Genomic DNA, 72089 nt, shown 5'->3' on the forward strand with positions numbered 1-72089 from the left:
TCCTAAGTCGTATCTTTTGATTAACTTCAAGTTGAAATTTGTTCAACTAAACTTTGATTTTGTTAATGAACCTAATGACATGGAGACATTTGCAAATGACAATAAGCATCTTTCTAGATGTTGATGAAGCCACATTTCACCTTAAGTAAACATGGTTTTTCAGAGCCCTCCATCAGCGCATTTATAGAAATATACCACAATATCAAATGGAGGAAATTCTAAAAGGTTCAGGATTTCATTCCGATAGTCTTTCCCTTACCCTGGTTTTTAAGAGCAACAATCACTTTGAGAAACAGATGAAAGCTATGAATTCCTCACCTCACCCATGAAAAATTCTTATAAATAAAAATTTCTAAATACAAATTACAATGGTTTCACTAAGGTGTCATGACTTCCAAGAATTCTTGTGTCAAAGCAGTAGCAAGCCATTTAGACACAGTCCATTTTCCCACTTAACTGCTGCTATAATCAAGTAAGCATTTACATTATGCCACTGGATTGCTACCTTAGGACGAATTTACTCTTAGTTTTAGCATCAACATACTTTTAAAACTCATTCAGTGCATATTTTTATAGTTCTAATCCAGGCACCCTCTAATCTCAAATGGCATAGGTCCCTAAAAGTCTAAATGGCAGAGAACTGTTTTCCTTTGATATACACTACTCTCCAGTGTCAGACACTAAAAAATGAGTAACTAAACATTCCTGTGAACATGTTCCTATGTATTGAGCAGACTGTCTTTATAAAATGTATTTCCAGCTATAGTTCCAAATTTGAAAACAAACATGTGTGCTTAGTACCAGAGAATATAACACACAATCCCAGAGCATACCTTTTCCTTTTACTTACTTGAAATCAGTACAGTGGAGGCCTCCTATTGTGGTAATGAAATGTACTGAAACTCTTAACCAAATTAATAATTTTAAAAGGATCTAAAGAACTCCTCAGTTACCAAACAGGTGGAAGATAGCTACCTTTGAGGATTCCGATACTGACTCACTGGTCATTGTCTGAAGACTATATTAGATAGACCCTTAAATTAAAAGAAATGATTGTATTACTCCATTACTTTAAAGAATCCGTTTATATCAAAAGGTCAATTAAATCAAACACAGATGTATGGGGAATTCTTGAGAAACCCTGAAGGCTGACTTAGAAGCAGGAATTGTAAAATGCACAATCATTAAGTGTATAAAATGTAATCAAATTTTGTACTAAAGAAGGCTTCAAAGTCTGAAGTCCTATGACTTTTTTTTTTACTTTTGGTCAGAGATTTTGTAGAATGCCAAAAAGTAGGTCAATAAAGAAAAGAGTAAGCTCTACTTTATCTTAAATAGAAAGTTACAACTTGTTCATGATATTTTGTTTTCCGCTATGTTAAAAAGTGAGTTGTGAAATGATCATTTTTCCTTGCTCTTCTTTTCTTCTAAGTAGTTTTTAATGTTTTTCTTTGTACAAGCTAAACACTGGAATTGGCATTTCAGAGACCTAGTAGTCTGGGAGTAAGAGTAGGAGAGGAAGAATGTGGTTCTCTGACAACTACAGTTCAACAATGAACTCAGCGGCATTTCTTCACTAGTTACATGTCTTCTAAGTTCTGTATTGTACACAGATATCTCTCCACACTATTCAATATACCTTTTGGTTTTTTCCTAATAGACCAACTGAATGCTGAGTGAAAGCTGCAGAAAGAGGTAATGTAAATTGATGTTCCTGGTGCAATTTATACATTTTCATTTTAAATATAATAATTCAACCATATTCCATACTTAAATAATTAGACTAAAGAGAGACAATAAAGGTTTTAAAGGTTTCTCTTTGAAAAGATGGTATCTTACAGTACATACAAAAATACTCTGAAAATACATACGACTTCATTTACAAAACACTGAATCAACATATTACAAGAGTTACATGGTTATGGGTTTTCATAAACTGAGCATGCATTCATGAAACTTAAAAAATATTAAGAAATGCATTGAAAAAAGCAGTGTAAAAAAAGATAACTCATATAATCAAATAAAATTTACAAAGGTCCTGAGCCAATTAATGGTTGGTAACAATGTCACTCAAAAATGCCTTTAGGTTTCAATAAAAACCGCTGCTTATTCTGCATGCCTAGTCTGTGAAGAAACTGTTTGAAGTTGGAGGGTAAATTATGGTCTGGAATTATCATGCCAAGTTAATGTTACACCTCAAAATACAAGTTTGCCATACTTGAAAGTATCTCATTGTTGATGCTGGGAATCACTCTCCTCAGAAAAAGTACCAATCAACTAACTAGAATGGCATGAGCCAGGATCTGTGACAATTTCACCATTCATATACTGACTTTCAGTAGCCTGGTTATATGTTGATTTTTAATAAAGATGCATTTCAAAGGCCTCCATGGGAGGCAAAACAGAATTTATGGTGCCCAACTCTTACTTAATCACTGGATTTTCTCCTTGGTAACTATGCAACATTTGGACAGAAAGGCATAAAAAAATAATAAAAGTTTAAATATTCTATGTGTCAATCTGGAAAAAAATAATTTAAATCAACAGAACAGACATGTACATTTACAAAACCATGGAAAGCAGAAAAGATATCTCACATTCATTCATCTTGGGTTTCACAAAGTGGCTTCAATGCAAAAGTAAATTTGTTAACATTTGGAAAATTACAATTTTTTTGTTCATTTTCAATTTTTTAAAGCTCTATACAATGATTACAAACATAAGACTGAAAAAAAAAAAAGGGAATTCGGGATTTTTTTTTTTAAACAGTATCTATCCATGTGACCAAGAACTGGTTCCCAAAACAGAGAAACAAGCATTGAAAATTAAGGCAGTAAAACCTCCAAATGCAAAGCCATAATACTGTAGATGACAATTTGATAGCAGGTGATCCTCAGAAGTGTATGTAGCAATCTGAGAATGCTACAGCATCTGCAGGTGAAAGTGTGAGAGTTCAAAAACCACTTCAAGGTTGACTGGCTGATGACTGCAACTTTCACCTTATTTAATGTATGACAGCCACCTCTATTCTGAAAAGAATGGCTGTCTATACCACTAAATGATTGCAGGTTCCTTTAAGTGAGGAGGCACTGCTTTTACCGATTAAGGGTCAGTCGAATGGAATTTTTGATGACACGGATATTATTTGCTGGAACTGGTGAGGATGAATCTGGTAGTTCTTTGCTAGGTAGTCTCTGTTAGAAAGAAACAAACAAAAAAGGAAAAACATATCAATATTATAAATGTCCAACTAGTAAATCAGTAACAAATTCTACAAGTCCCTGAAGCTCTCAACATTGAAGGGTGGGCTCAATATTTCCTTCTGGTGTTTATAGGCATTTCTTGCTTTTTGAACTTTTTTTAAAAGTCTAAGGTGTAAAGAATACAGAAATGGAAAAAGTTACAAAAGCATTTATGAGAAGGGCAGAAAGTGTGCAGTTCAGGAAAGAGGACTACTCAGTGGCAACTGCTGACTTGAGCAATGTGAAGTCAGGCATGAGAATCAGAACATGCCTAAGGGCACTAAGGAGAAAATTGCTGGGATGAGAGGTAAAAATCAGTGTTTTTTAAAGAAAATTTGATTTCCAAGGAGCACTATTTCTTAATTAATTTCTGTATTAGATTCGTGGAGCTGAATAATGTGACCTGTGATTTACTTAGGTTCTCAGAAAAACTATACTTTGTAATCAGGTAGGCCACTCTGATGTCAATGAAATTGAGAGACATCTGTGTGAAGGATTCTGAGGATACTAAGGACCATTATTTAAAGAAGGTTAAGATCTAAGAAACTGAGAAACAAAGACTTTTTATGATGCAAACAGTAATTTTTGGTCAATAGAGGATGAGCAAGAGTCTATTTTCTTGTGTACTTGGCTAAACAACTATATCAGTCACATCCATTCACGAAATTAAGGAAAAAAAATTATGAAGGATTTCAGATATATAGAAAATAGAGACTAGGCAATGAATACTAAATGATATAATTAAGCCTCAGTCACTTAAAATACTGTCATACATCTGGTTTATCTACGTATCTTTCATATTTTGATATATTTTAAAATTAAAACATGTTTATTTCACTCATATACTTCAACATCATCTTAATACTTTTTTCTATTGCCAAATATAATTATACACCCATACTATTTATAGCATGGTCTTCTAATGTTAAAAAACTATAAATTCATAGTTACTAATAGCCTTTGTGGCTGGTGTTGTGGTGGTACAAGTTGAGCTGCTGCCTGCAAGGCCGGCATCCCATATGGGCCCACGTTTGAGTTCCAGCTGTTCCTCTTGGATCTAGCTTCTTGGTCATCTACCTGAGGAAGCAGTGGAAGATGGTCCAGATGCTTGGGCCCCTGCACCCATAAGAAACTCCTGGCTTTTGGCTTTGGCCTGTTCCAGCTCCAAAAGCCACAGCTATTTGGGAAGAGAAACAGCAGATGGAAGATCTCTATTTCTCCCTAATTAAGTAAATCTTAAATGAATAACAGCCTTTAAAGGTAACCATTTTGCTTCCAGGTGGCTAAAACATCCTGCAGAAGTTCTGATGTGCATTATAAACCCTGAAAATAGTTTTCTTATTTAGATATGGTTGATTTTTTTAAGAGCACGTGACAAGCTTACTATGTTTAATACTTATTGCTTAATAATAATCCTGCTTAATATGCCTGATAATATTACCAGTATAACTAGCAATCCCTCAAATAGCTCAGGTTTTAAAGGTACTGACATCATACAAAATATTAAGACATACATTTCCTATTTAGTGAACCTAAATTTGTCAGTGAATAGTGTACAATAAAAGCTATACTATCAGTTATTGAGAAGCAAACTGGTTTGAAAACAAGTAAGGCAAAAGTGGATATATTCTAAATAAACCAAGAAGTCTTAAAGAATGGCTTCTCTTCCTTTTTTAAAAAAATATATATTTGGGGTCAATGCAATGGCTCAACTGGCTAATCGTATCCTGGATGCTTCCCTTCCCTTCCAGATCCCTGCTTGTGGCCTGGAAAAGCAGTTGAGGATGGTGCAAAACCTTGGGACCCTGCACACCCATGAAAGACCCAAAAGAGGCCACTAGCTCCTGATTTTGGAATGGCTCAGCTCTGGCCATTGTGGCCATTTAGGGAATGAGCCAGCTGATCTTCCTCTCTCCTTCTTTCCAATAAATAAATTGAAAAATATCATATTTAAGACTTTCCTGTTTGTTTGCTATTTCCACTCCCAATCCTAACAGTATTGCTGGTCCTTGAGAAAAGGGAAAAATTTATGTTTTCCCAAAAGTACAATATTAAGTTTTTTACTGTAGGTCACCTGAATTCTACCAATGTGCTTCATTAGGAATAAGACTATTACCTTTTTGCGTGATGTATCAATAGTTGGGATAGGCATAGATTCTCCTCCATTAGCATCCTAAAAACAGAATTATATAAAAGTGAAAAATTTCTTTCCTATATGCAAACACTTATTCCTACTCAGAATAAAACAGAACTATAAACTGACAGTGGATCTAATCTGGCTCAGTTTCTATCGTATTTTTCATATACGTGGCTATTTAATAGTAAATATGCTCAAGTACATTAATAGTTACCAGTGATTTTCTTTTTCTCTCTTCAGCAGCATGAGAATCCTTAAAGGCTGATTCAAGTCGAATAAACTAAAATATAAACATTAAAATGCAATGTTACTACGTACCTGCAAAAACAGATATCTCTATAAACTAGGAGACTAGTTTATTAGTAAAACTTACACAACATCAAAATCTTACACAAATATAGGTCGATGAGGGAACAGAAAAATTGGACTGAATTTGAATGCTGCCTTTAATTTCAGTTTGAGTGATCTTTTGGTTAAATCAATTTAGCTTCTAACAACTAAAATACTTTTACCACCACCTACTGGAAGCAAAAGAGATCAACATACCACACAGAAAATATAATTTAGTTACTAATTTAGAGGGACTTTTACAAAGTTAAGGAAAAACTCAGACCAATTATTCAAATTTCCAGTAATCTGAAATTAGAATGAACAATTACTATATTATTTTAGGGTCTAAAATAGTCAACTCCTGGCAGAATACTAACACAGAATACTAACACAGCAAAGGAGAACTGAGTGTCCTCAGTATTATTTTAATTTAAAAAGAACAATCAAATACTGAATTATCACCAGAGTTGTAGCTTTACCTTTTCTATGTCTTTCAACCTCTTGGAAGTCCCATCTACGGACGGTGAATGAGATCTTTTGGGTGTAACATTTTTAGTTATATTTGATATTCCATTGAGGTGTGGCTGTCCCTGGGCAGGATTGTGGGGTATTGTAATTCGAGGAATGACATTTCGCCCAACAACAGTCGGAATGGTACATACAGCTGGGGGTGATGCTGCTTTTACTGTAGAGTCAACTTCTGGAAAGGACAAAACAGTTTTAATAAATAAATACTTACACGGTGGAATCATTAGTAATAAAAGTTTAGATACCTACTTGCACCGATGACTGGAATAGATAGTCCTTGAGCTGGTGGGACACTCAGTGGTTTCTCCACAATTATAGCAGCAGGTTCAGTATTATTCCTTTGAAAATTAAGTTGCTATCATTAATTGATTTAAATATGACTTGCTTAAACATTTTTTTAAATGTACTTATTAGTAACTGGCAGAATAAAATCTTAACAATTGAAGGATAAATCTGAAATACAGACCTTTCTGTTTCCCCTGCAGGAGGACCCTGAGGTTTGGAAGGTTTGTTTGTAGACACTGGGGAATTAAAAGGTGTCCCATTATCAGTGTCTCTGGAGCTATCCAGACAGTTGCCATCCAGGGATGATCTTTTGGATTGAAGTCCACTTCTACTGACATCAGAGAGACTTTGCTGAAAAAGGAGAAAGTTTTTGGGATTTCAAAAAGCAAATGAGAATACAAAGAATAGTTTTAATCCTGAACAGAATATAAACAACCTATCTTATGATTAGTCAAGGTAATTCTAGAGTGAATTATTTTTCAATAAGGTTTGAGATGCAAAAAATGCACATTTAGGTCCAGGAATGAGTAAGTATATTGTAAAGATTATATGCTTGAAGGGCCAGCATTGTGGTGTAGTGACTTAGGCTGCCACCTGCAACACTAGCATTTCATGTGGTATTTCAACTGGCATTTCATATCTCAGCAGAGAGCTGCTTTACTTCTGATCCAGCTCTCTGTTAATGTGCTTGGGATTGCAGAAGACAGCCCAAGTGCTTGCATCCCCCACTTAAGGAGATTCAGATTAGTCCCCTGGCTTCTGGCTTAAGTTTATCCAATACTGGTCATTGCAGTGAAACAGCAAATTGAACATCTCTCTATCAAGAACTCTGCAACTATCTCCCAAATAAGTAGAAAATATTTTAAAAATTATAAGCTCACTTTTTTCTTCTTTTGAAGAATCTCTGCTGGAAGGTAGTGATGAAGTTGTTTTTTCTTTACATGAGTAGCTTCAATTTTCATTCCCTCCTTCAGCATGTTAATGTTGTTTGCCTGTCTGTATACTGCAACAACATTAATAAGTTAATGGAGAAACTTCTGAAAAGCATATACCTTTACTATCTCTACAACACACACAAACACCTCTTACAGAACAAACATTTCATTTCTACTACATCACAATCCTATTTGAAAACAACAACAACACAGCAACAAGAATGACTAATTTTTCCATGTTTATCTTTTCAGATTTTCTTATTAAGCCTTGTTAGCAGAATAAATTCATGGGAAAAAGGTTTCATCCAAATGTCATTCTGTTAGTTTTCTAGAAGGTAATCTGTCATCATCATTTGCACAAATTTAAGCCAATTCTTATATCAAATATCTAAGATGCAGTTCAAGAGATCCCTCTACTTTGAGGCTTATTTTACTGTTGAGGCTCACATCACTCACAGAATGGCAAACTTCAGAAAACGTCTTTAAGTACATCTTTGTTGTACAGGTAGGAAATGACAACAGGGAATACCCTGCTGGGATCAGAGTACAATCAGCCTAAGCTCCCATTCTAACACTCTTTCACATCTTATTAAAAAATAAAACAAGCCCAGTTTTCTTAATTACCACAGGAATTACATAATATATCTTGTTTTGAATATCCAATAAACTTACTCAAGACAGGGATAGATTTATTTTGCATAGCAACTACTATGAAATGTGGTAAATTATTTAATTTCCTGAAACCCTAGCTTTTCTTTGGAAAATAACACTTTATATATAAATCTATAATAAACAGAATATACCAAGTCCTCCTTTTAAAAATTCTGCATGTTTTTAGTTCACAATGTTCATAACGTAATTACACCAGGAGTGCTTGCTCATGCAATATTCTCTGGCTTCATCCCTAGATTTAGTGGTTCTAAGATAAAGCATAGGAACCTATGTTTTCATAATGAATGTGTTCATTTACTTCAAAATAATTCAGAAAAATCAGAATTGTTAAACCAAGAGTTGTAACAGTACAAATATACAATATTTTAGATTATTAAGGCAGTCTAACATTTATACAAGACATATTAAGATACTCCAGAGATTAGGAGTTAGATGTGTTAGGTTGTTAAGATGTGAAAGCCACTGTTGTTTTCACTTGATCCTGAAAACATATTCAGCAGGTCTGTACCTACTGAAACATCACATAAGCAGCCAGCACAATGGCTCAATTGTCTAATCCTGTCTGAAGGTGCCAGTATCCCCTAAGGGCACTGGTTCAGGACCTGGCTGTTCCACTTCCCATCCAACTCACTGCATAACCTAGGAAAGCAGTAGAGGATGGCCCAAAGCCTTGTGACGCTGCACCCACAAAAGATACCCAGAGAGGCTCCTGGCTTTGGACTGGCTCAGCTCTGGCTGCTGTGGCCATTTGGGAAGTAAACCAGCGGATGGAAGATCTGTCTCTCCTTCACTCTATAAATCTACCTTTCCAATAAAAATACAAGTAAATCTTAAAAAAAAAATCAAATAAAAAACATAAAGATCAAGTTAATTTGTGACTGATGATAAACCTTGTCTGTACATAAAGAATCACCTATAGAATTTTAGAGGCTTTTTTTTGGTTTGTTTTAAAATAGAATACATCCACATGGAACAAAATCCAAGGGGTTGAAGTGTTTTCAGGAAGTCTCCTTACACCGGATTCTAAACACACTGATTATTCTATAACCTAGAAGCTACCAAGTTTTTAAATTTAAAAAAAAAATTTTAAATCCTTCTCGAGATGTTCAATTTATTTGTCAGCAAACTTGTCTATTTTTTTTTGTTTGTTTGTTTAAATAAATGGTACCATTCTATACACATCGTTCTGCAATTTCTCTCCACTGCCTCCACTTAAAAGGACTTGGGAACTGCTGTAGCTTATTTCCTTATTTTCATAATACGTATATACCATATTCATTTAATCAACAACAGAACTTAAAGTCTTACCTGTATCAGTAAATGACTGTATATCATATGTCAAGTCTATGTTAACACTTTCTGCATTTTCTACTCTCCGAAAAATTATTCCAAGGAACCACATTGATACGTAGTTGTTGCTATAAAGTAAAATGCAATAATTTTCACTCATTTTTTGCCTACAGTTTTACAGATGCTATTTCATAGCTAAAACTTAGTCTCTATGCCTCTATCTCAAAGACACAGATTTCAGTATTTTGGCAAAATTCCTAAAATTGACATCTAGACAGACAACTTATTCTATGTTGTTTTATAGAGAATCAGGTGGCTTTGAAAATGATTGTTAATACACACTTAAAGACACTTCAGATATTTTGGAAATTTTGCTGTGGTCTGTGAGCTACGTAGTAGCATGTACAGGAGCTAGCACTGTCACAAGTGGGACAAGCAACCACCTGTGACTGTGGCATCCCACGAGTGTTGATTCAAGTCTCAGCTGTTCAACTTCCCAGCCAATTCCTAACTGATGCTCCTGGGAAAGCAGCAGAAGATGGCTCAAGGGCTTGTGTCCCTACCACTCATGCAGGAGACCTAGATGGAGTTCTAGGATTCTGGCTTCAGGATGGTCTAGCTCCAGCCATTGTGGCCATTTAGGAAGTGAATCAGCAGATGAAATTTTCTTTCTGTCTCTCTTTCTAACTCACCTTTCAAATAAATACATCTTTAAAATAAAATAGTGTGTACTTTCAAAGTATAGGCATTCAAAGCTAAAATATAACATTACCCTCCCATCAGTGACTATTAGACAACTTCATAACTGATATGAACAATATGCCAAATCATATAATTTAGGAAGTAAAATTCTAAAAACCAAACTGACTTACTCTTTATGATGCTCCTTATTTCCTGGGAATGACTGGGGATTTACATGGGCGAGAGTAATAAACTCATTACGTTCCAAGTTTCCAACTAGTACACGAATCTTTGATTCGACTAATCCAACCCTGAAGCAACAGATAAGATTTTTGTTACAACATATTAAATTTGGAAACGATATTCAATAAAACCAAAGAGCTCATTGGTTATGAAGCTTAAATGTCACTTAAAAAACATAGTTAAAAATGGTAAGAACTTTAAAAAATACTATAAGGTAAATGACAAATTCAGTGAGTTGTGTGCATTTTTTTAAAGAACTGGTCTGTTTAATACTTACTGTATTAATGTAGTTAAAATAGCCACAACTAGAGCATGAACAAAAATGAATGGGTAATCTGGTCCTAAATCTCCTCTTTTTGAATCTTATATCTAAGTAGAAACAGAAGTAGGGCTGGGCTGAGTTCAGCCAGTGACCACTGACAATGGGACAGTGCTGAGGCTGACAGCAGGGAGGTCCGACCAGGCTGGAGCTCCTGCCCAGAAGCTGCACCCGGAGGTGAGATGCACAAGGTCGTGCTCTCCTCCATGGCGCATTTCTCCTCTGCCTGGCCCTCTCTGACTTACTCCTCTTATCTTACAGAAACGGGACTGTGCACAAAGACTGAGTATCACACTTGGATGAGATGAACTTGGTTACAGTTTCTACTCTGCGCAGTCAATGAATGGGCCCAGAGAAGTAGGAGATTCTGATTGAAGAGATTTAAGAATTACTTGTTAAGAACAAGTTAGGCTCTGGTAACTAACCTTTATGAAGCAAATATAAAACCTATTTAGGAAAATAGGAAGAGACTTGTGGTCATACTATGCCCTGCTGCTGATAGCCTTTATAAATGTTTTAAATGTAAATATCCAATTCTATTTTCCAGCAAATATTAACAAATATGTAATATTCCCTTATGGGAATAGTTTATGAAAAGACCACATCTGTCAATCATTTCTGTTTACCCTTTTATCTGTCAAGTAAAAAGCCTCTTACAATTAGCCATAGAGTCAGAACATGGTTACAGTGATATTTAAGCATAGAATCATTAGTCTATATTCTTAATAAATGTACCAGTGTAACAAATTGTTACACCCATGAGGGAGACCTAGAAACTCCTGACTCCCAGCTTTGGACCAGCTCAGCCTTGAATATTGCAGCTTGGGGAAGTGAATCAATAGATGGACCTGTTTCTGCTCACCTCCTCCCAACTCTTTTAATAAAAAATTACATTTACACTGTAAAACTAAGATATATTTAAATAATGTGAAAAACACACTAACCGTGATACATAATTTTTGAAACAAACATGTTTTGACTTTCACAAAATGTTAGCCTTTACATATAAAAAAGAATTCACACCTCAGTGTTGTGGAATAGTGGGTAAGGCTGCTGTCTGTCATGCTGGAATCCCTTACAGGTGCTGGTTTGTGTCCTAGCTGCTCCACTTCTAATCCAGCTCCCTGCTGATGGCCTAGAATGACAATGGGGCAGCTTGGGCTGCTGCCATCCATGAGGGAGACCTAAAGAAGCTCCTGGCTCCTAGCTTCAGCCTGGCTTAGTCCTGGCTGTTGCAGTCATTTAGAGTAAACCAGCAAACGGAAGACCTTTTCCCAAATCTTTCAAACAACGTTTTCCAAAAACTCACTATATTGGAATCAGATACTAATAAAATAAACAAAGCTTTATTATATCTCTGCAGTTTGATGTCTATTTCATTTAAGAAATGTGACTAATTTTGGTTCTATGACCTTACTGGTGATTTTTGTGAGTTAGAAATAACTAAGACTTTTTTTCAAATGACTATAAAAGTTTACACAAAATAACTACAACAGTAGATTTACAAAACCTGAGTTATTCCATTGTTATGTAAAACTTTTTTTTGACGAGTTCAGGAAATACTTTAGGCCTCTGAACTATGCAGTCTCTGCAGCAACCATTCACTTGGCTGTGAAGCATGGAAGCAGCCATAGTAACATGTAAATGAGCAAGCAAGGCTAATTTCTTAACAAACCGTTATAAAAAGTAGTGGCAGACCGAATTTGGCAGACGATAGCTCCCTGACCCAGGATGTAGGCAAATTAGACAGTTTCAGTGACAGTGAAAGAATTATTTTTAAGGTTTCTTCCAGTACCAACCAAATGAGCATCAACACCTTGAAGCAACAGTAAGACAGTGCTGCTCCCACCTAACGGATCTGAATGTGGATGTGTGAATCTAATGGAGACAGGCGGAAACTACGGTCTGACCCACCTTCCTGTAGTCCTTGACCCTCTGTGCCCTAATCAACTATGTTAAGATGATCCAAATAAAATAATAATTAAAAATATAGAGTGGAGACAGAGGAGAGGAATTTAGACGGACTAGAAAGGTTACACTGCTCCTTGACCAAAAATAGCTCCTATCTATTTACAGGAAAAATGGTAAAGTATTCAATCACCATCGTCTAAATTAGAGGATACATAAAATGTCTTTTCTTTCAAGTTTTGATAATGGAGCAAAATATGAGAGTAAGGAGAATAAACTCAGGAGTACACGTATCAAAATCATCTAGAGTATGACAAAATTTTTGCTACATTTAACTCTGAAAGACAACAAAAAGCAAAAATTGTACACAATCTTTTATCACTCCTGATTCTGAAATGCTAATTTGATGATACCCCTCAAACAAGTATCAGCTGTTAATATCAAGTAGTTATTCTATAATTGCATAGCACCATATCACTACACAGTAGATGAAGAACTTGAAATCTAAGTCTTACCATTCTAGATGGTTTTCTTCTGTTGATGCACTGGCAGTCAACACTATGTAATGTCTATGAAGAATTTGCAGTAACAATCAGAAAAAGGAAGAAAACAAGGAGACATTGTGAGGGTCTGCTTTTCCATCATTACTTTTTCACTCTCATTTCCAATGAACAAAATAGCTAAAAAAAGGATGCAATCTATAAAAATTAAAACAACCTCTCACTTTGACAAAATCAATTCCAGATCTTGCAATCTGAAAAGAATTCACTTGGAAGGCACTTGGTTTATACGTCAAGATGCTGGTTAAGACTCCTATATCCCAAACTGAAGTGAATGGTTGGATGACTGGCTCTGGCTTTTGACTCCAGTCTCAGGAAAATGTGGATCACAGGAAAGGCTTAGTCCTTCCTATCCATCATGGACATAGAGTGACAGACATCCTGGCTCCTGGATCTGGTCTACTCCAGTGGTACCATTGTGCTTTATGGGAAGCAAAACAATCTAATGGTGCTTACTCTACCTGATTCTTTCTATCTCTGTGGTAAGACCAAAACAACCCACTTAAAAATTCACTTAAAATATCACTACTCCATTAGTTAGTATTAGAATAAAGAAACTTTGTCACTTAGATTTGTAATAACCTATTCTCGTCCCTACTTAATATAAAGGTAAGCTGCCACATATATTAATTCAGCCATTCTTTAAGAATGTTACACACTCACTTAACATATATACAAAATGTAAAATTTCAAATACCTATATTTTTGAAAGAAATTCGGTGGTTCAAGTAGTTTGGACCAATCTGATTTCCCCTGAAGAATTTCATCTGTGACTGCGAGACCTACCAAAAAAAACCGTAGCAATTCTGAAAACTGACCAGCTTTTAGATTTCATGTGACCCCCAAATATTTAACCCAACCAAAACTCTTCAGTAATAAAATGTAAATAAATTACACTACTTCTCAGACAACAAAAAACAAGTTCAGTTAGACTGGGTCGACTTAATTTTTGGCCTTATTATTATTATATACCTTGGAAACTACTTAAAAATCATACATATATGAAAGAATCTTTAGAAAGAACAGGCACTATGTAACTAACTGCAAGAATAAAATTTTCAACCAAAACCTTGTGGAAATATTAAATATTAAAAGGGCAATACAGCCTATATGTTTACCTTGTTTAAATTCTTCTACCATTACTGTTCGAGTTGATGTGGACACATTATACGTAGAATTCTGTTGTGGATAGGCAGGGGTGATTATGGGCATGAGATGATACCTATCTGATGGATTTACCTGTGAAATTAGAAGTAGAATAATTGATCTATTCTCCTATTTCAGTTGTCCTCACTTCATTTCCCCAAAAGTCTGAAGAATATGAAATATAAATTTAATACTACATTTCCTCAGTTCTAAATAGAACATTTTCCCTCCCCATCTATATATCTGAATTCAGATATGTGTCTGATAGTCAACTGAAGGCACATCTAATAAACAATGGTCTTTTTGAATCATAGAAGCAAAGTATTATAACTGCAAAAAGCATTATCTGATCCAATGGTTCTCAATCATTTTTCTGTATCAACTCAACAAATGACTTTCTCTGGGAAAGTGCCCAGAGGAAATGAGCACTCCACTGTACAAGCAAATTAAAATGCAAAAAATATGAAAATTATGCAGTCTTGGAATTATGAATCTGTTTTAAACTTTATGTGAAGTAAATCTTCTATATACTTTAATGCTCCATTATTAGTTACTAATCCAGTTTTGCACACTGGATTATGACACTGGCTGATACACCCACTCATTCAGTTCTATATGTGTGATTTTTCATGACACAGCATTTGGATTAGCATTAAAGATTTAAATTATCTGCACAAAGACCACAGCAGAGAGAACAAAGATCATAGGGAAGGAAGAGAAACTGAAGTGAGAGAGATTATCTGTAACTAGACTGTAAAACAAAGAAATATCTTTTCCTAAAAAGATTTAATGAAGTTACATTGTAAATCACATACCCGGGGATCCCAGACAGGCAAATTCAAGTTGCTTTCTTCTGGTTGCTTCAACAGTACAGGATTTGGCCATTCCCTAATGTGAAAAATGCAAATTAACTCATCTAAGATCTTGTTTCAGGTATCATAAGAAATATAAAAATCAATAGACTGCTTTAATCTTCATACAGCAGATGTTCTAGGTATTTGGTATTAAAAAAAGAAATGCATGTAAAGGAAAACTCTGCTTAAAGTAGAGTTCTTTGAAAGAACATATATTGTCCTTTAGCAATTAAAAATTTGTTTTATTCTTATTTTATGATATAGTTCCGTAGGCTCTGGGATTTCCCGTCCCCATCCTTAAGTCTCTTCCTCCCTCCTGCTATTGATTTCCCCTCTAGTATCACAATGGGAAGCCCTTCAAGAATAGTCATAAACCCATCATTCCGCTACTGAAGTGTTTGCTGACACTGTAGGCATGGACGATGTCAGAGTCCAGTTTCCTACTGTCAGGCTACATTCAATAGCTTCACTGGGAGTCCAGCTTTGGTCTAAATGCAAAGATGCATATTGCACTATGTCTTCAAATCTGGATGTGTCAGTCCCCACTATACTTCTATTATAAATTCTCTAAATACAGATTAACAATTAATTTATAACTGAATTTTTCCCTTCTTTCTCATTTATTTTTGTGGAGTTAATTCTGATCTTTTAAAAATTATTTATTATCTAAAAAATTAATATTTTCTTTATTGCTTACATAACTGAGAGGAATGCATGCCCATCTGGGCCTCTGATTAGGGTGGGGAGCATCAGGTATGGAGGAAGGTGGTGGGACCAATGTTTCAATTATATTTTTCCTTCTATGTCCACAGTGGAGGATTTGGGGGGCAGGCTGCTCCTTGATGCAACATCAGCTAATATTTACTTAAAATACTAACAAATGCAGTAGCTATCATTATAATCTGTTAACAGATAATCAGAGCTAGTAATTTGTAGAACCAAATAAATTGTAACTACTTTTTCATGCTAAAGGTCCTCATTTATAGATCCCTGACACAAAGTACCTTCTGGATGTTACACTACTGCCTCAAATGCAGTGTTTTTATATTTTTCACTTAAGAAATTCAAAGCAGAAAGTTTATGCAGAGTGCTTATATTGCCAAATAAATTTACAGATAGGTATAAATTAGTAAACAAAGTATGCATATGAATACTTACCACTTAGAAAAAACTAAAAAGAATTTATGAACTAAAGTAGAAGCTGCTGCATTTGGATACAGTTGACAAGTTCTTGCAACAAGCATTGCCCAGGAGACACCTCCAAGGAATCCAAGCATGTTGGAATAAATACCACGTCCTAGATTAAAACATTTAAAAATCATTTTAAAAATTTTCTTACTCTTGACATTTGACAAGATGATTTTTAGATTTTCAGACTGTTGCTTAAAGCTTTTCCCCATGGACATAACATTAAAATTAGTAAAGAAATCTTCATACTAGGCTCATAATTTATGAGAAAGCTAATAAGTTCTCATTTTATTTCCACTATTTTGTATTCTAATAATATTACCTCAGAGTTCCAACTGCCCAAAAAAGCCCTATTGATATTCCCTAGCTGTCAATATTTAGGATTCAAAGATATCTGGAGAGTCCAAGAAAGGAACAATAAGCATTTCATTAGTAATCATATTCATGAAGTTATGTTAAAAATATTTGAAAGGCAGAGAGAAACAGATCTTATCTGACAGTTCACTCCTCAAATGCCTGCCATAATGGCTGAGGGACTGAGGCCAGGAACTAACTCAGGTCTTCCACAGGGATGGCAGGAACCCAGCTTACTTGGGTCATCATCTCTGCCTCCCAGAGTATCCACTGGCAAGAAGCTGGAATTAGCTGGTATCTTCACTGTCAGGTCAAAAGCCGCTCCCAAAGGTAATATTTTGAAATCCAAATGTAAACTTGAGGACTAACTTCATTATTTCACAGAAATTGAATACTTCACATCACTGATATGAATTTCTCATATGACAGTATAATTTTTATAGTAATTTGCAGAAAATAGTAGGATATCTTTAAATACATATTGTAGGATTAGTTTATGCCCCACTAACAAACAAAAGTATCAATTTCAGAATCTAAGAATGGACAAATCATATTTCATCTGTAGAAATAACTGTATTATCGCTTTACTGCAATACTACACAACTTGAACAAAATGAAAAATTCTATTTGTTTAAGGTCTTTTTAGATTTTCATTCCTGGGCCCGGCACAGTGGCGCAAGTGGTTAAGGTCCTCATCTTGAATGCCCAGGATCCCATATGGGCGCCGGTTCTAATCCCGGCAGCCCCGCTTCCCTTCCAGCTCCCTGCCTGTGGCCCGGGAAAGCAGTCGAGGACGGCCCGAAGCTTTGGGACCCTGCACCCGCGTGGGAGACCCGGAAGAGGCTCCTGGCTTTGGATCGGCATAGCACCGGCCGTTGCGCTCACTTGGGGAGTGAATCATCGGACGGAAGATCTTCCTCTCTGTTTCTCCTCTCTGTATATCTGCCTTTCCAATAATAAAAATAAATCTTTAAAAAAAAAAAAGAAAAAAGAAAAGGAAAAAAAATAGATTTTCATTCCTCCACATAGTTGCCATAAACTTCTTGTGACTAATTTTTTCTAACAACGTTGCTTACATAATCACATGTGGTCACAATCCATCCAGCAAATCACATCAAGGGATTTCACTACATTCCGTGTCATCTGACCACCATCATAGTCACTTTTAGAATGTAAACATCACCACAAAAAGCTACTCTTTCCACACAGTTCTCCTAGATATAGGCAGCTACTAACCCACTTTCTAGCTCTACAGACTGCCTGTTACGGACATTTCACATAGATGGAATCATATAATATGTGCTCTTTTATGACTGACTTCTTTTGCTAACATAGTGGTTTTGAGGTTGATTTGTTACAACATACGCATATGTATTCCCTTTTATTGCTAAACAATATTATACAGCATGGCTTTATCACATTTGTTGACTCATGATAGACAAGTGATTGTCTTCTCCTTTTGACTATATTACAAACAATGGTAAATGCACATTTGTGGTTTTTTTAAGATTTATTTATTTTTACTACAAAGTCAGATACACAGAGAGGAGGACAGAGAGGAAGATCTTCCGTCCGATGATTCACTCCCCAAGTGACTGCAACAACTGGTGCTGCGCCGATCCGAAGCCAGGAGCCAGGAACTTCCTCCAAGTCTCCCATGCGGGTGCAAGGTCACAAAGCCTTGGGTCGTCCTCAACTGCTTTCCCAGGCCACAAGCAGGGAGCTAGATGGGAAGTGGAGCTGCTGGGATTAGAACGTGCACCCATAAGGGATCCCGGCACATTCAAGGTAAGGACTTCAGCCACTAGAACACGCCACCGGGCCCACATTTGTGTTTTTATAAAGTTTTTTTTTTTTTTTTTACTGCTTTTTGTCACTAATTTTAAATATATTGAAATAAAAATTTTAAAATTCACTTCATGGGTTGCACATTTCTAGTGCCAAATTGCTACATGGTCACTACATTAGTAAAGACATAAACCATTTCTATATCAGAGAAAGCTTTATTGGATAGTGCTATTTTAGAATATGTAAAGCCTGGAGCCAAAATTACAGCACAACCTAAATTTATAGTCATATGTCAGCCCTGTGGTGGTCAATGACTAACTGCATATACGATGATGATACTATCAGACTGCAATGGAGCTGAGAAACTCCTATTGCTTTCTGAATATAGAGCTGAAAAAGAGACAAGAGAAAACTGCAGAAACAAAAACCACAGTGAAGAGTTTAGTAGAAGCTTTTGCAGACAAATTGTTAAAACTTTGAAAACATGGACTCCAACAACGAAAAGTTTCATTAACAAAGCATTCATTGTATATTAGTGGCTAAAAGCAAATCCACGACAAAAAAAAGAGAAATCAGGGACTGGTGTCATGGTGTACCCATCACCTGCAATGCTGACATGGGAGGCGGTTTGAGTCCCAGCCGTTCCACTTCCGATTTAGCTCCCTGCTGATGGCTTGAAAAAAAAGCAGTGAAACATGGTCCAAGTTTGGGGCCCCTGTCACTAGAAACCCAGAAAAGCAGGCCAAGTGCTATGGCTCAATAGTTAATCCTTGCTTTGCAATCTCCCGGATCCCATATGGGAGCTGGTTCTTGTTGGCCCTGCTCCACTTCCCATTCAGCTCACTACTTGTGACCCGGGAATGCAGTGATGGATGGCCAAAACCTGGGGACCCTGCCCCTTGGAAGAAGCTCCTGTCATTGGATCAGCTCAGCTCTCACCATTGGAGCCACTTGGAGAGAAAACCAGCAGATATAAGATCTTTTTGTCTCTCCTTCTCTCTGTATATCTGCCTTTCCAACTAAAAAAAAAAAAAAAAAAATCTTAAAAAAATGTCCGCAAGGATGGCCCAAACTCTTGGGACCCTGCACCCACATGGAAGACCAGAAAGAAGTTTTTGGGTTTGGATCAATCCAGCTCTAGCCACTGTGGCCATTTAAGGAGTGAACCAGCAGATGGAAGATCTTTTTCTCTCTCCGTTTCTTTCTGTAAATCTGCCTTTCCAATAAAAATAAATCTTTAAACTTGTGAGTTTTTTTGAATAAAAATATACAAAAACTTGAATAAAGGTATGAAGAAAATATTCTTGTTCAGCTAAGTTTGTTTTAAGCTGGATGCTACTGACAAAGCAAAAAAGTCTAAAAGATTGAAAAACTTATAGGGCAAAAATGTTATAGTTATTTTATTATTCAGGAGAAAGAATTCAAACAAATTTAGAGAAACTTCAGTCTACAGTGTTAGAAAAAGCCACTAGTAGGGAGAAGTAAAGTCCTAGACCTTCACATTAAGCACTGACTCATCTAGAGCAATGGTAAGGACCCATACAGAGGTACCATTCTTAGCTTTTATAAACTATTCCTTATAGTATCTATGTTTATTGTATCATATTTAGATACACAAGTAGTTACCATTGCATTACAACTGCTTCCAGTATGGAGTACAGTAAAATGCTGTACAGGTTTGTGTCTATGAGCAAGACAATGCCATCAAGTCTAGGTGTACCATAGGCCACGCAGGCCTGTGTTAGTATGCTTGAGGCCAAACTTCTCAGAATACCTCCACTTTAAGTGACACATGACAGTAACTAATGATAATACATTATGTTTTATGCCTGCTCAGGGATAAGTGAAGGCCCATTTATGAACTATGCTACATCATATACATATATAAAAATCATAGTTCTAGATTTTGTCAGGAAAGTACTACAAAGGAAAAACAAGTTAAAACCATTATTGTGGGCTTTTAGTTAGTAAGTTAACTAAATCGTGATACATCAGACTCTTTGAGCTGGTGTTACATGCAGCAAATTAAGCTGCTACCTGCAAGGCTGTCATCCCAAACAGGCACTGGTTTGAGTTTTAGCGGCTCCATTTCCAACCTACATTCCTGTTAATGGCCTGGGAAGGCAGAGGATAACTCAAATGCATAGGCTCTGGCAGACATGATAAAGACCCAGAAGGGAGCTCCTGGTTCCAGACAGGTCCAATCCCAGCACTGTGGCCATGTGGGGCATGCACCAGTGGATGGGAGATCTCTCTCTGCCTCTCCCTCCCTTTAACTCTGCGTTTTGGGTGGACAGAAGGATGAAATTTAGGAAAAAAGATAAACCAGAATCTTTGCTGCTAGTATGGATACAAAGATGGTTCTGTCCACATGGTGCTCAAAATCTAGTGAGGTTTCCACAGCCTGGTTGAAATCTAAAATTGAAAGCTCAGTTTTCATAAAAGGGAGGAGGGAGAGCTATACTTAAGGACACTATATAACCAATGCACTGAAAAACAAAGAGCTATTTAAAAATTTACTTGCCCTTGATAAAATCAACTCAATTAAAATTACAAGTTTATAATGCAAACAGACACTTACGTTTTGCCCACAATTTGACTGCTCTTAAGGTGAGTCTAAAAGTTTCTTTATTTGGCACTAAATGCAAAATTTCATCAGTAACTCTACATCCTGTGAAGACAAAAATATTCATTTTTCACTATGCAACAAAGCCCAGTTAATTTTAATTACCCTAACTTTCAGAAGTCCAAATACTAAAAGTATAAGGTAATAATAATATATCAGGATCTATTTTTTCTAGGTATTTGAAATTTAGCACTTGCAATTGCTTTGCTTTGGAAGGACTAAAAAGCACAAGGTCATGCAATCCAGCATTAACTTAAGGAGGGGCTGGAGTATCTTTTTAGTTTCCTCCTATATCTGACTTTGTTAACCAAATGCATCCACGATATAAAGCTGACAGTGCTTTAATACTGATTTAGTGATACACCCTGTAAATACAGCAAAGTGCAATACTACATTAAACACAAGATACCATAAGCTGGTTGTTCTTAAATGCAAATCTGTGAATCCCTGGGACTGAGAAGTCAAAGCAATTTCTCTAACAATACTAAGGCTTTCTTTGCCTTTTTTCTGCTTTGTTAACTTTTGTACTGATAATACAAAAGCACTAATGGGTGGATGCTGGACATAACAGTTAAAACACTGCCTGAGACACCTGCATCTTTCGATTGGCAGAGTGTCTCAGTGTGAATCTTGGCTCCAGCACTCACTGCAGTGGAGTTAGCTAATGTGCATTCTGGGAGCAGCAGGCATTAGATAGAGTAACTGGGTCCCTGACACCTACATGGGAGACAAATATTCAGTTTTAGGCTCCGGCTGTTTACAGACATTTGAACAATCAGATGAGAGGTCTTTGTCTCTCTTTTCTCTCTGCTTTTCAAGCAAATAAATAAATCAAGATTTAAAACATAAGGGTTCATACCTTAAAAGTATACCAGTTAGTAACAACAAACTTTAAACAATTTACTCTTATCTCCAGACTATAGTTGCAGTTAAAGAAAAAAGGAGGAAGAATGTGTATTACTGAGTTATGAACTGAATTTACTGCTACTTTCAAGGAACATCAGATTTATGTGAAAAAATGATTAAAGAAAAACTATGGCTATTCACAATTGGGTAATTGCAGGCACTCTGTTAAAAATGAACAAAGTGAGCCTCTCACTTCAAAGAAAACAAGTGACAAAATTTGCTACAAATTATTACAAATTTAAGTTTTCAACTTAAATTAGAATTTTAGACAACTTTCACAAACTTGACAGCTTTCTAACACTTGGGAATTTCCTGGTGAAATTGGTGATAATGTGATTTAAAAAATATTTTACAATGAAGTGTGTTAACATTCAGAAGATTAAAACAGTTTTGTGACTATTTTCCCACAGTCCAAAATATGCTAGTACAATAATCATGCATGGGTAAAATATCCATTCAAAGAACAAGAAAGACCAATGGATTTTAATTTAAAAGTTCAGTCATAATTTGAGGTTTCATATTCAAATTAAACTTTAAGTCAACTATCACTTGGGAATGAAAGTATAGCTTAGTGGGAAGGCGCTTGTGTCCTACACTGCTGTGCCTGGGTTCACTTTCTGGATCTGGCTTTTCATCAATGCAGAATGGGGGAGTAGCCAACCACGACGGGGATCTGGATTACACTCCCAGTTCCTGGCTCCATTCCTGACCAAGTGAACTAGCAAATGAGACTCTCATGTCTCTCTGCCGCTCAAAACAAAAGTAACAAAAATAACTTACTATTATTTATTTATTTATAATGGAAAGGCAGATACACAGAGAAAGAAATACACAGAAAAAGATGTTCCATCTGCTGGTTCACTCCCTAAGTGGCTGCAATGGCTGGAGCTGAGCCCATCTGAAGCCAGGAGCCAGGAGCTTCTTCCAGGTCTCCCACGCAGGTGCAGGGTCCCAAGGCTTTGGGCCGTGCTCCACTACTTTTTCAGACCACAAGCAGGGAGCTAGCAGGGAAGTGCAATAGCCAGCTTACATGCCAGCACCCATATGGGATTCTGGTGCATGCAATGTGAGGATTTTAACCACTAGGCTACTGAGCCAGGCCCTTTACTATCACTTTTATCAGAAACATGAGTGAAAGAAGCCAGACCAGATATTATATTGAGTAGTTTTATATGAAATGTGTTGAAAAGGTAAATCTATTGAAACAGAAAGTAATTATTGGCTTCCAGAAAATAAAAATGGGCATACGGGATTTTTTGAGGGTGATCATAAGCCCTAAAATTTAACTATAATGTTTAACTGTGCAAATATACCAGATGCCTGTGTAGGAGGACATTGTGACCCTAGAAGGTCAATGAGCACAGTGTTACAACTGATTGGATAATATCTGTATGATAACAAAGATACCTTTTGTATAACTGATTAGATATCATTTGTATGAGAACAGTTGAGTGGACAGCATGTGAATGAGAACACTTAGTAGAATATACAAAACAAAAGGAGTTCCAAACAAAAGTATAGAAACAGTTGACAGGTTTTGCTGATAAGCTCAATACTTCCTCCCTTATCCCATATGACCCTCAGTCTATAAAGTTTGATGCCACTAATAAACTTCGGCTTTGACCACCAGTCAGGATCCACGCGTGTTATTAGTCCTCCACTGCGGGACAGCGACACTTCTGAATTATACAACTGAAAAGGATGAACTTATGCTAATAATTATTGTTCCTCAAAAACAACAACAAATAAAATTTGTTACTGGTCAAATTTTGTTGTAGTATCAAAAAAGAGTAACCACAAATGTCTGAAAAGTTTTAAAACATTTCCTTTCCTACCTATAATCTCTAAGGGTTAGATTTTCCTACTACATGTTAACTAAAAGAAAAATACAACAGAGTATAAAAGCAGAAACATTAATCTGGGTATCATATAGTAAATCAAATTAAAAACATGTTGCTAAGCATGTATGAACAAAAAAGTGCCATCCCCCACACATAATGATTTACTTACACTGACTTATAATGGATTTTACTATTGTTATTTGTAATAAACTGGTAAATATTTTTTAAATGTCTCAGTATTACTTCTCATAATAAATATTAAGTAAGTAAGACATATCCTAAATAAATTAAAGCACTTGGGACTTTTGATAAATGTGAAGTGTAAAGGGATATGAGATCAGTAAGTTTGTAAACCATTACTGTAGACATAACCTTTCAAATAAACTGTGGTTTTCAGGATGCTTAAATGTACTCAAATTTATTATGTAAAGAAAATTATAAAAGCATTTTGAGTTGGTCCAATTCAGAAAAATGTTTGTTCATAGTTCTGCCAAAAGATATGATTGTTTTCATGCTGAGATCTGAAATTTCTTTAGAAGCTTACCATTTAGGCTGCGAATACACCGTATATCAAGGCTTCTCAGTCGAGAGTCATCTCGTAGATCTAAATTATCTGAAATGGTTTGTATTGCCAGTCTTGCAAAGACTAGATCAATCTTTGGAAAGAGGCAAGAAAGAAAAAAAAAAAAGTATTACTTTTTCTCTTTCTATTCATTCCAATCCTCATTCCCTCACCCCTACCACCTTGCCACCAAAACACGGTAAAAGTTCCAATTATTAGTTTGGGAAACTCTACTAAAATTTAAAAAGGCCTATGAAATCACTGCATAATTTAAGGTAATTAAAATTTCAAGTTAAGAAGAACACTTTAATTTTAGCAAATATACCACCCCCACCAAACCCAAGGTAATCAAGAATTTATCAATGTTTTTAGATGAAGATGGGCAATTCAGCACATGCATTCATTCCCTCTTGAAATTCCACTAATGTCAGGAAAAATTTGCTTTTTGCTCAGATTCATTTTTATTTTAAAGGAATAACCCACTAAAAACCGAGAGAATAACAGGATACAAGAGCAAAAGCTATGAAGGCTAGGAAGCAGAGGGACAAGCCATGACAGACAAAATAGACCTAGAAAGCAGATAAACAATGATAATGTCTAGGAAATAGAGGTCATAAATACATAAGAAGAAAAACTGTGAGGATGTGGGAAAAGAGTGGAAAAAAAATAGAAGACAGTTCTAACACATACAAATGCTACGATAGCAGAAAAAAAAAAGAGAGAGAAAACAAAGGCAGCAAACCGAATAGAATATACAATCTCTTGAACTGAAGAACAAAAGTTCCCAGATTGAAAGAGGACCACTGAGTACCCACTAGATTAATCAGAAAGACAAAGTACTTTGCCATGAATTTTACAATTATAAAGGCAAAAAAAAATCATGAAAATTTCAAAAGAAGACAAAATCAGTCTTAGATACAAAGAATGAGGGGGGCATTAATCTCTCAAAGGCAGCACAGGAATGAGAACAGCACAGGAATGAGAACAGTGAAGCAAGCTCTTCAAAATTCTGAGAAAAATTATCACCTACTCAGAATGCTACACTCAGGCTAAATCAAATGTAAGAATCAAACAGAAATTATTGAACAACAACACATCAAAAAACTGTAATTTCTCAAGAAGCCAGTGGGGGTTGGAGGCATCTGCCGTTCCCTGCAGTGTGGCGACTGTGGGGGGTGCCCCTGCCGGGTCGTACCCAATGCTGGGGACTCATGCCAGAGACACTGCCGCAAGGCAGTGAACAAGTCCTCGGCCTCCCCCAGGGCGGCCAGTGCACCAAGTGGTGCCAGGCTTTGCTTGCTGGCCACCCGATGGCAAACTCTGGGGTTTGTAAGATATGTAGTTGCTGGCTGGGGACACCCATGGCTAAGGCCAGTTTGAGTGTAGGTGAGAAGTGAAGTTTGGTTGATTCCCAGTGACAGGGTCATGAAAGATTCAGGCATGCATGGGGAACAAGACATGGTGGTTTGGAGGAAAGTATCCAGAAGATAATTTGGGTTAGACAGATTCACCAGCTCAATTAGGAATACAGAGATGGGCTATTAGCATAGAACATCACTGATCACCATACACCAGCCCACACCAAAGCTATGCATGGGGGCCTCTTTGGCAGTGTTAGGTACCATTACCCGACTGGGTGGTGGAGTCGTGGAGTGGTCACATTTGGCAGGATCAAGACACTATCCAGCAGACAAGAGAACTTGGTCTGGGGGTACTCTGTGGGGTTGTGTGGGCCCAACCCTCTGGACTATAAGTCCCTCTGGTTAGCTCGCAAGCTGGGGCTGCAATGGTCTAAGCTAGGTGTAACCACGCCACCTGCCATCTCTCATGGATAAAGGAATCCACAACAGTCAGTGTAGGTCAAGGCAGCAGCACCTGAATGTGCATCCTTAAACAGGATGTGGGGTGGGCCGGGATGCCACTGGAATGGGGCAGAATGGGCAGGGCTGAACAAACCTTAACTCACAAGAAACAACAGAAATCAGGTTGGAGCACAGGTCATGCCACGTAGGTCCTTGCACCTACTGATCTGTGTGAGGCAGGGACGCTAAGCCACAACATCCAAGGGGCCAGGACAAGTGAGGGGCTCTGCCAAGCTGAGACAGAGCAACCACCGGCCTGCACGTGATCTATGGCTGGGAATAGGCCCGGTTGGGGAGCTAAGGGGACACCCTAGCTGGGTTGAGTTTCCCACCAAAGAGCACATGGGCTGGAATTGGGGCTGCGTTCTGATCAGGATAGGATTGTAATCTTACTTGGCACAACTGTGGACTGGGACTGGACGCACCAAGCTGGGCCAGACTCCAACACCATCTGGTGCTCTGGAGGACCGGGGGGAGATGTGTGGCAGACTAGGCTAGGTCTCAGCCCTTAACTGAACCATGTGTGAGCTGTATGGGGGTATGGAAGAACTGTGACTGGGTTGAAACATCCAGCAGTAAGAACCAGATCGGGTTGAAGGTCAGTCAGGAAAAGCCACTGTTCTTGCTAGGACAGGAGGTGAACTGAGTAGGGCTGGCTCATGGACCCCCTGGCATGCACAAAATCTGGCACTGGGAGAGTTTCTGATGGAGGAGCCTGGACAACTTCTCTGGCAGGACACAGTCCCTGCAGGTAAGGGCAAGAAGCACAATAGGGAACAACCAGAAGAGGCAATGGAAATTATCCCACTGGTATACACATGGAATGTGTTGGGGGCAGACCAGGCTGAACCTGTTTACATCACCCATGGGTGAATCCAAGCACCAAAACAGAGTGTGGGTCGAGCCAGGTTCAGTTGTGACACATACCACTACACAATAAGCAATGTCAAGGTGAGATGAGCCGTACCAGATGTGGTTGCAGCGCCCAAACAGCACATGTGACAATCGGGGAGGAGGCAAAGCCGACAGGGGAACTTGGGCTCCCCTGCTGTACAACTACTTCCATTAGAAAGCGTGAGTTGGGATGGGGGCAGTTCAGACTAGGCAGGGCTATAAAACCTGTGGGCCTCTTGTGAGCTAGATAAGGGAAGGGCCACAGTGGGCTGTTTCAACTGGTGCAAGCAAAATGTAGAGAGGGTGAGGGTTGGTTGGGCTTAGCTGCAGCATTAGCTGGCAGAGGCTGGCACTGGGAGCTAATTCTGTCAAGTCAAATGCCAGAACCATCTGGAGAGTGAATAATCTGGGAGTGGGTGTGGCCTAGAAGGGAAAAAATGGGCACCTCCCTCAGGGCTACCACACTCACTGGACAGCATGAAAACCAGGAAAGGGGCAGGGGTGGCTAGACAGAAAGGCACCTGCCAGTAGGTATACGGGCTGAATAATAGGTTGGTTGGGTTGAACTAGGTCTCAATGCCCACTGACATGTGTGAGAGCTAAATGGGATGTGGGACAGACTGGACAAGCCTGCGGTACATACTGGCAAGCATGAGAATCAGGGTAGGGGCAGGACAGGTGGATGTCCCAACTAGGCTGCAGCTCCAACTGGTTTGAGTGAGGACCAAGTATGAAGCGAGTAGGATCGAGCTGGACTACAACATCCATTGGTTCACGAGGAAGACAGGGCTGGAAACAGAACGGACCCAGCAATTGCAACCACCAGCATGTGCATAAGCTGATTGGTGTGATGGACGGTCTTGGAGTCTGTACTAGCAAACTCACTCAAGAATCAGATCTGGGATCATCTCAGATGAAGTTTCTTTGGAGATCCCTCCAACTGAACTGCTGATCTTAGAACCCCAACCATTAAGAGACTGTCAGCCAGTGGATTCTGAATAGGTTTCATTGTGATTCGAACTGGGAGATAGGCAGCAATCCAGAACTGATGAACTATCAAAACTGTTTGAGCAGGACCCTCAGAGCATGCCTCCTGTTGGGGGTTGGGGATGGGTGGGAGGTTGGGTGGGGCTTTCCCCTTTGTTACTCCCCTAACCCCAGATACAGGGAAAAATGATAATATTAGCATGGAAACAATGGTATTACCCACTTTTACCCTGTAGCCCTTGACCCTTTGTACCCTAATCAAGTAAGATTATTAAAATAAATAAATTAAAAAAAAAAGCCAGTGAATGAATTTCACTAAAATGAAGAAATGTAAAAACTTGAGAAATAAAAGGAAACTCCAAGATGACAGTACAGGAAGAAGCCCAGATGACAGCTGTGTACCAGTCACTGAGAAGAATCAACTTAGATAAGATCTCAGATCTTTTTCAACATAACAACATAATACCTAATGTATACTTATTCAGAATAGAGTTAAACAAGAAGAGACAGGGTTTGAACCAACCATCATAAACATAATAAACAAGCAAACAAAACTTAAGAGAAATTTACTTCCAAACAAAATATTACATGGCAGAAAATGGCACTGTATTTAGGGCTATACTTTGACTACTGTTTCTGAGATCATAATAAGATAAACACTGAATATTGTTCCAACCAAAATTATCTTAAGGAGAAAATGGGAACGAGATGGGTGAGCATAAAAGTCATGGGGTTGATACAGGTTGGTTCATTTCCTATGTTGTAAAAGTTAGCAGAACTAGAATATAGAAAGGTGAGAAACTACTCAGACTACTACTAATTCTTTTAAAATATGTGACCATGTTGTATGATACAAAAGCAAGATAAAAACTCTTAAGGGTTAAACAGTTCAATTGTAAGTTAAAAAAAATTAAATACTTACTTCAATACCATCAAATTCAAATTTTATAACAGGAACAAAGGCATCTTCTACAGCCTACAAAAAAGGAGAATTGTAACACAAATGTAATTTTTATCCCTCCTAACTGCTTGCTAACAGTGTGACTATATTTGCTACTTATTTTTAATTCAACAGAAAAAATGGACTTTGTGTCCCATATTATTGAAGATGAAAACTCCTATGATAGACAGTAGATATCTTATTTCCCTCCTAAAAATGTCAGAAACCAGACGGCAGAGTTGCTATCATCTGAGTATTATTTCTTAAGTTAAAACTGAAAACTGATTATTTAGAAGGACTGCTAGTGTTGGAAATGTAAAAATGATCAGTTCATGACTGATGTATCAAAAGAAAGTATTAATCTAGCAAACATAGTTTGGATTTAGTAGAAATAATGTGTGCATATTCCTTAATTCTCTTACCTAACAAATTCATTACATCACTGCTGAAAGGATTCCTAGGTTGCCAAATATGACAGATCTTTCGAATTTCAACTTTTTCCAGGATTTATAAGGGGCATTTGTTTATTTAGTTCCTCTGACCTCTTTCCAGTAAACAATGTCCTGTTCACTATTTTCAGGGATGAAAATTTGCTGAATGACTAGCTAGATATGTACATTATGTACATATAAAAAGTTATAGGGGGCCAGCACTGTGGTACAGCACTTTAGGCTGGTGCTTGTGACACTAGCATCCCGTAAGAGCAGTGGTTTGAGTCTGATACTTTGCTTCTAACACAGCTCTCTATTTATGTGCCTGAAAAAGCAGCAAGAAGATGGCTTGGGCCAATACCATTTATGTAGGAGACCCAGATGGAGTCTCAATCTCCCTGCCTCTGCCTGGCCCAGTCCCAGCCAATTCCACCAATCAGTAAGTGAAATCAGTGGATGGAAGATATCTTTGTCTTTGTATTAAAGATTGATTTATTTATTGACCTGAGAGACAGAATTATAGAAAGTGAGAAATAGAGACCTCCCGTCTGCTGGTTCACTTCTAAAATGGCCACAATGGCCTGGTTGTAAGCAAAAAGTTTGGAACTATCATCTTATAACTTTTTCAGGTAAATAAAACAAACAAACAAAACGCATTAACCAAATTTGATACAGAATAGCACCCACAATTTAATATGCATCAATCATTTATGAGCTATTACACCAAATGGCTTCTGTAGAATATCCCGGTTCTCTCTTACAAAAAGGTTATCACCATACCTTCATTTTACAGAAGAGAAAACGGAAGCTCAGAAATAACAGATAACTTAAGAGCTGAAGTGGTAGATTCTGGATATAACTCAAATCTCTATAAAGCCCATGTTCTTAATTTTTATCATTATGTTAACAGGATAAAGCAATTTTTTAAGCAATATTTCAATAATGATAAGTCTAGCTATGTGTTAGTAAGATTTAAATAATAAATGCCAGATACTTACTCTTAAGTTCCTAATGCCATCTTGATGTTTCAATTTTTCAAAAAAAGACTGAAAAAAATCAGATCTCTCCACATGTCTTGGAGCTACGCAGAGTGCATCAATATCAGCTCCTACAAATCAAAGTATTTCTTGTCAAGAGATTATATAGCATTCTTCTATTAAAGAACATACAAACATGTATACAGAACAAAGTATAGAACACGAACATAATGATTAGCTCTGAGTAACAGGAACCGTGTTCTTCAGTATTTTCTAGTTATAAACAACAAATAAGACTTTGTCACCCAAAGTTTTCACCAACAGATCTTAAAAAAAGTTACCTTTAGTGTGTACTCCAAGTCTATAGGATCCAAATGTGAAAATTTTACCACCAACAGTTGCCACAACAGAAGGTGGAAGATTCTAGAATAAACCAAAAAGCATTCATCTATTAATAAAAACCATTTAGATGCTTACTGCCATTTATTAAGCAAATGATATATAGCACAGATGTCAAACTTACATAAGATTTGTTAAAGTATTTCAGGTTGCAAATTGAAGTAATAGTGCTCCAAATAAGAAATAAGTTGATACCCACAACATCTTAAAGATTTATTTATTTTTTTTATTGCTAAGTCAGATATACAGAGAGGAGGAGAGACAGAGAGGAAGATCTTCTGTCCGATGATTCACTTCCCAAGTGACCGCAACAGCTGGTGCTGTGCCGATCCAAAGCCAGGAGCCAGGAACTTCCTCCAGGTCTCCCACGTGGGTGCAGGGTCCCAAGGCTTTGGGCCATCCTCGACTGCTTTCCCAGGCCACAAGCAGGGAGCTGGATGGGAAGTGGAGCTGCTGGGATTAGAACTGGCACCCATATGAGATCCTGGCACATTCAAGGTTAGGACTTTAGCCACTAGGCCACAGCACCGGGCCCCGATACTCACTGCATCTTAAGAAAAACATTTTGACTCTAGTTTACTTATGTAACTTCCCATCTTTGCTTTCATGACTCTCAATAGTCACCAAGGAATTCTGTCAATAGCTATGTTCAATTTCTTGCAAGAAAGTACTAATTCTTGACATCATTTTTTAAATATTATCTTGTTATGAGAGCTAATCTAAAAAATTCAACTAATATTTCTTTGTACCTAATTTAAAATAAAGCTACTTTTATCTACCTTTAGAACAATGCAAATTATCCATCAGATATTTTCTCTAAGACATTCTTAAATTTCCATATCATGCCTCAATCAAGAAAAATTCATCCTTGATAAAAGCCAGATGTTTCCTGACTTCCCTCTATCTCCTCACGACTTTTATTGCTTAAACTACTTTTTCCCAGTTTACTAAGTTGCAGTCTTACGTTTGCCACTTCCTTCCTATTCACCTACCAATGTCCTAACTTCTCTGTTTCATAAAATCCAATGGATAATCTTAAATTATATAACTGTTCTGCTCAAAACTTGCCACTATCTTCTTTTCTTATGACTTGGGCCTACTACTGATACTCTCCATAGGTAATGGTCCTATGCTTTGTTCTTGCCTTCTTCCTTGATCTTTTCTGAAGAAACTCAATCGCCTTTCATTGTATTTGTCAATGTCTCTTGTTTATCCTCTTTGGACATCTCAAGATCATTTTTTTTTAAGATTTTTGTTTTTACTGGAAAGGCAGATTTATAGGAAGGAGAGAAAGATCTTCCATCCACTGATTCACTTTGCAATTGTCCACAATGGCTGGAGCTGAGATGATCCAAAGTTAGGAGCCGGAAGCTTCTTCCTGGTCTCCCGCTTAGGTGCAGGGTCCCAAGACTACGGAGTGCCGGAGAATTAAGATGGTAGTCACTGGAAGGCAGGAGCCTAATACCACTGAAGCTTTTTGCTGTTCACAAGAGCAAGTTCATAGTTGCCAGATTTTATATTTCTGGGGCCCAGTACAATAGCTCCATTGGTTAATCCTCCCTCTGTAAGTGCAGGCATCCCATATTAGTGCTGGTTTGTGTCCTGGCTGCTTCATTTCTGATCCAGCTCCCTGATGCGCCTTGGGAAAGCAGTGGAGGATGGCCCAATGTCCTGGGATCCTGCATCCATGTGGGAGACCTGGAAGATGCTCCTGGCTTAGATTGCTTCAGATGGCTGTTGTGGCCATCTGGGGAGTTAACCAGCAGACAGAAGATCTGTCTGTTTCTCCTCTCTGTAAATCTGCCTTTTCAATAAAAATTAATGAACCTCAAAAAAAAAAAAAAAAAGTCTGAAGTCTGGCTCAAATGAAAAGTAAAACCTTCTGAGATTTAAATTTTGACTCATTTTTGGGGACACTCAACTATATACTTTTGTCTATTCTGGAGTAAATAAAACTATTCGTTCACAAGTACAAAGGTGACATTTTAATGTATTTCATCTTGCATCTTATACCAGTAAAAACAACTAGCATATTATGAAACAATTATATGTAGTTTTGTCTTACCTTACTCTCACTGATATCAGAAATCCATTCTTTTACTAAATTATTCAATTTTCCAAGAACAACCAGCCTATAATAAAAAAAGCTTTAGGTTAAAATCAAATACACATGCTTAAAAACAAACTACATTGAGGAAACAAATAGGCATTAACTTTACATTGGTGCTGGGGTAAAAAGCATATTACACGTGAATTAAAGTTACTATGTATTTTCTATGTGGCACAGATTCTTCTTGGGCATCCTAGATCCCTTAACTTAAGAGGGTCCAAAAATGTTAACTGTGAGTATTTTGGTCTTTGAGCTATTGTCAAAGTCCAAAAAAGCCTTAATAAAAAATCACAAAGGTACCTTCAATGAAGCTATAGAGGCAAAATGAATTGTCAACTTTCATGGCTTTGCTGTGGAATTAAATCAATTTAGTGTGGTAAGAGACTCACATTCCCTAATATCATCCACTGGGTCTTTAATTACTGGCTAATTTTTGTGAAAAAAAATTATTTTATAAAATTTTGATATGATCAAAACAAACTTTCAACTGATGGCATAAGCAATTCTATGTCTAAAAAAAGAAGAGTTTAGGCATCTCAAAGATAATACATGCAAAACTGAACTGATCTTTCCAACCTTTTGTCTTTCTCAGTCTTTCCCAGATAATAAAACCATCCTTCAAGGTGATGAGACTGAAAATTTTGCCATTATTCACTTTCTCACATTAAGGTCATTAAACTCAGACAGAGATGGATGCTTGGCATGGTGATTAAGATGTTGCCAGAGGGGCTGTTGTGGTTCAATCACTGCCTGCAATGCTAGCATTCCATGAGTGTCAGTTCCACTCTGAGGTTCTTGTCCAGCTCTAGGCTAATGCACTTGAGAAAGCAGCAGAAGACCACACAAGTACTTGGTCTCCTGCCACCCATGTGGGAAAACCGAAGAGGTCCTTGCTCTTGGCTGCAGCCTGGCCTTGTGCTAGCCTCTGCAGCCTTGTGTGCTAGCCTCTGCAGCCTCAATGATCTCCTCTGTAACTATGCTTTTCAAATAAATAATGAAAATAAATCTAATAAAATTTTTAAAATGCCACTTTGAATATTCACATCCAATACTTGAGTGCCTGTGCTCAAGTCCCAGCTAGGCTTATTCTAGTTTCCTGCTAATAAGGGCCTTACCCTCTACATAGAAAACCTAGATGGAAGTCTGGCTCTGGCATGGCCCAGCCATGGCTATTAAGGTCATTTGAACATTCAAGAAACATTTAAAAAAGAGAGAGAGAGAAATATTAAACAGAAGCTGGTGTTGTTTCATGGCACATCAAGCCTCTGTCTGTGAGGCTTCCCCCATGAGTGCTGGTTAGAGTTTCGTTACTTCACTTCCAATCCAGGTCTCTGTTAATTTGCCTGGGAAAGCAATGGAAAACAGCCCAAGCAACTGGGCCCTTCATCCCTACGGGAGATCCAGAAGCAGCTCCTGGTTTTGGATTAATTCAGCTCTGGTCATTGTGGTCATTTTGAGGAGTTAATCAACAAAAGGAAGATATCTCTGGAACCCTGCCTTTCAAATATAAATAAATAAGTAAATATTGAACAAAAACCAAAATCCTCCTAGAAAAATATATCCAGAATTCTACCATTTATCACCTCTACCAATGTCCTTCTGGTTCTAGCCACCATCATTTTCTCACAGTTTTACTTTTTAAAAATCATTTACTAATAAAAATATTTTATTTTATTATAAAAAATTTATTTATAAAAATCTGAAAGGCAGATCTAAAGAGAAGAGACACACAGAGAAGGATCTTCTATTTACGGTTTCAATCTTCCACATGGCCACAACAGCCAGAGCTAAAGTGATCTGAAGGCAGGAACCAGGAATGTCTTCTAGGTCCCGCACATGGGTGTGGGACCCATGGATTGGAGCCATCTTCTGCTGATTTCCTAGGCCATAAGTAGAGCTTGATTGGAAGTGGAGCAGTTGGGACACAAACCAGTACCCATATGGGATGCTGGTGCTGCAGGTTAACAGTTATCCTGTTGAGCCGCTACACTGAACTCCTTCTTAGGGTTTTAGACTTTGCTTTTGCCCTTGCCCCTCCCTCAGACTAAAATCACTCAAATCACTCTCAGTACAGTAATTGTGTCCAAACATGCATCAGATCAAGTCAATATTCCCATTTTATTTGGAGTTAAAACCTTTATGATACCTAACAAGAATCCAAGAACCCCTTCCCTCCAAAGTTCCTCTCACCTCACTTTATTCAAATGGAATTTCTCTGCTTTCTGAATACTTCAGACACCGGGATATTTGGTTACGTGACCCTCAAACATACCAGATACACTCCCACTTAGGCTATCAACCTAGAATGTTTGCCCATCTAAAATGTAAGCTCTAAAAAGGTCAAGATTTTTCTACCATTTGTCATTTCTGTACCCCTGGGCAGCAGGATAGGTACACAGTGCAAACTTATAGAATTAATGATTAAATAAGCATGAAATCATATTAAAAACTTAAATTTAAAAAATCTTTTTTTGCAGTTTTTAATGACATACCTGTGATTTAATTCTTCCTCATCTTCAAATACTCCAAATGGTTTCATTGCATCAATTAATTTCTGTGTGTAAATATGATCAATTTCTTTAGGACATGCCAAACTAATTGGAGAAGTAATTCCATAGTGCTTTTGTTGGCGCTGGCTGTCCAGCATGGTATTCCTGTTCAACAACAAAAAGAGCAGAACAAAGCTCTAAGTATCATCATACTGACGACTGAGTATTTCTTGAATTAATTTAACACCTTAATTCACTTAAGTTTACACAGTCACCCTAAAAGCTGACTTAATACTAACAAGGCAAGAATTTTGTTAAAAAAGAAAAAAATGGGTAGTTTGAATTTATTAAGGGTTATTTGTATTGCCTACAGCTTTCAGAGTTGGGATGCCTTTTCAAGCTAAAAGTAGCATGTGTTGGCATCAGAGCAACTGTACATCACTCAGTTCAAATACAAATAATCTGAATGGGATCTGTGCTAGGGCCACCTCCACTACAACCTGCAGACATGCACACATAAGTCAAGCACCATCTAGATTCAACAATCTTTGAAAAGCATCAAAGGGTTGAAAGAAAGCTCTTATAAAAACAATAGCTACCTCACCCACAAGAATAAAAAACATCCCATTATAATTAAGGTTCTTGTGAAATAATACAGGTTTTGGAAAGAAGCTACAACTACATTTGTCCTTGGGAAACCTACTGTAGAACTCTGCTTAAAACAGAGTTTACAGTCCTAACATTCTGACTCATATTGAATAATTATAAATTTTTTACACAAAAAGGTAATCTTACAGAATACAATGCAGGTCACCCTCAAAAGACACTAGCCACCAGTAAATCAGTCTTGAATAATGTACACCTGTAATTTGTGATATTTCAGGTTTAAATAGACAATAATTTAAAAATAAGTATGAGGACCAATGGTTGATAAGACTTTTTGTTTTGCTATGAAAAGTAAACACACTCACATACACACTAAGCCAATTAATTCTTTCATGAAGGGCCACTAATACCAATAGTAAGAACGTAACCTCATAATAAAGGGCAGGCTCTTAAATTTAAACAAATTAGCACTGCAAAACATTACACATAAAAAAAAAATGCAACAGTGATTATTTAGTTGTTTTGGGATTTTAATTGCCGAAAACACTACTAATCTCAGGGAGTAGGGATGATTTTCAGCTAAACATTTTTAAAAGATCTATTTATTTATTATTGGAAAGTCAGATATACAGAGAGGAGGAGAAACAGAGAGGAAGATTTTCTATTCACTGATTCACTCCTCAAGTGGCCGCAACAGCCGCAGCTCAGTTGATCTGAAGCCAGGAGCCAGGAGCTTCTTCCGGGTCTCCCACACGGGTACAGGGTCCCAAGGCCCTGAGACGTCTTTTACTGCTTTCCTAGGCCACAGGCAGGGAGCTGAATGGGAAGCGAGGCTGCTGAGATCAGAACCGGTGCCCATATGGGATCCCAATGCGTGCTAGGTGAGGACTTTAGTCGCCAGGCTATCGTACTGGGCCCCTAAGCTAAAGATTTAATTTAGGTTATGCAGCAAGCTCCTAACAAGATCACAGTAAAAATAAAAACCAGAAAACATCAATACCAGTTGCTTTAACTTCTCATTATTTATTTTGCTTTAGAAGTAATAAAACTTCAATTAGCTATTTCAAATTGTAAAGATTTGACTTATTTTTTTTTGACTTTGTACCTCTAGAAGAACCACAGAGGTGTTTTGGTATTGTGTTTGTTGTTATGTATATTTTATATGGATCGGACATTTACATGACCCAACACTCAATTTTAAGTTCCACAATAATCCTGAGAGATCAACACTGAATGAAGTGCCATTTTCTAAAGTCCAAACAGGAAGAACCAGAATTAACTCCAAAATCTCTTTCTACTACTCAATCATTCTCCTTTATACAATTACTTCAGCTTGGGCATCAGGATTCTACATCTCACTTTCTTATCTTTATGCTGGAAAATTAAGATATCTAGGTTTTTGCTGAAGTTCCAAATCTAGGCTTCTAAACTTGTCCCATCCAGGCAAGAAGTAAACAACCAAATTTCACTCTTCCTTTTACCCATCAATTTCACCTACAAACTTAGTAAAGAAATCCTAGTACCAGAGCCTTGAGATGGCTCAACTGGTTAACTCTCCACTTCCAAGCATTGGGCGTCCATATGGGATCCGGTTCATGTCCCGGATGCTCCACTTCCTATCCAGCTCTCTGCTTGTGGCCTGGAAAAGTAGTGGAGGATGGCCCAAAAATTTGGATGGGACTCTGCACTCCCATGGGAGACCCAAAAGAAGCTTCTGGTTCCTGATTGGCTTAGCTTCAGCTGTTGCAGCCATTTGGGGTGTGAACCAGTAGATGAAAGATCTTTTCTTTTCTATGTAAAATCTACCTTTCCAACAAAAACAAATACCTTAAAAAAAAAAAAGGAATTCTAGTACAAGTGGCAATACGTGTACTGCTGCACTGTAACACTGCGCACTTAAAAATAACCTAAAACTATCACCGAGAAAAAAGGACTACATTAGGGTGTACTCCTTAATGGAATACAATTAAATAGTCACATGAATTAATCGGAAATTAAGTGCTAACACGAGAGAAGCTCGAAACACTATACTACTCTGGTGAATCCAGTGGTAAGATGACAATTATGACACTCGTTACACAAAGTTTAAAACCAACCAAGATAATGCCAGTTATTATGGGTGCACGCCTATGTAGTCACAGCACACACACATGCATCAACAATCAAGAGGAGATTCAGAATGACAGGTGTCTTTCAGGAGGGAAGTGAATGGGACCAGGGAAGGGAGAGTGCTTCAAAGATTTCACTCACACACACATGCACATATAACATTATGCTTTGGAGTGAAAGGGTGTTGGCCTCCCAAACAAGGTTTGTTCTCTGCATCTCTCTCTGTCTGGCTATTTCTCAACCAACCCAAATTTGAAGCTACAACAAAAGCTCACCCAGCACGGAAACTACTTGTGACTTATCCAAGTGTGAGCAGACGCGTCCGGACCGACAAGCCAACCCCTCCCTCCCCAGCCCGGTCCTCCAGGAGGGGGCCGGGGCGAGGAGAAGGTGAGGAGACCTTGGCTTCTTCAGGACAAAGTCCGAGGCTGGGAGAGGTCGTTCACTCCGGAGGACCGGGAGACAGCCGGCCCCGCAAGCCGGCAGCGCGGCAGGGGGAGGGTGTCTGCGCCAATGCAGACACCGGCAGACAACCCCGGCCCGGGGCGGCCAGCGGGAGCGCCGCCGACCGTTCCTCCTCAGACACACGCCTCTCGGTCCGCGGCTGTCCTCCGAGGCGCGACAGCCAGGGGCGGGCAGGGACTCCCGGAGTGCGGGCAGCGGGCGGCCAGGTGAGCCGCCCCGGCTTCGAGGAGATGCCCTTGCGACCGCCGGCCGGGAGCAAGGCAAGGGACCCCGGGCCAACAGCGCGCCGGGCTTCGTGTCAGGACCCCCCTCAGCTCGCCCCCCAACTGCCGTCCCCCACCACTTACGCAGACATCTCTTTCATCGCTTCCTGCGTCTCTCTCCAGCGGAGGGGTCTTGGGCTCTGAAGTCTGGTTCTTGCTCTTCCTTCTGTCCGCTTTGCTCCCGTCGCTTCTAGCTAGCTCGCTCGCTCACTTTGCCACTTACTACAGCCAAGGCATCCAACCGAGTGGTTGAAAACACCACAAAACCGGCTCTATTTATGACAATACAGCGCGGCCGACGCCAATATGGCGCCGCTTCCCAGCCTGCCTCTCGCCCGCCACGGCCCCGCCACGGCCCCGCCCCTGGGGGCCTGGGCCCGCCCCCGGCCACACCTCCTTGGCCTGCGGTTCCCGGGAGGCTCCGGCGGCCCCGCCCATCGGCCCGGGGGCTCTCTCACGCCCAGCGCCCGGCCGGGGGCAGCGGGCGATTCCTTTTGTCTGTGGAGAGTTCTGGCAAACCGCTTGGAAGGTAACTGAGAGAGAGGTTTTCTCGAATGAAACCTCGAACGGCGTTTCCTCACAGCGGGTGCGGTTTTAATCCTTTCCCGCGTCTGGAGTTGCCGCCCGACGCAGTCACTCCAGCGGCTGAGGAGATTGTGTCGGGAGGCGGTCACGCCCAGGCACGTGCGACTTTAACACCGTTACGCTGGGAAAAGAGGAAGCTTGTGAATTAGAAGTTAACCGTTGATTTAGCTACTCAGTGTCACCGTCCCCCCGACCCCCGACTCATGACGTATCGTCATTTTCCTTTGCGACAGGATTTATCCAAGACGGAATAGAAATGTTACACTTTTCATTTAGTTGAGACTGTTTCCTGTGAGTGTGAGGATGAAAATGGGGGGGAAAGCGGTCAGTTGAAAAGTGTAAAAGGGTAGAAGTAATTTCAGGTAGTCACTAAATCATCCCCATGGAATGTTTCATCCATTCAAATGTTTATTAGAAGCCTTATCTGTGTCGGGCACTTTGAATTTCCAGTGAATAGGAGCATTAAACCTGAGGGTTCTTTGACCCTTAGTTCAGAGTTTAACAGGGGAAATACTCAAATACAAGTGATATTCTTCTGTTGGTGGACGTCTTTAGGTCACTGGGGGCATGCCCTTGGAAGTGAGTTCTCCCTAGAGGGTCCCGTGTCAAAGCCGAGATGAGCCTGGCTAGCTAGCCACCTGCTCTTGGTCGGTACCCCAAATCAGTGAGGTCTAGTTAGTCTTGAACTGAGAACCTCCAAAACTCTGAGTAAAAATAAATCTTTTTCTTTACAGGTTAGCTTCTCTTAAATGTTTTACTTACAGTGACAGAAAATTGACACAAGGATTTATTCTTATCAGAATCACAGAAGCCAGAAAGACGGAAGAGCACAGTGTAGGCACATAAGGGCACAGTAAACTTAACTCTTACTTACTTGGATTACCATAACTCTGTATTTCTTTGTTTTTTTCTACGTGTTTATTTTTGAAATATTTATTTCATGTTTTCTCTTTAGTTTACCTATATGCTCATGTAATGCCTTGTTGGCTATTATCTGCCACAATATTTAAAAGGGAGGTGAACTCTGTTTATAATTTAACTAATTCAGTAAAATCTTAAGGTGTTTCAAAGACAGCTTTAAACTTATACCAGATTAACCAAGTCAACGTCGGATCAATGTTTTTATCTTCTTATGTAATTCATATGTCAGCAATGTTTAACTGCCTTTTGTCTATTTTTCTGGGTTTTTTGGTGGTTGTTGTTGTTAATATACCTGTAATTTACTGTCAGTCCTCAATCTTTGTTTCAGCAAGGACATTTTTATAATTTTTGGCAGTTTACATTATTACACTTGTTAAGCTAAAATTTTCCAAATTGTACATGTAACTCATGTTCACAGAACAGACATGGGTCCCTTCTTTCCATCCCTCACTCCTGTTTTATTTCCTAGGGGAACCATTATTAACAGCTGTGTATATATCCTTCCAGAATGTTTTCAATATGTCCCAAAGCACATATAAATATATTGCAGAGGTTTTGTTCTTACTTTTAATTTTGGAAGAATTGGGAACATGCTATGTGCATAATCTCCTGCTCCTTGCCTTTAAATTCTTATCTATTATTTTTATTTCCAAAGCCAGGAGCCTGGAATTTCTTTCTGTACCTTCCATGTGGGTGTAGGATCCCAAGGGCCATCCTCCTTTGCTTTCCCAGGCCATAAACAAGGAGCTGGATGGGAAGTGGAGTAACAAGGACACCAACCAGTGCCCAAAAGGGATGCTGGTGTCATAGGACAGAGGATTAGCTTATTAAACCACCATGCTGGCCCCCATAATTATTTATTTATTTGATAAAAGATTTATTTATTTGAAAGGCTGTTACAGAGGCAAGGAGAGAAAAAGATTTTCCATCCCCTGGTTTACTTCCCAACTGGCCTCAATATCCAGGACTGGGCGAGGCTAAAGACAAGAGTCAGCAGCTTCATCCAGGTCTCACTTGTGGGCTGCAAGGACACAATTACCTGAGCCATCTTTTGCTGTTTTCTTAGGTATATTAGCAGGGAACTGGATTGAAAGTAGAGCGGCCAGGACTTGAACTGGTACCTTTGTGGGTTGCTGGTGTTGCAGGCATTGGTTTAAGCTGCTATGCCATAAAAACAGGAAGTCATTTTTTTTAAAGATTATTTTTATTAGAAAGGCAGATTTACAGAGGAGACACAGAAAGCTCTTCCATCTGCTCCCTGTTAAAGTCTTAAACTGATTACAGATATTGTTTCACTTCGCTTCTAAATACATATATATAATTAAAGATTTAGTTATTTATCAAGAAGTCAGAGTTGGAGAGAGAGATATAGATTTGCCATCTGTTGGTTCATTCTCCAAATGGCCACAATGGCCAAGGCTGGCCAGGCTGAAGCCAGTTCTGCCACATGGGTGGAAGTATTCCAAATATTTAGTTCATCTTCAGCTGCTTCGTCCAGACCATCAACAGGGAACTGGATCAGAATTGGAGGTACTGGAACATGAACCAGCAAGCATGTGGAAGGCTGATGTTTGTTTACCTGCTATACCAAAAAGCCGACTCCTCACTTGTAAATATTTTAATTTATATATATAAGGACATAATTATAATTAACACAATTATTTCCCTTCTTAGTTCCAAAATGTCTTTTGCACCAAGTTTATTCAAACAGGAACCAATCAAAACTGATTGGTTGTATTTTGTTGTTGGTTCTCTAAAGTATATACGACTGTTGTGGGGGTAGGGTTGCTCTCATCATGATGTAGCAGATAAAGCCTTTGATGCCAGGATCCCATATGGGTGCTAGTTTGAGTCCATCACATCCACTTCCAATCCAGCTCCCTGATAATGTGCCTGGAAAAGCAGCAGAAGATGACCCATTTGCACCTGGCTCCTGACTTCAGTCTAACCCAGTCCTAGCAGTTGTGGCTATTTGGGGAGTAAACCAGTGGATTGAAGATCTCTCTCTACCTCTCTCTGTAATGTTATCTTTTAAATAAATAAAATAGGAATCAGCGCAGTAGCATGATAAGCCAATCCTCTGCCCTGCAGTGTTGGCATCCCATATGGGTATGGGTTTTAGTCCCAGCTGCTCCACTTCTAATCTAGCTCTCTGCTTGTGGCTTGTGATAGTAATGTAGGATGGTCTAGTTCCTTGGAATCCTGTACTCACTTTTGGGAGACCTGGAGGACTGTTCTGGCTACCAGTTCAGCTCTAGCAGTTGAAGCCATTTGGGGAGTGAACCAGTCAGTGGATAGAAGACCTATCAGTTTTCCTCTCTCTGTGAAGTTTGGCTTTCAAATAAGAAATACTTAAATCCTCAAAGTAAATAAATAAATGAAATAAATCTTAAAAGACCGAGGCTGGCATTGTACAGATTAAGTTGCACTATCTGCAGTAGTGTAATTCCATACAGGTGCTGGTTCAAGCCCTGATTGTTCCACTTCCAACCCAAATCCCTGTTAAAAGGAAAAGTAGCAGAAGACAGTCCAAGTATTTGGGTACCTGCACCCACATGGGAGACCTGGCTGAAGCTGCTGGCTTCTAGCTGCAGTCTGGCAGTCCCAGGTGTTGCAGTCATATGGGGAGTGAACCAGCAGATAGATTTCTCTGTCTTTCTCACTTGCTATAACCCTGCCTTTCAAACAAATAAATCTGAAAAATAAAAAACTACTTTAAGATCAGTTTTAGGTCCACAACAAAATTTACAGGGAAGTGAAGTGATTTTTCATTAACCTCTTGCTCCCACACTTGCATATTCTCCAATATCATAAAGCACATTTTAAGCTAGGACATTCTACCAAGATTAAAAAAAATAATAACATTTAATTAATTTATTTTTACATGAAAGAGAGAGAGAGAGAAAATGAAGGAAAGGTATTTTCCGTCTTCTGGTTCACCTAGAGTATGAATTAGCAGGAAATTAGAATCAGTGGGAGAGCCAGAGTAAGACCCAGATACTTTGGTGTAGGATGTGGACATTCCAAGCAACATTTTAATTTTATTTATTTATTTATTTTAATGCCAAATTAATATTCTTTTTGAATTTATTTTTATTATTGTCATTTTATGATACAGTTCCATACACCCATGGATTTCCCTTATCCCTTTCCCAATTCCCTCCTCCCTCACTGAGTTCCCCTATATCATTACTATTGTATAGTTCTTCATACATAGTCATATGTCCATCATTGTGGGCATGGACAGTGGCAGAGAGTCCAATATCCTGTTGTCAAGATATACTAAACAGTTTCATTGGGAGTCAGTCCATCTTTGTCTGCAAGTAGAGATGCATTCTGCATTGTATCTTCACATCTGGATGTGATAGTCTCCCTTACACAATCACTATTCATCCCCTTAAATGAAAAGCCGCAAAACAAAATCAACAACAGGAAGGAACAAAAAGAAATTAACAACATATCACATAATACAATGTTAACAATAAAAAAAAAGAAATTAACAACACCATGACGTAACATGTTGCTGAATTACTAATGTGTTGCCGAAGAAATGAAAAAGAAAATCAAGAACCTTCTTGAACAAATTGATGCTACTGTATGATCTATCAGTCATTGAAGAATTTAATCAGAAGAAAGTGTTTTGAAGAGATGAAACTAGTTACAAAACATCACAATCCATGAGATATAGTTTCTGCTGATCTTTGTTGGTGAAATGTGTCTCCTATAGGCAAGAAATAGATGGGCTTTGTTTTTTAATCCAATCTACTAATCTATGACGTTTGATAAATGAGTTTAAGCCATTTACATTCAGGGTTATGAATGGGTTGTAATTTGGTCCTGTCATTTTAGCAATGGGTTGTTCATTGATTTAGTCTTCTGTTGTTATTTTATTGGGATGTTCTTCGCATTTGCCTTTGGTTTTGATGGGCGCTATCCCTTTTCTCTGTCAAGAAAATATCTTTAAGTATCATTTGTAGGGCAGGTTTGGAAGAGGCAAATTCTTTTAACTTTTCTTTACTGTGGAAGAATTTTATTTCATTTTCAAAGACAAAGTTTTGCGGGGTACGTAATCCTGGACCGACAATTTTTTTCTTTCAGAATCTGGAATATGTCACTCCATCCTCTTCTTGCCTGTAGAGTTTCCTGTGTGTTTAATCGGCATTCCTTTATATGTCAATTGATTTTTTTCACATGCACATTTAAGGATCTTTTCCTTATATTTGATTGAAGAGAGCTTGACTATCATGTGTCATGGTGAAGATTGCTTTGGGTCAATTCTGTTGGGAGTTATGTACCCCTCTTGGATGTTGTTTCCCAACTCTTTTTCCAGATTAGGGAAATTTTCCCTTGTTAAGTACATTTCTTTAAATACATTTGTAAGTCCAGTTTCTCTTTCTGCACCTTCTGGGACTCCCATAACTCTTATATTTGGCCTCTTAATAGTGTCTTTCAATTCTTGAATACTTTTTTTGGCCTGATCCAGCTCTACTTCCAGATTTTTGTTTGTTTCTGCCTGGTGACAGGAAATACCTTATAATTCTGAGATTCTTTCTTCTGCTTGCTCTATTCTATTTTGGAGACTCTCCATTGTACTTTTAATTTGCTCCACTCTCTTCTTCATTTCTGGTATATCAACTTTCGTTTGATTCATTTCCTTGAATTCCTTGAATGCCTACTTTATGTGCTTTTCATTGTTGATAAGAAGTTTTATAGCAAGTGTTTTAAATTCTGTATTTTCCATTTTCTCGATGTCTTCCTCAGTGAACTCTTAGGTTGACAAAGGTTTTTGCTCCTTTGCAGGCAAGTCTTCGGTAGTATGTGTTGTGCCTCTGTCTCTTCTTTTGCTCTTGGTCATTCTCCTTCTGGTTATCAGAATCTTCTCCTTGGGGCAGCTTGATTTGATAGTTTGATTTTATTTATTGCAGTTGTACACGGCTCTTTGTTTGCAGCCAATTGTGCCATTACCTCCAGCAAGTTCCAGGTCTGGGTTCTTATGTTAGATTTCCACCATGATCTCTGTACCCCTTGCTCCTAGCTCACCACTCTCCACCCCCTGTAATACCATGCTGAGGCTGCAGCATTTTCTGTACAACCTTTCTTCCACTTCCGGTTGGAGCAGGTCCCAGGATTAGGGAGACACCAGGTATCCTACATAACTAGGTTGTTGGTGGTGCTGATATTGCTGGAACCTGTTGGCTGTTAGGTCTGAGGGCCACATGGACCTATTTTGACCCATACGATGCTGTAGTTGGTATTATTTTCCTGTGGAACCAGTGCAATGCACTGAGCTCAGTGAGTTCTTGCAGAGCTCAGCACATGCACAGCTCACTGTTGTCCCCTGCAGTCCTAAAAATCTTTGCCACAGTGTAAGAACTGGCACCTGTTGTGCCACCACTAGAGTTCTTGACCTGTTGGCCATCAGGTCTGAGGGCTACCTGGACCTGTCTTGGTGAAACCTGTAGGACACCACGTTGTTGCATCTCACTAGTTAGAAATGAGTTTACTCTCAGCTCCATGCATGCACAGTATTGGCCCCTAGCCTTTGTCTCCTTAAAATGGAGCCCAATTTGGCTCTATTGGGACAGACTGGGCTGTGAAATCCACCCTGTTCTTGCACTACCTGTCTGGGGCCTGCTGCTCTGTCTCTGCTCCTGGTCAAGTCAAATAGACGAGCAGGATGAGCAGTTCTTTGTCTGGGTTCACCTCTGGAGCTCCCAGTGAAAGTCCCTTCCCACCTTGTTGGTGGTAGAGTTCTGGCTGCTGGTGCAATTCACATCACCACTTGCTGAATGCTGCTGGGTATCAGTCTCTGCAATAGCACACCAGTGTCTGTCAGTCTCTGGGTACCCCTCTGCCATTGTTCTGTATTCTATTTCCTGGAATGTGCCCTCGCTGCTTCACCCTGGCTAATATTTCTGTTTGTTTTAACGTGTCCTTACCTTATTCTGCCACTTGGATTCCCCCAAGGAACATTTTTAAAAAGACACTTTATTTTATTTGAAACATTTTATTTATTTGAAACATTTTATTTATTTTAAGAGTTAAAGAGTTAACCATCCACTAGTTAACTCTGTGGATGACGGTAATGGCTAAGACTGGATAATGTCAAAGCCAGAAACAGGAACCAGGAGCTTTATCTAGGTTTCCAGGATGACAGGGACCTGAATATTTGAGCCATTTTCCACCATTTTTTTCTAGGGCATTCTAAGGAGTTATATGGGAAGCGGCGCAGCCAGGACTTGAACCAACTCCAAATGGGATCCCAACATTACAGACAGCAGTTTTACCCACTGTGCCACAATGTCAGCCCAAATGCGTCCCTCCCCAAGCAGTGTCTTAACCACTGTACCAAATACCTTTCTCTTACTCTATATTTTAATTTTTTTTTCCCAATGACATTGACTTGGAGAAACCAGGTTAAATATTTTTTTAACAAGACTGTCCCAATTTGTAGACCTTTGTAATTGTTTTTCTTAGTATTTTATTTAGCAATAATCTTGATATTTTCAGTTATTGGAAGTTGGAATTAAAGGCCTGATTAGATCCAGGATACACACTACATCACACTAGAGGCACGTAATGGAGCTCTGGTTATTCTATTACTAACAGTATTAGAACTGATCACTGGATTTATGTCATGAAACCTATCTTGAAACTGAATTGTAACCTGTATGATGAGAACTTTGGCACCAGCTGGAGTTGTCTGCATATTGTGGCAACTGGGGCCAAGATCTCCCCTTCTATAAGTAGGAGGAGTGATGGCCTAACTTAGATTCTCTTTGTAGGACTTTCTTCCCCTTTGAGAAAGTACTGCAACTTCTGAGGATCCCTGAGGTTCTTAATTGCTGAATAACTGGCTTTCCTAGATAATTCCAAGGTGGCTTGCACCTAAACTTAGGCATGCTATAACATTAGACCTTTTGTTCACCTTCTGGCCAGGCTGCTTTTTCACAATAGTATTCCAAGAAGGAGTCAGCTGAACGTGGGAATGTGCCTGACTGGAACACAAACAGGACCTGGCCTCATTATCCTCTCTGGGATGATGGGATCATGTAGAACTGAATCAGCTTCTCTTATTGACTCTTGTATGTTCCCTCATGGAACCTGCTCCTTATCACAAACTGAAATTCATCCCAAGCCCTGTAGCACAATAGGTGGCAACCATGAAGGGACTCCATGCTCACTCTGAACAATAAAGATAAAACAGAAAATTAAATTACTCTTGCCATCAAGAACTATTCATATTCTACTTTTTAAATTAATTTACTGGCTCTTTGTTGTGGAGGCTGGTGCAGCATCTATTGGCATTAGGTGAGGACCTTCCTGTTGAATCATAACCTGCTGAAGGGCATTGCATGGAGAGACAGACAAGCTCACATTTAACCTTGCTCAATTGATTTTAAACAATTAAGAGCTGAGTTAGATGTCAGAACTTGATTTAGAATCTCAAATTTTAATAGCATATCACATTCTTATGAGATAAAGAAGAAATAAGCTAGCAGTAACATTTCAGCAATGTGGTGACATGATGCATAATTGTAGGGGAGAAGCAGGGTGTGACTAGGGAGTAGAATCACAACTGAAGCCATATTTCTAAATGTGGACAGTGTCGCTAGGGCAAGTGTTCCACTCTTTAGCATTTTAAATGTAGTTGGTTAATTTGTACCTTCTTGAGGACTCAGCCCTCCATGGAGGCTGCCAGAAGAGGGAGAGGCACCAAAGTGTTGCAATTCCTAAAAGGCATCTCTCAAAAAAAAAAAGAAAGAAAGAAAGAAAAAAAAGCATCTCAACCCAGTTTTTCTTTAGCTCTCATGACACAGCATCTTCTATCATTCTATATTAGGCATGTCAGAGGAAACTTCTAGCATCTCCTACTTATAATTCTTTTGTTTCTTTTTAGAGAACAATTGAATTCCATGCTTTGACTTGGTTCTGTGCTACCTAGTTCATTCAGCATTGAACTTTAGCACATATTTCTCAGTGTTACCAAGATGAAATTTCCATGGCCAGTTTAGGTACAGTTGGCCTGTTAAATACCTGATATTTTGCATCCATGAGTTTAACCAAATACAACTGAAAACATGGAGTGCATGCATGTAGACTTTTTTTTTAAGATTTATTTATTTATTTATTTTTATTGCAAAGTCGGAGATACAGAGAGCAGGAGAGACAGAGGAAGATCTGTCCACTGATTCACTCCCCAAGTGGCTGCAGTGGCTGGAGCTGAGCCAATCCAAAGCTAGCAGCCCAGAGCCACTTTCTGGTCTCCCATGCGGGTGCAAGGTCCCAAGGCTTTGGGCTGTGCTCTGCTGCTTTTCCAGGCCACATGCAGGGAGCTGGATGGAAAGCGGGGCCACTGGGATTAGAACTGGTACCCATATGGGATCCTGGTGTGTGCCAGGTGAGGACTTGCCTGCTAGGCCACTGTGCCAGGCCACATGTGCAGTCTTTATTCTTGTTATTTTTCACTAAACAATGCAAACAACAATTATTTAGTATTTGCATTATATAGTGTAGATATTAGAAGTGATCTAGACATGATGTGAAGTATACCGGAGGATGTGTGTAGATTGCATGCAAATATGATATGGTTTTGTAGAAGAACTTGAGCATTCTAAGATTTTCACTTCTATGGAGAGGGGAAGCCTGGAACCAATCCCCAAAGGATACCAAGGGATGACTGTATTTCATTTGTATGTTTTAAAAGAAAAAAAATTGGGTGAAAAAAGGGGACAAGTCTGGTACTTGTTCATTTATTTGTGTGTAAAACAATACATTAAAAAAAAAAAAAAGGTGTGGCCTAGTGGCTAAAGTCCTAGCCTTGAGCGTCAGGATCCCATATGGGCGCAGGTTCTAATCCCAGCAGCTCCACTTCCCATCCGGCTCCCTGCTTGTGGCCTGGGAAAGCAGTCGAGGACGGCCCAAAGCTTTGGGATTCTGCACCCGTGTGGGAGACCCGGAAGAAGTTCCTGGATCCTGGCCTTGGATTGGCATAGCATCGGCCGTTGCGCTCACTTGGGGAGTGAATCATTGGGCGGAAGATCTTCCTCTCTGTCTCTCCTCCTCTCTGTGTATCTGACTTTGCAATAAAACTTAAAAAAAAAACAAAAAACAAAAACCGTAAAGTTCTGGCCATGCTTTAGCTATTCAAGAGCCCATTGATTAGATGAATTTGACCCTGAGAACAACTCCAATTTCAAGTTTCTGGATTTTCATGGGTTTCTACTTGTGTGGGGAATCTCCCTGGAGTACTTTCTCCTGTTTTAAATCCTGCGGTATTCAGTGAAAGTCTTTGTATGCTCAAACAATCAACAGCTTTCCTGGGAGGTGGTGTAAGTGCCTCAAGTTAGGGAGCTAAGCATCCCCTTCCAACTATTTGTTCTCTACAGATTTGTAAGGGAAAAACAACAACAACAACAACAAAAACTTTTACACCAATTTAAAAACTTTTCCTCAGAACTCAGGAAATTCAGCGGACTGAGAGGTAGAATTCCTGCTTCCTTCCAAATTGAAGCCAAGATTAATTACGGCATTCACCTGTTCCTGAAACAGGCTGGGTAATGGCTCCTGGCTGTGTGCTCCTTGGAGTAGCACTGGTTCTGCAGTTCCTAGGAACTCACTTTGATCAACTCGTTCTCTCTCAGCAGGCCTAAACAGTAGCCACAGGACACAGCGCTTAGTTTACAATCATGTTAATTTTGCTTTTTGTTTGTCTTTAGCAGTTGGAGATTAAATTTTCACCCAACCTTCTTCCAGTCACTTGACCGCACTGTCGCTAGCAGTCTTATTACTTTGATTTCCTGAATCAATCAGGCAAACAGTTTCTTTGTCCAATATTAGTTATGGTGCAGGAAAAGGCAGTCCTTCCAGGAATTACTGCCAACGCTATGGATTCCATGAAAGGTTGTTGTGAAAATACTTTAGCACCCTTGTAGGACTTCTCATGGAAGATTTCCTTGCTGGGTGCATTCCTGGCATTTAAAATAAGCCAGATACTGCCAAAGCATTTTTCGTTTTACACAACATTTGTTAATGCCTGTTTTTCATAGATAGGGAATCAAAATAATGTATGGCTGTTGGAATAGTGAAAATTAACTCAGGATTTGGAGTAAACTCTTGAGGAGATGAGTTTGTTGCTGCTCTGACTCTTAATTTTGATCTTCTGGATTGAGGAAAACAAGTTGTAGGGTTTCTTCAGTGTATATTTCCTAGTTTGTACATTGACAACTCAGCCTGGCTGGTTTCTCTTGAAGATACTTTTTATTTCTTTTGTAAATGAGATTTTCTACAAAAAGTGCAACGGAACATGCATTGTTTCTGGCGGTAGGGGTACCTTTGTTCCAAGGAAGTGATGATCTGTCTGAAGTGCACATTTTTTTGTTTTAACATTGTCCAATATTCTTTAACTCTGTGGGTTGGTGCTGTTGACAAATTGGCCAGTGCCTCTTGCCATTGGGTGCCCTTTGAGAATGGCTTCTTCCTTTATCATTACACAAGCACTTTCTGACCCAGTTTGAGAGACAGAAGCCCTTGCTGAGATGCTTGAGGCATTGAAGAAAGAGCTTCACCTCAGCACATTGTTGTGAAGGCACATTCAGATATCACCCAGTTGTCCCAAGCATGTAGTGTCACTTCCTAGGACCTCTAGTTTTTGGCCAGCTACTTGGGTCATAATCTGCTGCTTCCCAGGATGCACATTAGGAAGAAGCTGAACTGGGGCCAGAATAACTAGGACTCAAACTAGGTCCCTCAATATGAAATGTGAATGTGCTCAGTTGTGACTTAAATCACTGCATCATAGCCCTCCTTAATCTGTGTTCTTATTTTTAAGATTTTCCTTTAGTATATGCTTTATAGTTATTTTGTTCTCTTTCTAGTTTACTGAAATGGGAACATAGAATATCTGAAATCTTTCCTTTTTTCCAATAGAGCATTTAGTTTTTATGTCTCTATTTCAGCACTGTAGTTAAATTTCATGTTTTGATGTTTTATTTTCAGTTTCATTTGTTTGTATATGTTTTTTTCACTTAAAACTTGTTTTACTTATGCATAATTTAGAAATGAGTTGCTAATTTCTGAGTCTTGGAGATTTTTGATTTCTAGTTTGATTTAATTATGGTTGAAAAATGTGTTCTACATAATTTCAGTTGCTTTAAATTTGTTGAGATTTGTTTTATTGCCTGGGATATGATCTATTTTTTAAAGATTTATTTATTTTTTATTGCAAAGTCAGATATACAGAGAGGAGGAGAGACAGAGAGGAAGATCTTCCGTCCAATGATTCACTCTCTAAGTGAGCGCAATGGCCGGTGCTGTGCCAATCTGAAGCCAGGATCCAGGAACGTCCTCCAGGTCTCCCACACGGGTGCAGAGTCCCAAAGCTTTGGGGCTGTCTTGACTGCTTTCCCAGGCCACAAGCAGGGAGCTGGATGGGAAGTGGAGCTGCTGGGTTAGAGCCGGTGCCCATATGTGATCCCGGAGCATTCAAGGCGAGGACTTTAGCCACTAGGCCATGCCACCAGGCCCGATATGATCTATTTTATCCAATATTTTATTTGTGCTTGACAAAAATGCACGTTTCTGTTGGTTGATGGTGTTGTGTATCTGCTGATTTTCTATTTATATAGTTCCATTAATTTTTGAGAATGGAGCGTTGAATTCTTCGACTATATTTGTGTATTTTCCTTCTCTTTTCAGGTGTGTTAATATTTTCTTCTTGTATTTTGTGCCTTAAATGTTTCATGTATATAGTAACTATATAGTAGAGACTATCATATCCAGATGTGAAGATACAAAGCAGTATGCATCTCTACTTCTAAATCAAAGATGAACTCCCAATGAAATTGTTAACTATATCTTGACAATAGGATGATGGACTTTGACATTTTCCATACCTACAATGTCAGGATACACTAAAATAGCAACATGATGGACTTATGTCTTCTTATGAAGGACTATACAACTGTAATAACATAGGGAAAATCAGTGGGGGCAGGGGAAATCCCAGAGCCAATGGAACGGTATCATAAAATGAATAAATAATTTAAATACTAAAAAATTTTTTTTGGTTTTCCTGAATGGCAAATAGAAAAAGCTCTTCTATCTGATGATCGATTCCCAAATTTTCACAAAAGTAAGGAGACAAGAACAGGATCCAAGTACTGGAGTCATCATATGTACATGAACCTCCTAGGATAAATTAGTTGGAAACTGGATTAGAAGGATGGGTGAAACTTCTTTTTAGACACTTTGATATGAGATGTGGGATTTCAAGTGATGGCTTAAATTACTGTGCCATATTATGTACCCTGTTTAAAAATATTAACAGGAAAAAAGAGAGGGAAAGAGTAAGTAAGGGATAGGGGAAAGAGGGAGTGAACCTCTCCCACTGCCCCCTTCTTTCTTCTGCTGGTGGATTCTCCAGGTGTCTGCAATAATCGAGGCTGGACTGGATCTGAAATTGGGAGTCTGGAATGCAGCTCAGGTCCGCCATGTGGATTACCATTACCTCTGCCTCCTATGGTTTGCATTAATGGGAAGTTGGAGTCAGGAGTTGGAGTTGGGAAATGAATCCAAGTACTCCAATGTGGAACGCAGGGGTCTCAGCTGCTAGGTTGAATGCCTGTTCCCAAGCATGACTTTAACAAATTAGTGTTTGCACAGTGTACATTTTCCCATTCTTTTACTTTCAACCTACCCATGTCACTGTATTTGAAATGAATTTCTTGTAGATGCCATATCATGGCAGCATGTGGTGTGTTTGTGTGTTTCAAATTTACCCTACCAATCTCTGTGTAAATATATATATATATATATATATATATATATATATAAATAATTTACATTTAAGGTAATTATTGACACTTTTTTAGCCTTTATGAGTTATTTTCTAATTTTTTCTCCAATTTGTCTTTTTCTCTTACTTTAATATTTAAAGTTTTTTTTTTTCTTGGCTCATAGGTGTTTTTTTTTATGTTACTTTGTAGTCTTAGTGGTTACTCTATTCTAATATCAGAATACTTAGTTTCTGAGAATGTATATTATGAAAAAAAGTATACTTAGGATTCAGGGATTTTTGGCATCAGTATAAAGTGGACTTTTAATACCATTTTCCATGAATTCTTTTGAAATACTGTTATATAGATGCATCACTCACCACAAACTATTAGCATTGGTACACTAATCTTTTTACAATAGAGACTGAATACTATCAACACAAATCTTGTACTTTTGCAGTTTTGAGAATTTATGATAATGCCATTTCACCAAAACAATCCCACAATCTGAAGCTTTGTGTAGATCATAAGGAGGATGCTTTCTAAGTATTTTCAGAAATAGACTGAAGATCATTGCTTTTCCAGATACTTCTCTTGTATTTGAGCATTCTCTACCTGTTTCACATAATTGTTGAAAAAAAAAAACAGATTTCCTAAAGCTTGGATCCAAAAATGGGTTAAGGGAGGAATGTAGTTGGCTTTTACGATAATCAAATAGTATTTACATTTCCATTTGGGTTTCAGTTGTCAGTGTATTTCCTGGAATAGAATGACAGGAGAATCTCAACAGCAGATAGCTTTGTAGGAAGGCATTGCTTGAATTTACAAGGTGTATCAGTTTGCTTATTGCTTCATGAGGTTCTATCCGATGAAGCCCTTATTCTGTAAGCAACTATTGACCTCATACTAAGCCCTGCTACTTAGGTATTATTTTCTGTAAAGTACACTTTTAAAGATTTCTTTTGTTTAGTGCCTTTAAAACATGACAATAGCTACTGTTCCATATTCTTTTAACATCTTTAAAAAGTAAAAGATAGAGAGCTCCCAAGTCTTCTACATATTCAGTAGTTTGGTATTAGCTGAAGAATGATGAAAGTGGTCTCACCCCCATTTAACCCATAGCCAGTAATCCTATTACATTACTCTGTGCGTTACTTCCTATTGAACACATAACTAATGATGTGAACAAGTGGCTGAGTGCTTTTAACATCCAAATCTTTATTCTGAACCTTCACTGTGATTGTTCCCTGCAATGGTATTTGTATTCTTTTGCTGTTTTATCAGTAATGTTCACTATGCTGTTGGCTTTAGGCAGATTCAGAAATTCAGCTTTTGAGGAAAGCAGAAGAGAGTTGGCTGAGTCATTATTCCACAGAATAATGACTTAAAGATGTCAGATTTTCTTGAAAATATGAAATACTAGAAAAGGTTTCCTCAAACTCTATGTTATTGAAGGATCTTTGTGCTCAGGATTTATAGCTTGGGGAAATTTCAAAAAGTTTCTTCACATCACTTGTGGAAAATGGTAAATAGTGAAATAAAAATCAAACTATTTGTGATACTTTATTTTCCTCTGTAAAGTTCTCTTCTTCTACAATGCTGTTTGTATTCTGTTTTGTTTCTTAAATCATTTATGGGCCCAGCATGGTAGCCTAGCAACTCAACTCCTTACCTTGTGTGTGCCAGGATCCCATGTAGGCTCTGGTTCATGCCCTGGTGGCCCCGCTTCCTGTCCAGCTCTCTGCTTGTAGCCTGAGAAGGCAGTAGAGGATGGCCCAAAGCCTTGGGACACTGTACCCGCATGGGAAACCTGGAAGAAGCTCCAGGCTCCTGGCTTCGGATCAGCTCAGCTCTAGCCATAGCAGCCACTTGGGGAGTGAATCAGCGGATGAAAAATCTTCCTCTCTGTCTCTCCTCCTCTCTGTATATCTCACTTTACAATAAAAATAAATCTTAAAAAATTATTTATTCATTTAAAAGGCAGATTTAGAAATAGAATCTTTCATCCACTAGCTCACTCCCCAAATGATTGCAGTGGCCAGAGCTGGGCCAGTCCAAAGCCAGGAGCAAGAGCTTCATCTGGTGGCAGAGTCCGAACAATTGGATTATCTTTCACTGCTTTTCCCAGTCCACCATCAGAAAATTGGTTGGGGAGTGGAGCACCAAAGGCTCAAACCAGTGCCCATAGGATGCCAGCAATGCAGGCAGCAGCTTTATCCTCTACCCCACAATGCCAGCTCCTTGTATTACTTTTTGTATTTGAAATAATAGGCATTGTAGTACTTTATATAGAAGTGAAGTTTTGAAGTGGAGACATTGAAATAATGTTTTGACTTCATGTATGCAAGCTTTTAAAATTACATGGAAAATGGAATAAGTTTATTTTAGTGCAAAATTTTTTATATTCTTGTATAATTTTTCCAAAATATACCTTCTCCATTAATCCCTTGAAATGATCGTGTTCAGAGATGCAAAGAATGCCCAAGTAATCATTGTTTATTTGAAAATCTCATGGCCAAAATAGATTTGTTTAATTAGAATTTCTTTTTTAAAAAGATTGGTTTATTTTTATTAGAAAGATTTTACAGAGAGAAGGAGAGACAGAGAGAAAGATCTTCCATCCACTGGTTTACTCCCCAAGTGGCCACAATGGATGGAATTGAGCCGATCTGAAACCAGGAGCCAGGAGCTTTTTCTGGGTCTCCCACACAACTGCAGGGTCCAAAGGCCTTGAGCCGTCCTCGACTGCTTTCTTAGGGAGCTAGATGATAAGTGGAACACGAGCTATGAACTGTGTCATAAAGGATCCTGGTGGTTGTAAGGTGAGGATTTTAGCCACTAGGTTATTATACCGGGCCCTTAGATGATTAAAATTTCAAAGCAGCTCTTTCAGGTTATTTTAATTTGTATCTGTAAGTTAATATGCCTAGAACTTCTATACATATTAGAATTACATTAGCATTTTTTTACTCTGTACTATTATTTAAATTTTTATAATCATTTTGGCTAAAAAAGAGTATAAAGTTATTAAGTTTTCCAGGGGCCAGTGCCATTGCCTATCAGGCTAAGCCTCTGACTGTGGTGCCAACTTCCCATATGGGCACTAATTCTATTCCTGGCTACACTTCCCAATTCAGCTCCCTGCTTATGTGCCTGGCTGGCAAGGCAGTGCAGGAGGGACCAAATCCTTGGGATCCTGTACTCAAGTGGGAGACCTGGAAGAAGCTCCTGGCTGTTGGCCATTGTGACCATTTGGAGAGTGAACCAGCAGATGCAAGATCTTTGTCTCTGCTCCCTGTAACTCTTCCTTTCAAATAAAAATAATAACTGTTAAAAAAAGTTTCTCAGCTACTGCATTCTTCCTAAATATTAAGTTTCATTTACTTCTCTTTTTATTGAACAACTTGAAATATATATTTTAAGTTATATTTGCTTTTATTGAAAAGAAAGAGTTATGGAGAAAAGCAGAGACAGAGAGATCTTCCGTCTGCTGGTTCACTCCCCAAGTGGCTGCAACGGCTGGAGCTGAGATGATCCGAAATCAGGAATCAGGAACCTCTTCTAGGCCTCCTACATGGATACAAAGTCCCAAGGCTTTGTTCCAATCTCTAATGCTTTCCCAGGCCATAAGCAGGGAGCTGGATGGGAAGTGGAGCTGATAGGATATGACCCGGTACCCATATGGGATACCAACACTTTTAGGCAGAGGATATACAGTTTAGCTAATGCAGCATGCCTAATACTTTGAAATTCTTAAACTGGTTGTACTTCTAAAATTGCTAGCTTCATAGTCACCATTGATTTTTGCAGCCTTTTATGCTTGTATTATTCAATATACATTTAGATTTCTTCCAACAGGTAGAGTTTCCAATTATAAAGCACATCAGAGAAATTAAGACACAGTTACATTTAGACTGTTTATGCAGTTTAATAAAGAAATATTGTAATGCCAACAGTGAAGCTAGATTATATACCTTCTTTGTATAATCATTACTGCTAAACTAATTAGATAGGATAGTGATATATGCATGTTCAGGATCACTGAGCACTCAAAGTTCAAGGTATCAGAAATGATGTTTAAGAGGACCCCGAAAGAAGTTCCTGGCTCCTGGCTTTGGATTGGCGCAGCACCGGCCATTGTGGCCACTTGGGGAGTGAATCATCGGATGGAAGATCTTCCTCTGTGTCTCTCCTCCTCTCTGTACATCTGCCTTTCCAATAAAATAAATAAATCTTAAAAAAAAAAAAGATGGTATCTGGTAAGAACCTAAAGTCATTTGACAGATTCTAAGTGAATTCTGAAGGTGAACTCAAATGTCAGCTTATACTCAATTTTCATTTGTTCATTCAATAATGTTTTACTTCAATAATATATTCCTTATAGAACATGTAGTAAAGTTTTTAAAAGTTTTAAAAGTATAAGATAAAGCTTATAGTACTTTCTGCTAGTATTTCATTGAACTTTTTTTGCAAACACCCTTGGAGGTGTGTACCTGTCCCCTGGGGACTGCTATACAGTACAATTTTATTTGTAAGAAAAAAGTCAAATAAATAAAAGAAACAAAAAATAAAAGAAAAATTTCAAACTCCTTGGTGTAAGGAGAGTTCTAAAATCTGATCACTGTTTCTTGACACCTCTTTCTGCTTTAAACCTTACACTCCAATAATATTGGATTGCTTGTGGCTGCCTGTATGTTGTACCGTGTCTTGCCTTTGTACCTTTGCTTAGACTGCACCTTAGCATGCTTCTTTCTGTCCCTCTAACTCCATTCATCCTTTATGTCATTTCAGAATCACATTCTGCAAGAAGTTCCCTGATACTCCTTTATTTCTCCCTTGAGGTGATGTCAGGCTTCCCCACTTTTGGTCCCCAAATTTCTGGTGTGTAGTTCTATTCTTGCATTTATTAATTTTCAAGGGGTACCCTGAAATGATTTAACTTGGTTTTGCTACTCTGGGAGATTGGTGCTAAAACAGAAATTAAGTTGGGTTATAGATAGGTGGAAAAAGTAGTATTTTTTGCACACTTGAGAATTTTGAGACTAAAGTTTGAACCCTCTCTCTTGCTGGCCTTGGCGGTTGGTGTGGGGAGTCATGCTTTTTGAGGAATTAGATTCAGATATGTTCATCCAATGGAGTGTCAGGATATAAATGGCACTGGCTAATGCAGACATCTGAAGAGTCTCTACTTGAGAACTATGAAGGTGTGTATGTAACCACGTGGTATTGAGCAGCAATGCAGGGTTGTTGTAGCAGCTTCTGCGTCCAAGCCTGCAGGCACTATGGGAGGAACTGGTTAGAGGAACCCAGAGTCAGAGAAAGCTGTGTGGATGAGGTCATCTCATAGATGACCTTTGAAGTGTCCCTGCTGTGACATAAGCAACCTGACCTTTTTCTGCCTGCTTCTTGTCCAGCGGTTCCTACCTTTGGCAATAGCCAGCTGGAAAGCAGGGGCAAAGCAGCCTGGTGAAATAGTACCAGGTCCATTGTATGACAGGGAAGGTGGGAGGGATCCGGGAGGGCACCTGGGAGCTACTGAGGACAACACAAAACCCACAGCACCCTTGAAAAGCCCTAAAATCCACCTTCTGTTTTTCCATTTAGGCTTGAGGCTTCACATACAAAGCCTTTAAATAAGTGACATCATAAAGTGGTGGAAAACGCTAAAATTCTTTTCTTTAGTTCCTTTACTTCTGAGTTGACAGCTCTCTCTCAGCCACTAATCCAGGGCTGTTTGCTGAAGTGCTAGGGAACTCTAATGTAGAAGATTAACAAAATATCAGACATCACAAAGTCAAGTGCCTCAGGGGGTCAAGCAGGTGGATGCAGTTGCAGGCAGCCAGCAGGTGATTTCTGACTCACCCTCCAGATGCTATCCATTTTCATCAGCTTTTAGTTAATAAGTGTGATGAGCAACCACAGTGTAGACTAATCACATATAGCAGCAGGGTGTGATTGAGATACAGCAGTCTCTCCCATGCCCTTCAGAAAGACCAATGCCGCTGTTAGCTGTGAACAGAAGGATGGGAGCATTTGTGGAAGTCTACTGTGTGTAAGCACTGTGCTAGTCCTCCACTTGAATCAGCTTCTTTACTCCTCCCCAGCAGGTAGATATGACTGTGGTCACTGTTTTACAGGTGTGAAAATGAGGCGCATAAAGGTTAAAGAGGAGCCAGTTGATCTGCACATCTCTTCCGTAGTGCGTTCTGGGCAGAGCTGTTTAACTTGCAAGAGGTAAGAGGATTGCTTATTACCTTTGAAGCTTCTTTGAATCTAATCTGGTTTAAGAAGTGATTCAAGGAGTCTAAAATATTACAGCTTTGAAATGTGTTACAAATGGTTCATTAAGGAAATAGTAAATTTTAAAGACAGGAAAGTTACCTCTAACGGGGCTGGGCATTTGAGAGGCCATATTTATGGCTACATTAATTTCTTGGTGCAGGAAATCATAGCAGCCCTGTCTTTATTTGTGGGGACACCCTGTGGACTCTTAGGAGTTCCATGTGTATTTTGCATTCCAGGCATATTTCTGAGGACAAACGTTGGGGAGAGGTGGGTTCTGTGGAAAGTTCTTGTTCCTTGGGAACTATCAACTGTTCTGCAAAGTAACTGAATACACAGATTTTTCACTTCTTTTTCTTCTTATTTATTTACATATTTATTTATTTGAAAGAGAGAGAATGTTTATATCTTCTGGTTACTCCGCAACAGCCAAGGCTGGCCTAGGATGAGGCAGGAGCTAGAAACTCCATGCACATGACTGGCAGGACTCCCAGTACTTGGGTCATCATCTACTTCCAGTGTGCATTAGCAGGAAGCTGTATCAGAAGCAGAGGTGGGACCCCATGCCAGGCATTCTGACATGGGATATGAACATCCCACATGGCTTAACCCTCCAGCACCAACCTTCCCTCTATGGCAACTTTAACTCATTACGCATTATTTATAACTTTTTAATATTGGGTAACCATGTAGTATGTTCTACCTTAACTGTGGGCATTTAATGACATCCAAGATACATTCCAAAGTATTACAACATTATACTCAGTAAGGATGGTGACAAAGGATATCTTGCCTTGATTCTGATCTTAGGGGAAACCATTTATTCTTCACCATGAAGATTATTGTTAAGATTTGTAGATAATCTTTATAAAGTTAAAGATTGACCTACCTTGTAGTTCAATATGTTAAGCCATACTTGCGATACTAGCGTCCTGAATAGAGTCTTTGCTGCTCTTTTTTTCCCTTAATGATAAAATTTGATAGACTCTGGGATTTCCCTCACTCCCTCCCCATATTCCCTTACCTCCACTGTACATATTATTACAGTAGTATAGCCCTTCATAAGAAGACATAAGTCCATCATTCAGCTATTTAAGTGTATCCTGACATTGTGGGTATGGACAATATCCTATTGTCAAGATATATTGAATAGTTTCGTTGGGAGTCCATCTTTGATTTAGAAGTAGAAATGCATGTTGCATTATATCTTCATATCTGGGTATGATAGTCTCTACTATATAGTTATTATAGATTCTCTTAAATTAAAAGCTATAAAACAAAATCAAAAACAGAAATAAAATTACAAATTTACAACTCCATGAAGTTAAATAACGTGCTACTGAATGACCAATGTGTCACTGAAGAAATGAAAAAGAAAATAAAAACCCTCTTGGAGAAAATGATGCTTTTGTATGACTTATAAGTCAGTGAAGAATTAAATAAGAGAAAAGAAGCTATTTTGAATAAATGAAAATTTAAAAAAATATGGAAATCAAGAGTTGAAGCCAAAACAATATTGGAAGGGCCATTGATCTTATATTTTGCATGAAGGTTGCCTCGTATCAGACAGAACATGCAATGTTTCTCCTTTTGGAATTGGGTTACTTCACTGAGCATAATGGCCTCTATCTGGGATCATTTGGTTGCAAATGGTAGAATTTCATTGTTTTTCATTGTTGAGTAGTATTCCGTGTAGTAGATGTTTCTTTATCCATTTCTCCTTCGATGGGCATCTGGGTGGTTTCCATGTCTTTGCTATTGCAGATTATGCTGCTGATAAGTATAGGATTGTAAGTCAGTTTCTTACAGGCAGATTTCATATTCCCCAAAGTGGAATAGCTGGGTCACACGGCAGGTAAATTTTCAGTTCTTTTGCTGCTCTGCATCTTACTGTATCTAAAAGAGCAATGGATAATAGTACAAGAACTCAGACCCCTGCCACTCACATGGGAGATTTGTGTGGAGTTTGGAGTGCCTGGCTATGTTCTTGCCCAAACCTAATAATTGCAGCACTTGGGGAGTGAAATAGATATAAAATATCTCTCTGTTGCTCTGCCCTTCCAAATAAATAATTTTAAAAAATAAAGTCGAAAAAATTCCCCTATATTTTTGTTTTCTGAATAGTAATAAATGAGTGTGGAACTTTGATAAATGTTTTTCTAAATATGAGTGTGTAGTTTTCCTTCATTAGTTTGTTGCAATGGCGGATTGCGCTGATTATGTTAAAATGTTGAAACAGCCTTGTAAATCCTACTTGGTCATGGTGTTCTTTTCTTTTTTTTGCACATTGTTGAGTTGGGTTTGTTATATTTTATATTTTATGACTTATATACATAAATTATATATAATAAATTATATGTACATATTATATATTTTTAAAAGATTTTGTTTATTTTTAATTAGAAAGACATATTTACTGAGAGAAGGAGAGACAGAGAGAAAGATTTTCTGTCTGTTGGTTCACTCCTCAAGTGGCCTCAACGGCTGGAGTTGAGTTGATCCAAAGCCAGGAGCTGGGAGCTTCTTCCGGGTCTCCCTTGTGGGTGCAGGATCCCAAGGCTTTAGGCTATTCTCAATGACCTTCCCAGGTCACAAGAAAAGCTGAATGGGAAGTGGAGCAGCCAGGACATGGACCAACCTCCACATGGGATCCTAGTATTTGCAAGGTGAGGGTTTAGTCATTGAGTCAATGCGCCAGCTCCAGATTTGTTAATATTTTGATAAGAATTTTTCACATCTAAGTTCATAACTGGTATTAATTTGTAGTTTTCTTTACTTTTCTTACTGTCTTTGGTGTTTGTGTCACACTAGCTCTCTGAGATGAATTAGGCAAGTGTTTTCTTTGATTTTGTAGAAGAGGTTTTGCATACTTGGTGTTAACTCTTTAAAGAAATTGCAAGACCTAGAATTTAAAAAATTAGTAATTCAGTCTTGAAAGTAAGGCTATTCAAATTATGCATTTATATTGGTGAACCATGGTGCTTTCTATTTTTCCTTTTTAGTTTTTTAAAAATTATTTTAAAAATCATTATTATATAATACAGTTCCATAGGCTCTGGAAATTCCCGTCCACCTCCCCAAGTTCCCTACCCCTCCATTGATTTCCCCTCTAGTATTACAATGGGTGGTCCTTCATGAACAGTTCTAAGTCCATCAGGTAATTTGTATTTTCAAGGCAATGGTTTCATCTAAGTTGTCACACCAGGTGTGTGGAGATTTTTTGTGAAGTTTCCTTATTGTCCTTTTGATGTCTGCAGAATATTGCATGTTTTATTCTTGATATTGGTAATCTGTGTCTTTGTCATTCTTGCTGTAGGTTTTCAAATAACTAAATTCTGCTTATTTGAGTTTCTGTTTCCAATTTCACTTCTTTATTATTTCTTTCTTTCTGCTTGCCTTGAGTTTATTTTGCTCTTTTTTTAGTTTCTTTAGATAGGTTTTTAGTATGAGATTTTTCTTCATGGTTTGCATATGCGTTTTATGCTGGAAATTTCCCTTTGACCCTACTTTGGAAAGGGCCCCCACATTTCTGGGTTTTCTTGAGACTCATTGTCATGGTCTGATGCCATATAAAAGATATAACATGGTTTGATATTAGTGAGATTTTGAAATTCATGTATTTAATGTGATCACTGATATGATGGTATTAGGGAAAATGAGTGATGGGTGATTGGGCCATGAGGGCAAGGCTCTCATTATTGGCTTAGTGCTCTTGTAAAATGGAAGGATGTCTTGCCCTTTTCAATATCTGAGATGACAAGTAAGAAGATACCATCTATGAACCAGGAAGTGGCCCTCATTAGACCCCATTTTGATATTGGACTCCAAAATAGCAAGAAAAAGGTTTCTATTGTTTATAAGCTATGAGCATCCAGCTTAGTAGCTCAAGTGGCTAATCCTATACGTATAAGCACCAGGATCCCATATAGGTTTGTGTCCTGGCTGCTCCACTTCCCATCCAGATCCCTACTTGTGACCTGGGAAAGCAATAGAGCATGACCCATAGACTTGGGATCCTGCACCCACATGGGAGACCAAGAAGGAGCTCCTGGCTTCGGATTAGCTAAGCTCTGGTAGTTGTGACCACTTAGAGAATAAATCAGCAAATGAAAAACTTCTCTCTGTATCCCCTTCTCTCTTTAAATCTACCTTTCCAATAAAAATAAGTAAATCTTCGTAAAGGAACTAGTTTATGATATTTTGTTGTAGTAGCCTGAATGAACTGCTGTATTCTTTGGACCATGGATTATTTTGAAGTGTGTTGTCTAGTTTCCATGCATTTGGAATTCTTCCTACTATCAAAATGTTATTGATGTCGATTGTGAGTGATTCCATTGTGAATAAAAACACACTAGGCATGGGCCCGGAGCAATAGTGTAGTGGTTAAAGTCCTCGCCTTGCATGCGCCAGGATCCCATATGGGTGTTGATTCTAATCCCAGGTGCTCCACTTACTTTCCAGCTCCCTGCTTGTGGCCTGGGAAAGCAATAAAGAACAGCCTAAAACCTTGGGACCCTGTAGCTGCTTGAGAGATGCAAAAGAAGCTCCTGGTTTTAGATTAGCTCAGCTCTGGCAGTTGTAGCCACGTGGGGAGCAGACCAGCAGACAAAAGAGCTTTCTATCTCTGCTTCTATCTGTATATCTGACTTTTCAACTATCCTTGTGGCAGTTCACATTTGTTTCCTACCAGCACCATAGACAACACCCAAGTCTTTCACTCACTTCATCACTGCCTGTGGAGGTTAATATCTGCAAAATTATTTGCTAGTATTAATGGCAACTCCCCAGGGGAAGCCTTTGCCTGTCCCCCTCCGTTAGTCTGTCACGGCACTGTACTCCTCGTGTCCAAAATGTCCAATAGACTTTCTGTAACAACCTGTTTTTAATAAAAATCTTCTATAATGGGATTGTATTCATCCACAAAGTAGCTTTGGATTAGTTGGATTCTCAGTGTACTTTTCCCAGCAGCACTTACTCCAGCCATCACTAGTTTATACTTAGTCATTTCCTACCAGTAAGAACCTGAGTCTCCTCTGCCTCTACTTTGAATGGATTTAGGACTGCAACTGGGAAAATTGTGGAGACCCCAGAACCACCATGACCTCCCACAGGGAGTGGCACTTCCAGCCCTACTCGCTACCAAGTTTTAGGAGTTTAAAGGGCTCCTGACACCAATAGCTGTGAGAGCCATTGATCTAGTTCACTGTTTGTAAATATAGTGTATGCTTGTCTAGTTGTTGGAGGCAGGGTTCTGTCCATGTCCACGAAAACAAACTTTGCCGTAAGTGTTCTCATATCCATACTTTTCCTAATTTCTGAAGATCTGACTTAATATGTTTGAGAAAAATGTTGAATTTGCCACTTTGGTAGTAAATTTGTCTGTCTCAAATTCTTTCCATTTTTTACTTTGTGTATTGTGAATACATTTGATTACCCCAGATTGTCTTGCTTACTGGTTGTGTGACCTAGAATGATTTATTTATTTCCTTTGGACCTTCTTTTTATAATTCATATTATAATATAGTGTGACTGTATGATAGTAACACTGTTTTATCACTTTGTTAATAAATAATTGCTATTGTTATCCTCACTAGCAATGTTTAGCATAGGAGCAGAAAAAGATAACAGTTGGATTTATCCAGTTGCAAGTTTGGCCTGGGGAAGACAAACAGTGCATAAGGATATGAAGTATGGAAGAGAAATAACGATGGGCATGTAAGGTGCATTGGAAAAGAGGGGCTCAATGAAGAGTGAAAGACTGGTGCGGGGAGGACATGCTGAGTAGATGCAGAGACACTGTGAGTGCCCAGGGTTGGTGGGTTGAAGAGGTCAAGGACAGTTGGATGGACAGGCTAACTGTATCATTGTTGATCATTTTGGGCCGTATCCTGGCCCACGGACAGACAGGAGCCCAAGATCTCCCAACGTGACCTGACCAGTAGATGAACAGATGGCCCCAAGAAGAGTGGGATGGCATACATCTCAATGATGTCCTGATGGTGCTGCAGCTAGGTGGATGCCAACCTGCTTGTGACCCTGGAACTTTGGGAGAAGCAGCCCCTTTTCCCAGAGACAACTGCAGAGCAGTTGCCAGCTTGTGGTGATAGCCGGTCATGTTGAGTGTGTTCACCGTGAGAGCAGTGGGCCAAGGGACTTTCCATGGGGAGTGGTGGCTGAGGATGAGAGGACTTGGAGGCTGCTGGGACTGGTTGGCTGAAAGCTTTCCACTGGGTTCTGGACTATGAGGTCCAGGGAAGAAGGAAAACATTGAGTGACTGTTACTGACAGATCAAGAAAGATCTTCATAAATGAACAGTACATCCATATGGAAAGCAGTCTGTCCCTAGAGGTGGTGAAAACTCAAAGATAATTGTTTTGTTTTAAAATAAGCTGGGTAGACACGTGTCAGGGATCTGAGTGGAAGCTTAGGATCCAAGACTTATTCTGAAATTTCTACAGACTTTAGAGGATAGAATTTGACTATGTCCCCCTCTAGTGGCCATTGTGCAGAATTAACCAGAGGAACAAATATTTCAGAGATGAATTCAAAATCTAAACCGATGGACTAGGGTTTGTGACTTTCAAGGAATAGCCTGAATTCTGTTACTGGTCAACTCTTTATGAGATCTAGTGAAACATCTTTGGCATTTGCTGTTTGAACCACACTGATGATTTTTCTAGGATTGGATAGGTGCCTCAGAAAGATGCCGTTGACCAGAAGACAGCAAGACAAATTAGATGCCCACCCTCATGGTGCTTACATACTGGCATGAGGGACTAGACTATCAACAAGCAGTAAGTGAGAGACTGCCACTCAGGGGGTAAGCAAGTTTGTGTGGCGTAGCTCATCTCCTTGGATGGGGTTGTTGGGACAGCTGCCTGAAAAAGTGGTATTTAAATAAAAAGAGGCAGAAGAATGTTCTAGGCAGGGGAAATGGGAAGTGATAGGGAGCAGTGTGCCCCACCTTAGGAGCTGACAGAGACTGATACTGAGGAAATAAATGAGCAAATGACTTGGACATGGGTGTGATTGGAGGAGGTGGTGGAAGCTGTATCCCGTTAGTCTCGGTAGGCCGTGAGAAATCTCACAAACCTTGGGAATTCCATGAATGGCAGCTGTCATCTTATACTAACAGATTGTACTGAAAATCTTTGTGGGGGGAGCCTGATGTGATGGTTTAGTTGGCCAAATCTTCACCTTGCAAGCTCTGGAATCCCATATGGGGACCAGTTTGCCCAGGTGCTCCACTTCCCATCCAGCTCCCTGTTGGTGGTCTGGGACAGCAGTTGGGGACGGCCCAAGCTTTGAGACCCTGCACCCATGTGGGAGACCAGGAGAGGCTCCTGGCTTTGGATCTGTGCAGCTCTCGCCATTGCGGCCACTTGGGGAGTGAATCAACAGATGGAAGATCTTTTTCTTTGACTCTCATTCTCTCCACAAATATGATCTGCCTTTCCAATAAAAATAAGTAAATCTTAAGAAAGAAAAGCTTTTTTTGAAAGTTCATATATTTATGTTTTGCTTTTAAACAAGTGGAAGAAATTTTTCAAAACTAAGTTCATCATTTGAATTTGAAAAAGTTCTGGTTTGATCTGGTTGATCAGTTCATAGATTTTGACACTAGATAATTTTCTTCATACTGGCATTTGGTAGAGAAATTAAACAGGATATTGTATTGGAAACAGAATAAATGATGGTTCCTCAGGATTCATTATATATAGGATGTGGAGATTTTTGCACAATACCTGGCATGGTAATTAACATTTTCAATTCCTGTATAACTGAGAAATGAGTCACTATATAGAGTAGTGTTTTGAAAATGATCAAGAGTTACAGAATTATTAACAATTATGATCTGGGCCTTGCGCGGTAGCCTAGTGGCTAAAATCCTTGCCTTGCAAATGCTGGGATCCTATACGAGCACCAGTGTGTGTCCTGGCGGCCCCGCTTCCCATCCAGCTCCCTGCTTGTGGTCTGGGAAAACAGTAGAGGATGGACCAAAGGCTTGGGACCCTGCACCTGTGCAGGAGACCTGGAGGAAGCTTCTGGCTTCAAATCGGCTCAGCTCCAACCTTTGTGGCCACTTGGGGAGTGAAAGAGCAGATAAAAGATCTCTCTTCTCTTCTCTGCATATCTGACATCCCAATAAAAAAAAAATCTTAAAAAAAAAAAAACAATTATGATCCTTACCACAGGTCTTCTTTTTGGCTCTTTCCACTTACTGTATCATTTCCAGAGCCCTGAGTTAAAGAGCCCCTCGAGGAACTGTGTATGCAGCAGGCTGACTGAGGGACTGAGCACACTCTATAGAAGGAGCTGCCTTTGATACTTAATGCGGATCACGTAATAGATGATATGTGCCGATATATATGGGTCTCAGAGGGCTAGTTCTCTCAGGACATTTCACACACCTTATAGGCAATGCTATAAATCTTAGATGTCCCAGTGAACGAAAGCTTTTGACAGTATGATAAAAAATGCAAAAGAAGCAGGACGGATGAGAACCAATGCATCAGCTTTGTTTTCTTACACTGCTGCTTAGGGATGATTCTAGAAAGAGAAACCCTAGGTTTTAGTTGGGGTTGCCAGAAAACAGAACCAATAGGGTCTGTCTACCTGTCTATATGTATACCCATGCATCTCCACAGATGGGATATACACATGTATGTATTTGTAAAAATAAGTTTGTTGTTAGGGATTGGATCATTTGACTATGGAAACTGTGAAGTTCCTCACAGACACATCTAGAGAAAACATTTTCCCAGCTCTCTGAGCGTCCTTTCAGGTTAATGCAGAGAACTGACCGTCATACCAAGAAGTTCCGTCTTCCACTAACTTGAAGTCCTCTGTGGATGCAAAACTATAAATATAAAAGGCAAATCTGACTATTGAAAGAAATAGACGCAAAGGGCACATAAATAAACAGAAATAAGGGATGAAATTTCTCTTTCCATATGCAAATGAAAGAAATGAAACTTAAGAAATTTTAAATATTTATTTTTTTAAAAAAGATTTTATTAATTTATTTGAAAGGTAGAGTTTCAGAGAGTAAGAAGGAGTGAGAGGAGAGACAGCTTCCATCTGTTGGTGTACTCTCCAAATTAACTACATTGAAATAGGTTGGATCAGGTCAAAGGCAGGAGCTTCTTCCAGGTCTCCCATGTAGGTGTAGGAGCCCAAGGTCTCGGGCCATGCTCCTCTGCTTTTCCAGGATTAGTAACAGGGAGCGAGGTTTAAAGTGAAACAGCCGGGACATGAACCGTAGCCTATATGGGATGCTGGTGCTGTAGACAGGGCTTAACCTGGTATGCTAGAGTGTTGGCCTCTCAGTCATTTAAAAGAAACAAACAAACAGATAATAGATACTATGATCATGGTGCAACACTTAAAGTGCACAACAGGCATGCCTTGCTTACACTTTCGCAGTCTCCCCAGTCTGTGGGTTGGCAACTATACCAAATCTTCTTACTTGCCCTAGACATTCTATATGCATATGTGTATATCTGCATATGTGTGTGTGTGTATATCTATACACACACAGAGATTTGTTACAAAGATTAGATTTTCTGCAGTTGTGGAAGTTGGCCGAACACTACTGTGAGGCTGTTATCTCTGTATCTGATGTGGAAACTGAATGTACAGGGCAGGCTGCTGAGAAGGGAATGTGGATGTATAAACAGGAGGAAGCAAGGTGAAATCCTGGACATGTGCTGGAATCTACGAGGACAGACTGGAACTTCTGTTAATTCTCACTTCTTTGACTTGCTGGTGTGGATTTGAGGAAATGAATTTAGTTCTGTTTACAGAGCTAAACAGATATGCATCAGAGCCCAGTATTGAGAAGCTGAAGGAAAATCCAGGGAAAGGCAGGGTGGTTGTAGGCCCCAAGTCACAGAGATGAGCAGACAGATCAGCTTGCTATGCATGAACTAAAGAAGTGCCTGCTTGCATCTTTGAAACATAAAAATAAAAATGGTTTCTGTTTCACTTCTGCCTTCTAAATCTCATGCAAAAATATTTCTTAGGTTGAGGCCCACCCTAACTGGAAGTGTTTCTAGTTGAAGCCTTTCCTAACTGGAAACGTAGCAGGGAAGGGATTTGAGGAAATGTAGTGCAGGATAGTCACGTTAACATAGTCCAGAGGCACTATATTTATGCACTATTTTGCTCATTTACTTAAGTGCTGTCGTATTGTAAATGTTCCTTTGTGCCTTGCCTGGAGGTTCTAACAAACCATCATATATTTGTTATTGTTTAATAATTATTTATGTGAAAGGCAGAGTAACGGAGAAAGAAGGAGAGACAGAGTGAGAGATCTTTCATCTACTGGTTCACTCCACAAATGCATGCAACAGCCAGATCTGTGCTAGACCAAAGCTAGGAGCTAGAAACTCCACCCTGGACTCCCATATGACTGGCAGGGACTGAAGCACTTGAGCCATTTTCTGCCACCTCCCCAGGAGCATGAGCAGAGAACCGGATGGGAAGTAGAGCAGCCAGGACATGAATCAGGGCTTTTATATGAGATGCTGGCATTGTACCAAATGGTGCATTAACCCACTCCCCCACAACACTGGTCTCTGTGTTATTCTTTTTAATGACATGATATTCTCCAGTGTTTAAGTTGTTCTGATACTTTTATATTTCAGAAGGTGCTGCCACAGTTTTCTGCATATACTATTTTACATATGTGCAAGCGAATAAACATGATAAGTTTCTAGAGGTTCAGTTTCTCAGCCAAAGGGTCTCTGCATTTGAAATTATGTTATATTGGGATGGGAGTTTAGTGCAGTGTTTAAGACACTGCTTATCATACCTGCATCCTGTATTGGAGTGCCTGATCTCAAGACCTGGCTCCACTTCAGTTCTAGTTTTTCCTCATGTGTGCTCTGGGAGACAACAGGCCACAGCCCAAGTATGTGGTTCTCTGTTAAAGATACAGGAGACTCAGATGAAGTCCCAGCTCTTGTGGGTATCTGCAGAGTGAACCAGTAGATAGAATCTCTGTTTGCCTACCTGTCTCTGCTTTTCAAATAAAATGGGACATTTAAGAAAAATATATATAATACCTAATTGCTTTTTATAGAGATTCTATTAATTTACTCTCATTAAGAAAACTATAGCACTTTGCTTGTTTTCCCATACTCTTACAATACAGTGCATTATTGAATCTGTTTTTGCAAACTTTATGGGTAAAAACTACTTCAGCATGGCAATGTGATTGTAATTTGCATTTTTATTACAATGCTTGATTTTGAACCCTTGAGAATACTTTTGGAAAGAGAGAGGAGAAGAAACTTTTTGTGAATTTCAGTTGGGATTGAATTCATTGTCCTCTTAGTGAGTCATCTTTAAAATACTGACCTCTTCCTCCAAAGGCATATTTGCTGTTAAAGAACTTCTCGCTGGTAACAAATGATAATACAGATCACAAATACTGCCCAACTTACTGTGAGACTTCATCAGTTTAGTATAAGCAAAAGATAAGGTTCAAACTTGAGAGGTTGCTAAGCCTACCTATTCCCTAGCTTATAGCAGAAGCGTAACGCACAAAGGAGTACATGAAAATGATGTTTTATAGACATCTGACCTAAGGAAATGAAGTATATATCTTTAGAAAAATCTTGGGTTGTTATTAGTCCAAAAACCGAAGAATAGATATAGGAACCAAATTATTCTCCTGTCCCATTTTTGGATAATAATTAATAGCAAAATAGTAAATGTGATTACATTTTAGGGATAGTGTATAAATTAATACTATCTATCACAACTTTGTGAGTTAGTAACCTAAGTCTGTCACTTTGAGAGATGGCTGGATTCTATTGTGTTTTTACTTCTTTCATCCTTAGAAAAGGATGAACACTTTGAATGGGCAGTAATTTATTCTTCAGAGATGTTGGTATATATGAATGGCATAATATTAATAGTTTCTGTTATAACAGATGTCTGCATACTGCTTTAGGTATTGTTTTCTAGTTAACATTATTTGAATTAGCAGGAATTTTTTCAGCATCTCATTTTTTATTCCCATAAAGACTATCTTTTCCTGGAAGAACTCTGGTCTATTTGATGAAAATAAGACTAACAATTTCCCAGGAATGCTCATTTAAAAATGTTAAGATGTAGCCAGCCCACATTACTGGTGTGTATAGTTGGAAACTGATTTTGTCTATGGGAAACCATCCTCTGGTAAGTGTGGGAAGTGATTTATTTTTTGTTGAAGATTTGTTTATTTAACTTGAAAGAATTCCAGAGAGAGAGAGAGAGAGAGAGATCTTTCCACCCGTTGATTCATTCCCCAAATTCCCCAAATGACTGTAATGTACAGAGCTGAGTTAAGCTGAAGATGGGAGCCAAGAGCTTTTGCCAGGTATCTCACATGGGTATAGGGGCCCAAGGTCTTGGACCATTCTGTAATGGTTTCTCAGGTCATTAGCAGGGAGCTGAATGGGTAAAAGGAGCAGCCAGGACTACAAATGGCAGCCATAGGGAATGCCAATGCTACAGGTGGAGGATTAGCATGCACACCACCTTGCTGACCCCATGAATGGGGAATGCTAATTATAGAAGTTATCAGGAATAAGTACAAAGGGCCTT

At 38.9% G+C, this 72089-nt stretch overlaps 1 protein-coding gene across 1 annotated transcript; it reads right to left on the reverse strand.

Moving 5' to 3' along the window:
* Window positions 1-588: 588 nt before the first annotated feature.
* Window positions 589-39270, reverse strand: PAPOLG (poly(A) polymerase gamma). Its single transcript, XM_040993402.1, has 22 exons — window positions 39012-39270; window positions 35488-35649; window positions 32951-33017; window positions 30828-30909; window positions 30508-30617; window positions 29061-29114; window positions 24378-24489; window positions 21042-21131; window positions 16289-16427; window positions 15092-15164; window positions 14249-14369; window positions 13828-13912; window positions 13086-13139; window positions 10292-10411; window positions 9438-9547; window positions 7404-7525; window positions 6704-6873; window positions 6487-6575; window positions 6189-6409; window positions 5594-5659; window positions 5359-5415; window positions 589-3194 (listed from the first exon to the last, which is right to left on the reverse strand). The coding sequence occupies exons 1-22, from the start codon at window positions 39026-39028 to the stop codon at window positions 3096-3098; spliced, it is 2220 nt and encodes a 739-aa protein (XP_040849336.1). The 5' UTR covers window positions 39029-39270; the 3' UTR covers window positions 589-3095.
* Between the last annotated feature and the right edge of the window lie 32819 nt (window positions 39271-72089).

This window comes from Ochotona curzoniae, unplaced genomic scaffold (genome assembly GCF_017591425.1).
Source record: "Ochotona curzoniae isolate NIBS_2020 unplaced genomic scaffold, NIBS_Ocur_1.0 contig_883, whole genome shotgun sequence".
In the NCBI taxonomy this organism is placed as follows: Eukaryota; Metazoa; Chordata; class Mammalia; order Lagomorpha; family Ochotonidae; genus Ochotona; species Ochotona curzoniae.

Coding starts and splice junctions, on each gene's coding strand:
- PAPOLG (XM_040993402.1), bottom strand. Junction 6,410..6,486: donor TATTCCAGTCATCGGTGCAA/GTAGGTATCTAA, acceptor TGTCCTTTCCAG/AAGTTGACTCTACAGTAAAA. Junction 5,660..6,188: donor GGTTGAAAGACATAGAAAAG/GTAAAGCTACAA, acceptor TTTATATTTTAG/TTTATTCGACTTGAATCAGC.